The sequence below is a fragment of the Protomyctophum parallelum genome (assembly GCF_964188405.1).
Source record: "Protomyctophum parallelum genome assembly, chromosome: 2".
NCBI lineage: Eukaryota > Metazoa > Chordata > Actinopteri > Myctophiformes > Myctophidae > Protomyctophum > Protomyctophum parallelum.
In genome coordinates this window covers 23316302-23388390 of record NC_139699.1, presented here as the reverse complement: position 1 = coordinate 23388390, position 72089 = coordinate 23316302, and the positions used below count along the sequence as shown (strand labels likewise).

The following is a 72089-nucleotide window of genomic DNA, read 5'->3' as shown; positions in this document are numbered from 1 at the left end:
CGCATGCGGTATGCACGTGCACGTACGCTCGACATTCCTCCCGAGGAACCTCTGGTAGTTTTTCTTTTTTTTTTTCATCACGCTGCGAGTTAAAAATAGAAACGTGGGTTGGATCGTGATCCAGAAATAGATAGCGGGGGCATCTCTCCTATAAAAGCCTCTTCCATTCAAGAGTACAGTGGATGCAAACCGCTTGAGCTGCTTTGTGTTGGAGAAACATAATATACCTTTTTGTAAAAAAATTAATATTTTGTTCTCTTTTTTTTTGGGGGGGGGGGGGGGGGACTTTTTGTGGGGTTTTAACGAGACCATCCGTTTTGCTACAATGGTGAGTTGTGAATCAATACCCTGCCGTATATTTATAACTGGACCTGTTTGCTACAAACATTAAGGCTTCTTTCGTTTTTTAGTGTTTGAAATGTTCAACTAGCCAAGGCTATACTGCAAAACGTTGCCGGTTCAATCTGGTGGCCTGTGCAGTGAAGGGAGAATGTCTTATTGGAACAAGTGTAGCTATCAGCATTTCGCGACAAGGATGTTTGCCTAAATTATACTCCGTGGCTTTAATGGTGTGAAGACAGTGTTTCTTTCTTTGCAGCTGTAACAGCTAGGGAATCACCCTCATATGAGATAGTAGCCTACGGTATGGTGTGTAAATCGATTATTATTATTTTTTTTATATCCTTTTGCTCACAATACGAACCTTTCATTCTCTCCGGAGTGGAGACACATAGAAACAAAGCCTGTGTTATTTAAGGGTTAAAAAAATGAAGTTGAACATGAAGTTGGTGTTATAGCCTCCTAGGCTCCTATAGTCCTGTGTATGTGAGCCTCATCCTGCACTGTAGAACCACGGAGCTGTCCTTCTTGCCGTGGAACTGACTGCTGAAGTCCTTCGCCAGAAGTAGTAGGGAGCTGTCCTCTCGCGGTCGTGCTGAAATTAACTGGGACGTAGCAGGGAGCTGTCCTCTCGTGGCTGGTGCTGAAACGCTGAAGGGGCTCAGGGCAGGCGACTCCTTTTAGATGTAGACAGTAGACACTCGTGTCTCCCGAATCTCCAGGCAATTAACACTATTGGTTTAGCATCATTATTGGTCCAGAACGTATGTTGAAGTGCAATTCTTTGCTTTGTGATGGATTGTGAATGTGATGTATTTATTCATTGTAACACTCACAGGTTTAGGGTGTGTGTGTGTGTGTGTGTGTGTGTGTGTGTGTGTGTGTGTGTGTGTGTGTGTGTGTGGGGGGGGGGGGGTGTATAGCACTGCTTTTTCACATCCAGTGCTGTGAGAAATGGACAGATCGCATCCTAGATACTATAGTACCTACGTCCATAGCTTCGAATAATTTGATTCCTGCTTGCGGATTTCAGTGCAAAGAGCACCGCTGTCTCGAGTCGTGACTCCTAAAGTGAGTGTAACGCGCGTTGCTGCGTCAGTGACTCCGTCTGGCTCCGTGCGCTCGAGACAGATGGGGGAATCGTGACCGAGTGGAAACGAAGGGAAGAAAAGGGAGGATCAGCCAATGAAAGACACAAGAGGGTGGGGTCGGATACTTTGAGAAGTCGAGGTTTAGAGCCGTATTTTGCAATCCTTGGCAAAACGCGCAAAGTTCACCCATTATCAGTGACTGACTACCACTACAGGGTAGGCCTATATATAATTGGATGCACGATTAGTCTGTCATTATCTGAAAATGCATTATCACATTAGCATATTTCATTGTATTACTTTTTTTTTAAATGTGAAGCTGAAAATAACCTTTTTGTAGTAAATTATTGAATGCTGCTTCAAAAGAGTCTACCTGTAGAACAAATAATTATAATGTTGAGTAAAAACAAAAGACATATCTTTAGTACATTTAAGTTAACTAATATGGGCCTAATAAATCAGGTAATCAGAATCATAGTTATTGTTATTTTGACCATGCAATGTATCAGTTATAGGAGATAAATGTCCAAAATGTCACTATTGTGCATCCATAACCGATATATGTTAATTACCCTTTGCCATGTTTATTGTTGCATGTGGCATTTTTCTATTATGGGGTCCCCAAGGTAGCCTGGGAGGATTACTCTGGTTAATCCTCTCCAATTAAAGGAGTATAGTTCACCCCAAAAAATTACTTATTTTCTATCAGTTATGCACCCCATGAAGCCTTGAATTCATGGAAATGTTTTGTTTTTGTCACATTTCTGAGCCAATAATTTGATGACCAGTGGAGACTCAAAGAGTCTCCTTAAAGAGTCTATAGTCTCCTATATTGACCGATGACCAGTCATCAAATTATTGGCTCAGAAATGTACCCGTGCAAACTGAGCGGTGGAACTATAGTTACTGTGTTACACGTAGTTACATAGTGACTGCGTGTTACTGTGTTATAGTGTGTGGCCATGTGTGTGTGTGTGTGTGTGTGTGTGTGTGTGGTGCCTTGGAGCTAAGCACAGTTGTTGACTTAAGCAGCTGCAGGGTCAATAGGTCCTACTCAGACAGGGGTCAAAGGTCCATACTCAGGCCGACATCCGGAAGGACGGAAAGACAGACACACATCGCTGAGCATTGGAAACAATGTGCCACCACTCAGAAATCTCCATGAATTCAAGGTAATTAATTAAGGTAAAGTAATTTATATATTTTTTGGGTGAACTCCTTCTTCTAATTGGAGAGGACATTTAGTAAGTAATCCTCCCAGGCTACATTGGGACCCCATCATAGAAAACTACACGAGAGATACGTTTGAGTGGAAATGAAGTCAGAGGTGTAAATAAGTACCAATGCAACATGGCAAAGGGCTATTCATGCATGTATTCATATACCGATATATCAGTTATGGATGCACAATAGTGACTTTTTCATTAATATTTTTATTAGAAGTTAGGCATCTCAATAAAGTGTCATTTTAATCACATCATACCTCATTCTTATCGAGTAGGCCTACACATAGAATGACAGCTTTTTGGTAACAATTCACATTGATTTGTCTTTCCCACTCCCTTACATTTTTTTCAAACCTTCAGATAGTAAAATAAATATATATTTTCTCCCCTTTATATATTATATCCCAATTTGGTAATAAGACAATTCCCAGCCCCCCTGCTTCTCTGAGTGATCCATCCCCGCTAATCCCCACAGTAGGTCATTAGGAGGGTGAAGATGGTCACAAGTCTCTTCCGATACCCGAGCCATCAAGCCACCAGCTTCTTTTCACCTGATATAGGGTATAACACGCTATCCCCCCAGCTTCGATTAACCATGAGTTCGATTTATTATTATTATCATTATTATTATCATTATTATAATTATTATTGGTTCTAAATATGGGTTTCGATATAATGTCAATGCCGGTGAATTGCATAGCCCTATACGAAGTGCAATACAATGGTATAGTGTTCTTGACAATGGGATTTCACCTAATCCTGACATCCCAATTTTGTATTGGTGAAAATATACAATTTAGTGACAATAAACAAATTGAATGAATTTGTGAGTTTGTAGATCTGCTATTTTTTAAATAAGTTAGATATCTATGTGGTTACGTCAAGTCGCTCAGTTGTTCCATGGCTTTTCAAGTAGAATGCGTGTTACTGCAAAGCAGTGTCAATCCAATGGCTGCTTCTTAAATGTTTTACTGTCAGCACAAATAATTCACTCTATACAGAATGCTTCAAAAATATGTTTTTCTTTTTTAGCACGAGACACAAGGTGACTTGTGGCTGCGATGGATCTATTTTGGATGGTGTAATTGACTGGATCTGGAGCACAATGTCTGTCACGACTCTTTTTGCGGTCTGGGCTTGCTGTGCATAACGTCACTCTGGGAAGCCCTTACCCCAAAAAGCATTTGTGGAGGACTCACACGTCCACTGGTGTTCACATGTTGCCAGCATACGTCAGTATGCAGTGTAAGAAGTGTACTGACATTTACTTAGGTAAAAGTATCAATATCGCCATGCAGAAAATACATGGTAAATGGACTGCATTTTTAAAGTGCTTTACAATGTCACCCCCCCCCCCCCCCCATAGGGAAAACCATGCAAGGGGTTCAGTGTCTTGCTCAAGGGAAATTCAACACTTAGCCCGGAGGAGCCAGGAATCAAACCTTTGGAACCTTTGGATTCCAAGACAGTCGCTCTACCTCCTGAGCCACTGATAACCCAATTAGCTTAATGTGCAGCATTGTTTTCTCACTCAACAAACAAACCAACATACAATGTGTATCTGCACATGCTCTAAATATAAGTAAAAGGTCTGGTATTCCAAATTAAAGTACTCATCATGCAGTATGTCCCATTTCACAAGTTTGTATACCATTTTGAAATTGCCAAAGTAAATAGGGTTGAAGTGTATGTACTTGAGTACACCACTGGTCAGTAGATTGATGCAATAAGGGAGTACAGCTCTCCAGTGCATGTAGCCCTCTGCATGGACTACAGCACTACACGTGTGCACAGCCACTTGATAGGGACATATTTGAAACCAGGTCCCCAGGATGTGTATTTGGTTTCTTTTTTCAGGCCAGTTTTTAAAGAAACCAGTGATACACACCTTTAATGGATGTGTCAGGGCATTCCACATTTTGATGGCAGAGTAGTAGAATGAGAATGTTCACGTTTGTTCTCAATGTGGGTGATACCAGATCAAATATGCGACCCAATCCAATGTAATCATATACAATTTACAATTTACAATTTAGGCATTTAGCAGACGCTCTTAATCCAGAGCGATTTACATTTAAGCAAGAACAAAAGCATGGGAATACATCACATAAAAGCATTTATCATGGGACATGCGTAAGCTAAGAAGGTAACAGTGGAATATCTATATGATGAAACTATACATACACTATACATAATAAACTATACATATTCACTACTATGCTATACATATGTACTATGGCGTGCTATGACTATATACAATACAATTATAGTGCTGTCTACATAACATGCTATAAGTCTGCTTATATAGGCCTATACCAGGGGTGCCCAAAAGGTAGATTGTGATCTACCAGTAGATCTACCAGTAGATCACACAGGCTGTGCAGGTAGACCACATGACATGCCCCTAAAAATATATATATTTTTTTAAAACAAAAACTATTTTTGTCATCTCCCACTTGAATTAAAGTGACTTCACTTGATTCATTATTTTAATTAAATTAATTTCACCCTCTATTTCCCATTCCAAGTGCGTTTGCCTAATATGTAACTATTTTCAGCAATGGGATAATAGGCCTATATATTGTTTGGTGGGTAGATCTGGTTAAGCTGGTCATTTTGAAAGTAGCTATCAAGTCTAAAAAGTGTGGGCACCCCTGGCCTATACTGTACATATACCACCCTTCTAAACTCATCTCATGTTCTCTGTCTACATTTTCAGATTTCCTTTCCTCTAGGCCAGTGGTTCCAAAAACTGGGAGTACCCACATTATTGTGGGCAGTCCTCAGGTGATTAGCTTAATGTGCAACATTGTTTTCTCACTTAACAGTAAACAAACCAACATACAGTGTAAGTGTATATCTGCCCAGTTCCAAGATTACTTTTTTAATAGACCACTATCAAATATTTACGTACGAAAGAGGCAAACGTTGCAAAAATGTGCTAATATACAAGCACACAACACTGAGTGAGGCGTTGTGAGCTTGTAGTTTGGCTATTTTCACAATATTTATCTGTGGAACAGAGTCAAAAACTAAATGTAATGTCTACAAGTCGGGTTGTTAGTGTGGGGCGTCCCAGTTCAAATATGATTATGTTGGGGGTCGCGGCCTCAAAAACTTTGGAAACCCTGCATGGCTCTAGGCTATGAAAAAGCCTAGAGAACGGGGGTAAAATAATTGCCAACTTTATTTAAGTAGCCTATGCAAAATGTATTAAGTTAAAAATGTATAAAGAATCTTTTGAAATTAGCAGATCTGAAAAAGGAAAATAATTATCAGATAATTGTAGTGGAGTAAAAGGTACATTAGTTGCTTCTGAGATGCAGTAGTGAAGTAAAAGTATATTGAAATTTGAAAATGCTACAGTTAAGTATGTGCATACCTCAAAATTGTACTTAAGTACAGGAGGCTACTTGAGTAAATGTACTTATTTTTTACACCACTGGTTCAAACCCCGACCGCAACAATATTTTATTTGGTATTTATGGTTATTATATTATATTATGCTCCCTTAAACAAGGTTGATCTCTGTGTTGCTGCATTTTATTAACTTAAAAGCACCGTAAATATGTTATTTATTTTAGAAATAGTAGCCTACGTCTTTCACTCAATAGGGACCACTCCCGTCGCATGTTGATGATGTCATATCATATAAAATAGGAAGTACAGTAGATATTTCAGTATGTTCTGTGCATGGCTCCCCCCTGGCATGAAAACATCTTTGTGAGGATAGTTGGAAGTTCAAGTGTTTTTTGAATGAAACATTTCTTTATTTTTGCATTTTAGCACACACTCTAATGATGTGTTTTCCGAACCTATTAGTTGAGAGTTAGACCATCTTTCAGCCCAAGACGCTATTTAGGACAAATTATACTGTGCAAAATCTTCAAGCGGATGAAAATGGAGAAGATATAAGATCCACTCAAAACTAAAACATACGAGCTAATGGCTGCAGAAGTAGAATCTTTAATATAATGGACATTGGACAAGATCCTCTCAAAACTCAGAAATACTTAGTACAAATTGATGGAAATGTGATGGATGAACAGCATTCAAAACTTTTTCTTTTTTTTTTTAGCTTTTACTTAAGTAGGCCTATTGCTTTGAAGTACTATATAAGCTGCTATTTATTTCTCCAACACATTCATACAATTTCCAAAGTCCAAGAAAGCTAAACTAACAAAAACAAGGTGGCATTTTGGATTATATGGAACCTGCTATAATTCAACTAATTGGTTATAATTATGTCCAGCTTGCTGTTCAGCCTGTTCTGGTGGATTTGAAGTTAACAATAAAGATAATACTAGAACTAGAACTAGAACTGCACTCTGTCGAGTGGCCTACTAGTGGGCAAGCAGAGCGCGCAAATTGAAATTAAATACTAAAAATACTTTAGAGAGAAAACACACTCTCTCTCTAATATTGGTTGGGTAACGGGTAACGTATGTATGTATACATGTAAGTTGAAAGTACTATACTGTAGTCGGCTGGACGTATGTATGTATGTATGTATGCGTGGTACAGTAGGTATACAGTATATACCGGATGTTGATGGTGACGTAAGGATATGTTTCAATGTCGGGTAAGGGTTATAACTGGCTGTCGATGGTGACGTAATTACGATATGTTTCAATATTGGTTGGGTATCAGGTAACGTATGAATGTATACATGTATGTAAGTTGAAAGTAATATACTGTGGTCGGCTTTATAACTGGCTATCGATGGTGACGTAATTACGATACGTTTCAATATTGGTTGGGTAACAGGAAACGTATGAATGTACAGTATACATGTATGATGTATGTAAGTTGAAAGTACTACTGTATACTGTGTGTGCATGTACGTATGTACGGTATGCGTGGTAGGTATATATACTGGATGTTGATGGTGACGTAATTAAGAATGTTTCAATGTCGGGTGGATAAAAAGTAAACAAGTCTGTATGTAAACAATCATGTATGTAATCTGAAACCTATCTTAATTATGTCACCATCAACAGCCAGTTATAATAACCCGACATTGAAACATATCTTAATTATGTCACCATCAACATCCATTATATATACCTACCACGCATACCATACATGCATACATCCAGCCGACCACAATACTTGCGTGCTCTGCTTGCGCAAGTAAAAAATGCTCCTCAAAGATTTCGAGGCGAAGAACAGGTCTCTCCGCCAAGTCAGGTAGGTTATTGTGGGCCAGCAATGTTCGAAATTTGCCAATCAGGCTCAAGTATGAAATATCGGACAGATCCATCTTGATCACATACTGGTGGCGGTATGACAGGACAATGTGAAAAGGCTGGCATGTGTTCCTCTGCCTAATGGGAATGTGCATGCAAAGTTTTACAGCAATCGCTGTGATTTGAGGCCTTTTGTTCCTTACATACCTTGTCATATGAATCATATGATCAGCTCGGAAACACCTCCAGTAAAATCACTATATCACTATACTGCATGTATATCTCAATTACTGCAGCTGTACTTCCACATTGTCAAATTATCCATATAAGTCAATTAACACTGAGGATTAGTGTTACTACGCCTAATGTGTCATACAGTAACTGTGACACACTAGTGTGTCACAGTTACTGTATGACACATTAGGCGTAGTAGGTGTTTAGGTGCCAATTAGTGTTTAGGTGACAATTATTCCCAGATCTTTCTTCACTTGCAGCTCTTCATTAGATACAATAACTTAAATGTGGAATAATTATTTTCACACAGAATTTAAACACATTCATTTTATCCTTGTATGTTTCAAACACACACACGCACGCATGCACGCACGCACGCACTCACACACACACACACACACACACACACACACACACACACACACACACACACACACACACACACACACACACACACACACACACACACACACACACACACACACACACACACACACACACACACACACACATATATATATGGGAATGTGTGTTCATGCAAGGCATTTTGTTCAAAACGGAGCACGCCTGCAAACTTTGGAAGACAATCTTAGCCAACCAAGATGGAATATGAAAAATCTGAAAGATTTCGTAAAGATTTTCTGAAACATTCGGGACAGAGGTTCTGCTCTGGCATTCAGGGAGTGTATGTGTGCACAGTTTTGCTGTGATCTAGCCAATGGTGCCGGAGATTAGCTGATTTAACATACTGTAGTATTACTGTTGCAATCAAGGTTCAAAACCTTGATTATGATTGGCTGAGCCATGTCCGAAGCTGTTAAAATAAAGACAAAGGGAAAAAGAAAAGAAAAGAAAAAGGTAGCCTAATTTTAATATAGTAAAATGCTCTATAAACACAACTGTGACAACTTTACATAAGTAGACCTATTGCACCAAACAAACTCAAAATGTCAGATTTATATTTGAATTTAGATTTTCAAAGGTGAGTGAGGGAGTCTAAAAAAAATCACCTTTGGACCTTCTATTATCGCGGACCTCTGTCCCGGAGTCCAACTGAATTTAACGGATTTATTTAGTTCAGGAGGAGCGGATTGTGTGGCCCTGGTTTTTCCCTAATGGGACTGATCGAGGGTAGCTTAGCTACTGGGATGGGACGGAAGTCGGGACTTGATCACCCCGGCTGGGTCACCTGAGTGAGGGGTATGATGTTGGGAGACCCGAAACCCCGATGACCTTGGGATACATCACTGAGGATACGTCCTAGGTGCATCCATGCAATGTATTTTTGTTTTAGTGGAGGATTACTATGTGATGTCACAAAATGTAAAAGATGAGGACTAACCACTCTCGGACTCTCCTTCTTTAAAAACACTCCATTGTCTCTACTGGACTAGTATACATTTAGTATTTAAGGTGATATTATTGACTCATTTTGTATCTGCATATGCATCTGTTGAAAAAACAATATCATCAGTCTAAACAGTATAATATATTTTTTGAAATGATAATCTGTACATCGAAACTGCACAAATTGTCTTATTCTTGATCATGGTGGACACAGGTCTGTTTGAGGGCAAGCTGACGCTTTAATATAGATTTAATTCAGGTTCCTTTTCCTTTGAAGCTCAGAGCCAACAGTTTAGGCTTGTGTTTACCATTGATGCTGCAGTTCTATTTTTAGATGCAATGCTCTTACATAATGGAACACTGCTGTTCCACTTGGCTGGCTTGTGCTCACTGCATGTGTGTGTGTGTGTGTGTGTGTGTGTGTGTGTGTGTGTGTGTGTGTGTGTGTGCGCGTGTGCGTGTGCGTGTGTCTGCGTGTGTCTGTGTGTGTGTGTGTGTGTGTGTGTGTGTGTGTGCGTGCGTGCGGGGGTGTGTGTGTGCGTGTGTGCGAGCGAGCAAGTAAATTGAATGCAATTATGCCCTCTAACTTTCTAAAAGGTAAACATACATTTAAACAAATGTGTACTGTCTATCATGCATACTGTACACATTGTCTGGCAAAAAAAAACAAACATGAAAGAAATGTCAATCTAGAATTAGAATATGATTTTGGATACCTGGCTGGTCAGATATGTGAACATCATTAATATTTATATAATAATAATAATAATAATAATAATAATAATAATAATGGTAATAATAATCATAATAATAAAATAAAAAGATTGCACATGATACTATATTTGAAAATGTAATGCAATGTTAAATCATATTATAGTGAGTCCTCCCTTAATATTTGCACTATTGCACTTTTATTTAATTTAATACATGAATTACACAAACAAATTAATTTCTGGAAGGATTTATCGCAAGACAACAGATAAGGAACAACATATCATATTTTACTTTTAGTTTTTATGCACCACATATCCTTTAAAACACAAATAAACACCTTTCTATTTGCCGCTCGGCGCTCGCTGCCTTTGATTTACTTACCTTTCGTTAGGTTTCTTTCTCTTCGGCACTGTCATTGTATCCGTTACATATTTTGTTTCAGTCATTGTATATAAATATAATGTCATTGGGTCATTAAAATGTGCTACACAAATACAATTGCCTTTCACATAAAAGCCTAACAGATTCTCTATTTATTTTTCTCCATATAATTATATGGAAATGACTTGAGAAAGTTTATAAAGCTCACTGTTTATAAGCAGAATGAAATTGCTCAGTGATCACGTCACAAGTGGTTGAAGTTGCTAGATGTAGGCTACTGGCAGTTACGTATAGGATATTGGCCTGGCCTATAATGTAAATGTAGGCCTACATTGCAAACAATTCAACTCTGGGCGTTTTGGTGTAGAGCACATCAAATCCTTCTACAAAAACGTAGGTGTTTGTAAAGATTAATTTAAACTGACAATGGTAACAACTGAGGAGGGACTTAAAAGACTGTGTGCCCTTCAACCACAAGGTAAATGGTGCACTGGCCATGACAATATTCCCTCCAAATTTCTCACCCACATAATAAACCTCTCCATCAAACAGGGACGGGTCCCCCATGATTCCAAACTGGCCAAAGTAACCCCCATGCACAAGAAAGGGAGCAAATTAGACCCCGGCAACTACCGCCCTATTTCTAATCTTAGCTCCATCTCGAAAGTGATGGAAAAATTGACTATGAACAGGTTGAAAAGTATCTTAACACAAAAAAACAAAAAAAATGAATTCCAATCTGGCTTCAGAACATCCCACTCCACTGACACATGCCTCCTCTATTTGAGCGACCACATCAAACACGAGGTGGATGCTGGCAAATACTGCGGCATGGTCATGCTGGACCTCCAAAAGGCTTTTGACACCGTGAATCACTCCATACTGGTTAACAAGCTAAAAGCAATTGGTTTTGATATAGCACATCAGTGAGCTGGATGCAATCCTACCTGCCCCCAGTGAGAGAACAGATGGTGGAGGTGAAGAGAACACTGTCCCCCCCTCCCAGTGAGCTGTGGCGTTCCACGAGGAAGAATATGAGGGCCTTTTCTGTTCCTAATATAATTATGTAAACGACATGACATCAGCAAGTTGTGACTGCAATTTGTTCCTGTTCGCATGAGATGACACAGCACTGCTAGTCTCGGACAGGAACAAACTTGAAAAGGTTCTGATTGAACTCGGTAGAATCTGCACCTGGCTCGCTGATAACAAACTAACTTTACACTTAGCTTTACACATATTTGGATCAAATAGTAATCTCAGCAAGGCAGGTGGCTTCTTGGTTAGAATGGGTGACAATAATATTGTCACCCATCAGCACACGAAAAGATGAAATTCCATCCTGGAGGCAAATCTTTCCGGTGATAAAACGCAATAAAAAAAGATTCCTATACACAGGATCTCCTCACTGGTCAACAAAAACACCTTGAAGACCCTAGTCTCGCGTAGCCAGACAACTATTCCACAATCTCCGAATACTATAAGTCTGGGACTATAGCCCCCATGAGCTGAGTAACGGAAGCTGCCATTTCCGTTCACGAAAATATTCATACTCATGACAGCTCTTCCATTGGCCCAGACTGTATGATGAAGCTTTTGGAAATCGCGGAGGCAACAGTCTGGTAATGCGAGACTATGAAGAGTGAAGACCCTAACAGGAGCCCTCGTACAAGGTTTCTTTGACTATGCATTCACCTCCTGGTACCAAAGTACCTCTAAAGGCTCATTCATAGTCTGGATTTTCGGTGATGAGGTGAGTAAAAACAGAGAGAAGGGCGGTGGCGGTGGTTTGCTCTTCACCGCGGCTCATGACGTCATGTTGTAGTTCCAGACTATGTAAATCCAGACTATGAATGAGCCTTAAGGCCCTTTAAACAAGGCTCCAGACTTCCCAAAACAAACTGGTCAGGCTACTACTTGGCCTCACTCCCCAAACGCATCTCACCCCTCCCCACATTGACAGGCTGGAATGGCTTAGGGTTGAGTACGACAGAGTACAGCATCTTGCAATGGGTCTGGTCCACAAGATTCGCTACACCACCAAGATACCCATGTACCTGTTTAAATACTTCCACACCCACAACACCAGAGGGAGTTCAACAAACCATGTGCAAACCAGATTCGACACAAACAAGGGACTAAATTAATTTCGCTCCTATGCCACCAAAATGTGGAACGCCCTACCAACAGTCATTAAGACATGTGAATCCCTTGACTCCTTCAAAACTGCTCTCAAAGGGCACCTACGGACGGCTGCAATTCGAAACTGGCCCCTGTAAAATCTGAATCCACCACCCACCCCTTTTCCCACTCACTGTATGTTTCTTTTCCCTTTTTACCTCCTCTATGATGATTTCCTGTTTTGACTATATAGTTGTGTATATTCATACTTCTCTAAATGTTTTGATGAATTGAAAATGGTGGGCCCTATTGTAAACAAGTGTAATGCTTTATGGTGTCGTCCACTCACAGTTAACCGTTTTTGTATTGAGTTGTACTTGAAATGTACTGTAATTCTTTAATCAATCAATGATTGATTGATTGATTGATTGATTGATTGATTGATTGATTTATTGATTTATTGATTGATTGATTCAAATTGAAACCAGCATTCACATCATTGGTGTAATGTCACTGTTCTGTCACTTGGTGGAAACAAAGCTTCAATGTTTAAACAAGGCTGGAGGCAGGAGAACCAGGCCAGCAGAATGCACTCACAATAACAATGGCTTGAATGATAACATTGCTGCTGCACCGACATATGATATGCATGAGTTATATAGTTAGTGATACTATTAGATAGTGATTGTAAACCTGGCTTCTGTTTGTAAAGATGCAGATGGTCCTAGCATGTACTTCCATCCATCCGCTGCGGTACAATGTTCTCGAAAAATACATTGCAGCCAGGGAACCGATCAAAAGCCACGTGCGTCGACCCGACGAATGAGAAAGCACGTAGATCCACGCGCTACGACAACAACCAATCAACAGCTCGGCTGATTACAGCTGCGGAAGCGTTAACACGGAAGGGGAGAACGCCAGGCAGCAACTAACTGTCAGGACGCTTTTTAACTCATATCCATACTAAACCAGTGGTCTCTCCACTCCGTCAACATAAAAAAATAGTCTGCTGCATAACGCGAGAAGCATGGAGAACGGGGAGGCTGTTATACGCACGTTACGCGCGGCGGAGATGCCACTCTTCTGGCTGGGAGCGCTGACCGCGGCCTGGATGGCGTTCAGCGGCGTGTACAGCCTGCTGGCCGGTCTCAGGGTGTGGGCTCTGGGCAACGGGAGCGCCGTGACCCCCAAACGGCTCGGGAAGTGGGCAGGTCAGTGAGTGAGCAGCTAGACGCGCAGTGTTGGTCTGCTGTTGGAACTTGGAAGAATAAACTAACAAAGTCCAGTGTGGTGGTGGTTCTCAAACTCATCATAGCCCTGAAACATGGCTGTCATAATCAGTCATGATGCGACTTCACCCTGCTTTGAGCGCCTTGCAACATTTACAAGGTTAACGTCTACCTAAACGTTCCGATTTCAAATATGAAGTCCCCACCCCCGGGTCCACTGATGTTAGAATTTTGTACGGGCGGGTATTAGCACTCGTGCTATCCGTATTCTGCAATAAAATTCATGTTAAGCCGACCGCCGGCCAGTTTCTCAGTTTTTTCACATGCTTTCTATACGTGCCCCTATCGGTTGGGAAGTGTATTGCACTCTGATACAGAATTATAATTTATTGGCCACCGATCGGATTAAAACGCATTTTATTGAAGAATATGGAATTAATACATTAATTAATGAATGCCGCCCGTGCAAAATGCCAACATCCACCAACCCGACCCCCATCTGAAGATGTTTTGTGCCAGGGACTCCCTGAAGGCAAGAGATGAAATAAATAATAAATATTCAAAAAATGTCAATACTTTTAATTTAAGATTTGTTTTTGTTTTTAAGTTAAAGCTTCGAGCTGGTAGATCTGCTATTTGGATCCGCCCCATGGACCCCACTTTTTTTGAGAACCATCGACATAAGTCAAAGTAGCAATACCACAAATTAAGACATACTCGTTACAAGAAAAAGTCCTGTATTCAAAATGTTACTTGAGTACAAAGTAGAAAAGTGTTGACATCACCAAACAAAGTAGGCTACTCATTCTGCAGAATGGCCCAGTTCACTATCCTCATCATTGGAATTATAGCATGAATAGCCTATTTGATTTGTTGACTTTGCTGTTGTAATTGCAATTTTGAAATGACACAATAGTTTGTGCACGTGCACTGTCGTGCAGGATGTCATGTTTGCCTTTATCTGCCCATAATGCTGCTACAGTATACTGTGCTTCTTTGGGAATATAAATCATAGGCTGCATGTTATTGCATAGGATATTGTATTTTATTCAAGTTTATTTTTCTTGATGCCTACTAGTACCCATAATGTAAATTCTGGTTATGCCACTGGGTGGAGAGTTGATCTAAAACAGTTGTAACCAATATGCAGCCCGTGGACCAGAACTGGCCCTTGAGTGATACTATCTGGCCTGGTAAATGATGTTGCAAATAATTTACAATATTTTCTGACTGTCCCACATAATGTCCAAATTGAGAATCTATACCTGAAGACTGCTTTTATCCGTGTTGAGAGAGTGACAGGCAGGTGGTTCACATTATTTCTCCAAGAAAAGCCTTTGTGTCGACTGTTCCAGTGGTTTTCAGTTAAAAAGTAAGCCTACGTCAGAATTGTACAAAAGCATACTTGAGTGAATCTACTTGTTAGTTACGTTCTAGCCTCGGTACCAGGCTTTCATTTTTGTTGGTGCAAAAATTTAAAGCCTGGAGGAACGCATTGGCCGCTCTGGTCTAAAAGTGGGAGTCAACCCTTCCGGGTGGGCGTCGCTCCAAATTATGTGACGTAGCGCTGCACTAGGGGGGAGAGGAAGGGCCAGGGGTGACGGACAGATCGATGAGATCTAATCAGGGCGTGCGCAAATCTCAGCCGCGACCCGCCCCTCTAGACCAGAAACCTAACACGTTAGCTCAGGCTAGTTACGTTCCACTGTCTGGCCTATTCATAACTTTGTCTGATTCGTTTTTGCCCATCGTTAATACGTTGAAAACAGAGATCAGAGGTCTCACTCATATACATATGGAGTCATCTGTCTCTATACTGTATACATTACCTTCTGACTTATGATTGATTTAACTGTCTGTGACTGTAAGACAGACACTACAGACAGAGCAGCGGTGGCCGAACGGTTTGCGGAGCCGTCTTGATACCGGAAGGTCGCAAGTTCGAATCCCCGGACAGACCGGCACGTTAAAATTACCACCGCTGAAGTGCCCTTGAGCAAGGCATTGAACCCCTACCATGAAATGTTCTATGAGCAGGGTGTGGCTGTAAACAAGCATCTCGAGCTTAGTCCACTTCCCTGGGTAAACAAAGAACTTTGCGTTTGCTTTGCTTTGCTTTGCTTTGCTTTGCTTAGCCAGTTCAGAACAAAACCAAATGTGGTCAATATTTATTCATAATAAATGCTGCTCACTGTGGGCTTGTAGATCGGTTGTTTTCGATGAAGAGGTTTGGGTGTGTAGAGGAGGGAAATACTAGCTGACCTATTATCGAGCCCTGGGAGGAATGTAGAATGGGAATTCTGGATCAATCAGTAATTGATGAGGCAAATGGAGACCTCATTCCAAGATGGGTTATTATTCATCAAACCCTGTACTTGTAAGTAAGTAACATTTCATAATCGTTACAACTCAGACATTACTTTGCATGGGTTCTTATTCTTTGTTTTGTCTCTTGACAAACTTAGCACATCACCATTGGGTTCTTATTCGTGTTGTCCTTTGACCCACAGCCAGCCTTTGACAAACGTAACAGATCACCATTGCATAATTATTACAGTGATTGCACACGTATTACATGGCTCAATGCTGATAAGACTGCTGCATTGGCACGTTCCATGCACATGTTGCGACTTCAGGTCGCATTCACTATGAAAACGTGCATTTCCCGACAGTCCATCTGTCTGTCCGTCATCTCACAATGGTCATGCCTCACGACATCACGTGACATCAGGGATGGAGATCCCTGATGTCACCCTTTTGATCTCCATATTCCACATGTTGATCTGACCTCATCAAACCCTGTACACTCAATGCACGCTCCATATATACACTCCATATATACACACACACACACACACACACACACACACACACACACACAGCTAGGGCTGTAAAACACTGGGGGCAAGCTGCTCCAGAGCCTGTCTAATGCTATATGGTGCAATGTTGAGTACAGGCCTACTTAGTGCGGCTGCTTAGCTCCTGAATACACAAGAATCGTTCAGTTTGTGATAAAAGCATGAAATTTGGTACACTTATAGCCAAAGGCATTACCAAAAGATTTGGATGTGGAGGCATCTTGAATTTTCATCACGGCGCCCATGGCAGCCATTTTTCAAAATGGCCGCCAGCAACAACTGTTTTCTAATGAGTGATGGATATAAAATGATATTGCTGACACAATTTGTTGAATTTATTTGCCATAAGTACTTGGTAATGTGTTTTTGGGATAATCGAACATTCTCATTGAAAATTCAAAATGGCCGCCATCTTTTCTAGCTGGTTAGTTATGGATGATCTCTGTGTCGAATTATACATTTTTGTTGATGCAAAATTTGAATTAGGAACTTTAGAATTTCTAAAGAACTTCCTTCTATCTCATAAGACTCATTAAAGATAGAGTGCTGTGATTCCCCCCCCCCTGCCCCCCCTATAAAACATCTTCATGTACTATATGATTATACTAGGAGGAAGATTTATTTCTTCTTTCTATTTTATTTTTCAGTGTACAGAAAGTGTTCAAATTATGTTTTCATGTGAGTTTTCAACAGCTCATTAAGTATACCTGGTTATCACCTTAGCACCACCCACCTGAACTTAATTAAGCCTCGCCCACAGTGTTGTATGATAATGGGAAAGGGGTTAGGGTTATGATGTCACACAAATGGTGTATTTTCGATTAATTGGGCCTTTTGACTCAAATGCTTTCAGCTTTCAGGAAGAAACCAAAAATACACAGAAGACATATGCTATTTGAATATTCTAACCACATCTGGGGGTCTATTAGAGTAATGTTAACGCCATAGACACATACAAAACAGAAAAAGTACAAAAACTCCATCTTTAAGTGAAGCCAAACCTAGGGTGTTGCTGTTGCACAGGGAAGACTATTCACACTCACCTTCACAGAAATGGAGGGCTATCAGTGTGCACTGTAAGTTGTAAATGAGCTTTTTTGCACTTGCACTGCCCAACACAAACCTTACTGTACATTTTCAAGAGATGTTCATACCTGGTCTGACCTGCATATAATAGAATAGTCCCCACTCCTTTAGGATGTTTGTTGTCACATATGTAATATGTATAGGCCTATACCCTATTATAGTATGCACATAGGTGAGATTCGTCCTCTACATAACAACTAGGAGCATTGAACAGCCATTACCTTATGTGGTATGTCATTTGAGCCCGACGACAGTTTCAACAGGACATGTATAATCTCAGGAAACAGTCTTTTTCCCATGGCCATCAAAGCTTGATACAGTGTGACAACCCATATATCAGCCCCATAGGGGCAGCAGTGGCTCAGGAGGTAGAGTGTCCGTTTCGAAAGTGGAAGGTCCGGAGTTCGATCCCCGGCTCCCCCAAAAGTAAATGTTGAAGTGTCCTTGAGAAAGACACTGAACCCCAAATTGCTCTCGATGAGCAGGTTCTTGCATGGATTCCTCCGGCATTGGTGTATGAATGTGTGTGTGAATAGGTGAATGTAGCACAATCTCTGTAAAACGTCTTGGATAAAGGCGCAATATACATGCACCACTTATACTTATAGTCAGAACCATAGTCAGTATTAAAGGAGCATCCGTCTTATACGGAACTACTGAGGGGGTTGATCCCGTGGTTAGACCTGGCCTACGCGCTGTTGTTATTGATGTACTGTTCGCTGTGTATGAGTGCTCCAAGGATGCAACACAGGCAGCTCCTCATGAGTTTAAAGATTTATTGCTTCACCGTGCAGTACAGCATCTGCGTAATTTCATAAACAGACCATAATTAGAACAAACAATGAATGATATTTCAGACAGACAAACATTCGCCCCCCCCCCCCCCCCCCCCACCAGTGTTTCAACAGCATAACATACCTGCGGTCGAAAACCATTGCCCTTCCGGGTCAATCTCCCTACCAGTTCCAGTGAACCAGACGCTTATAAAGCCAACAGCGCCACCCCATGGTCACACAAATATATTTGGACAATTCCACTCATTTGGCCGTTACAGTCAGTATACCATAGAGTCAGCACCAGATTCAGGACCATAGAAGTCAGTATACCAGAGTCAGGACCATAGTCAGTATACCATAGTCAGCACCAGAGTCAGCACCATAGACAGCAGAGTCAGCACCATAGACAGTATACCATAGTCATTGCCGTAGAGTCAGCACACAGCACCATAGTCATTACCGTAGACATAGCGCCATAGTCATTGCCATAGATAGAGTCAGCACCATAAGCAATTGCCGATACTTAGCAGCCCATTAAATTGCAGCAGGGCTATGGCAGGAGAAAGCACGCAAACTACCAGTGTTCCATGCATTGACGGGTTGTGACACTGTGTCAATGTGTTAATATTGAATTGTAGTAATCAATATTCATTTTGGACACTTTTACACACCCCTAATTAATAAATGGGAAACATATATTATCTGAACATTTTCAGTCAAGTTGTGGTGGAATCCATGCCAATGAATTAGCCCTTCGCTAAACCCCACTCCAAAAAGCGACTGTCTAATGCCAATCCAAATGCTAACCGTTAAGGATGGCAAGCTTTCGTCACCTCATAGCAGTCAGTGTTATTTTGCATGGCTGTGTTGTTGAACACATACACAGCTTAAGGTCGGGAAAGTGGCGGTCGTAAGTTGATTGAGTAGCATACTGTTTCACCCTCTAACATTTCATATTTCTAGTTTATTGAAATGTCCATTTCCAAATTTACATTTGTCCAGTGCATATGCAGGCCTAATTGATTAGATTTAGAAGACATTTTGAAGCTCTTGCTACTGAAACTATCAATTATTTTTATGGAGAAATCCTGTAATTTACCATGCATCTCAATGGGTGAGAAGGACGGCTTGCCATATGTGTAAGAAAGGGCTCAAATGAAGCCCTGGGACATGATTTCCGCCTGTTACCTGGCAGAATCTTAAAATACACCCTTCAAAGAAAAAACAGGTGGTGATAAAGAAAATCCCTACCCCATCTGTGTCTCAGAGGAGGGCTGTGGACAGTTCAGAAACCCGCCGCCTCAATGTGAAATCCTCCAAGGTAATACAAACTGCAGGCTTTCTATTACTGGAAAGTGTGTATGCTACAATCAAAGCCATTGTTCTCACGTTAATACAAATCTAAATGGAAACGGTGAAATCTTGTTGGAAAAAAACCCTGCCTATTGATCTCACTGGTAGGCTGGTTTAACCAATTTTCTCATGATCATTAGTGGAGACAAATTATATGAACTAAGAATTGAAGATGGATTGAAAATGGGTGAAGTCGTCAACATCATAGTCATAGACAATAAAGGGGAAATGCTCACTCACCCTGTTTTGTGGGGTATAAACTGGGCTGGCTAATCTTACGATTGGATTATGACCAGTAAGGATTATCAAATTAGGCAGTTGACTGTCCATCTGCACATTCTGGTCATTGATTGGACTTTTGAGCAGGGCAGGCTGTTTGCTTATTGATGGCACAACATGCTTTGTCATGATGCCAAGCCAGGATAAGTGTGGGACCGGCGATACACGTTGCCTTTATCAGTATATTAGTAGCAGAGTTGGGGTCCGTTACTCAAAAAAGTAATGCACAATTATATTTGGCCGAGTACCCCCAGAAAGGTCCACAGATGTGTCCATTATCAATAATCTGCGTTTTGCAATGCACTGCTCTAAGTGTGAACAACTTATTTTTCATTTCACTAAGTCTTTATTTTTTATTTTTGTATTAATTAATTGAAAGAATTAATTAATTATTATTACATTTTATTCTTGCATTGAAATATGGAGGTTTCTGCCCGACGGTAACGTTAAGAAAAAAGTCCATCCATCCCACTGCAGCCATTCACATTACCACACATCCATCACATTACCACACATCCATCCCACTGTAGCCATTCACATTGGTTTTACATTACTTGCGTTACTGTATCAGGATGTTGTAACGTAGCCCTGGAATATGATGCCAGTAGCATCAATCATTTAGTGAGGCAGCCAATGATAGATGCTGCTTAGCCGGGCAGGGGTTCTCAACCTGTGGGCTGGGATATGTTTTTGGCCATCATCAACCTTGTCAGTAAGGACAAGAGATGACACTGTGCACAGATGTCTGGGGTCTCCTGGCTGTCTGTTCACAATAACGTTCTCACATTTATTATAATTCTCTTGTTTACAAAGTGGTAGAAGCCGTCTGTATACTACAGTCTATAAAAGTTGAAAATGAAAAAAAGAAAACCCACACACCCGTGTGTGTGTGTGTGTGTGTGTGTGTGTGTGTGTGTGTGTGTGTGTGTGTGTGTGTGTGTGTGTGTGTGTGTGTGTGTGTGTGTGTGTGTGTGTGTGTGTGTGTGTGTGTGTGTGTGTGTGTGTGTGTGTGTGTGTGTGTGTGTGTGTGTGTGTGTGTGTGTGTGTGTAAAAAAACAGTAACTTCACTTTCTCCCCTTCTAGTTGTGACTGGAGCCACAGATGGAATCGGAAAAGCCTACGCGGAGGAGGTAAGACTCACTGCGGTTTTACTCGGCACGCTGGGGGTTAAATTATGGCAAATCAATGTCACCATTATATTTTGCCTTGATTACGCAATGGTTCCCAAACTGGGGGCCGGGATTCCCCATCGGGGTCCCAAAATTATTTTGGGGGTCCCCAGATGATTAGCTCAATGTAAAACATTGTTTTGTCACTGACTCAACAGTAAACAAACCAACATACAGTATGAAGTGTATACACTGTATCTGCACATCTCTAAAGTGACAATTTAAGGACTCTTAAGACTTTTAAATACCTCTAAAATGAAAATAATAAGACCATTATTGCGTTAAAAGTAACCAAGAAGCTATATTATAACATTGCAAGGCGTTTTTCACAATATGTACTGTATCTGGAACCGAGTGAAACACAATGTAATGCCTCAACTCCTTCAATTCCATGTGCTTGTCAGGGTGGGTGTCCCAGTTCGCTTCACCTCCCAATGTATGAATGAATAGACCATTGTAAGCGCATGTAGTGCATAGAAAAGCGTTATAAAAATGCAATCCATTATTATTAGTATTATTATTATTATTAAATATGATTATGTTGAAGGGTCACAGCCTGACATGTTTGGGAACCCGTGGGTTTTTCTTTTGCATGTACAGTACACAGACATTTCAAGTAGATGCTCTAGTCTGGAGTCTATAGTAAACAATATTCTGTGTTGTCTCCTCCTGGTGGTGTGTGTGTGCTATTGCAGCTGGCTCGCAGGGGTTTTTCCATTGTACTGATCAGTCGCTCTCAGGACAAGCTGGATGACGTGTCCAAGTCCATTGGTGAGTGTGTGTGTGTGTGTGTGTGTGTGCACGTGTGCTTGCGTGCGCTACACCCAGCATTCCACCCTACTCTCCCACCTTATACTGGTGATATTACACCTGTATATCTGTTCTTAAAGGTGTGGAAATATATTGATTCCAAGATGATGACGATCGCCATATTGCGTATGTGAATCGATGGAGGGATGTTACATTACTTAACCGTTAAATTATTACTATATTATTTATTATTATACAATTATTACTAGGGCAGGGCTTGGGCGATAACCAAGGAAACTAAGTGAGTATATTGTATCTTTTCCCTTTTTTGCTTCCCATATGATGAATTCCTGTTCTGTACTTTAGCTACATAGAAATGTCTATTTGTATGTCTCTAAATGTCTGTATGTCTTTAAATGTTTTGATGAATTGAACAATGTGGACCCTGTTGTAAACAAGTGTAATGCTTAATTGGGTCGTCCACTCACAGTTGACAGTCTTTGTATTGAGTTTGTGCTTAAAATGTACTGTAAATTCTACAAACTGTTAATAAATATTTCAATCAATCAATCAATCAAAGTATAACTTGTTAGTTTGGGCCTATAGGTTGCCTCCTAAATGTCATCAGATCTAAAAGCTCAGAAACACCATGCATATCGTTGTTACTTGTTGGCTTGTAAATCAGTAATTGTTTTGGAGCACCAAGTTGCTGGGTAGCTCGGAGCTGGCTGCCCAGAACCGATAACCTGAGAACCAAAGTTACCAAACGAGGCCGACTTGTCCCTCTGGTCGGATCGGTTTCAATCGAAATGAACCGGCTGTGTCAGTCATACTAGCCCTAACCCTACGCCACAATATACTATTAAAATAATAATCTGTATATAGAAACGGATAGCACGTAGGCATTTAACCTAGCATCTGTCTAAATAACCTTTATCTCTTCCTTTGTCTCAACCTTTTCCTCCACTTATCACCTCTTTTCTTTAATCCCCCCTCCCCCCCCCCCCCTTCAGAGAGCAAATGTGGTGTCGAGACCAAAACCATTGCGGCAGACTTCAGTGCGGTAAACATCTACTCCAACATCGAAGCAGGCCTTGCAGGGCTGGAGATCGGTGTGCTGGGTAAGTATCAGTGTAGGGCAAGTGACGCTGGAAGTTGTTGTGAGTTTGGTTGAACCGACCGTGTGGTCTTAAGAATCTCCCTATAACTAAGGGAGTGACTGAGGGATCGGTTCAGTTGAGTGAGGTGCTCGGAGAACTAGATGACACTAGGCAGTTACAATTTAAGGACCTTTAACTCTCTTTAACGCCTAAAAAAGAGAAGAAATACTTTACTTACTACATCAAAAGTAATCAAAAACTACACTATAAAATTGTCAAAATTTTGAAATATCAAGCCAATGAAAATAGCCAATCTGCAAGCTCACAACCGCGTCGTGATCTGCTATTTTCACAATATTTGAGAGACAGCGAACTCCATCGGCGACCGCGACCTCCTGCCATGATCTTTGGTCATGACCTTTGACCTTGTCGGTGGAACCGAGGCAAACTAAATGTAATGCCTCAACTCCTACAATTCCAAGTGCATGTCAGAGTGGGGCGGTCTCCAGTTCAAATATGACTATTTTGGCCTGAAGTGGTTGAGAACCACTGGCCTATTACACAACAAGTTCTGAAGTTCATTACACACATAGAGAAATATAATGCAGTCCTGGACACATGACGTGGCCAGAAGATATGATACACGACAAGAACAGAATGAGTAGGAATAGAATGCATCATTGTGCACAAATCCGTTTATCCAATAATATAGTTCATGGTATCAAAAGGCATGAGTATTTGCTTACACAGATGAGATTGATTCAACACATGTATATACTGGGTCAAGAAGATGCACGAGTACTTGTGACGGCCAGAGTCACAAGTGACTCTTAAGTGACTCTTAATTGAATAATTAACAGGCCATCACCAGGTAACGATGATTGACACCTGGCAATCTCCCTACTCAGGTTATAGTTGCCACAGGTGTGTCACTCTGGGTGTGAGAAAACAGTTTGTGTGCTGGCAGCAGCTCTGAAGGACAGTGTCCAGCACTCTGCACTCTTCTCTACCCGTTTGTTTATTTTTAGCTCGAGTTAGAGCATGTTTAGAAACGTATGCACCCACTGCAGAAGAAGGCCTGCCGTCGAAACTCTTCAAACTCCTCTGTGATAAAATCCAGGGAGGAGAAGTAAACGGAGGAGGTGAATTGCTGCAGGAGGCTTGTTTGCCTCTGTTTGAGTGACCGAGTGGGACATTAAAACACACTCACAGGTAACCCAGACAAACACTAACATTTGGACAACAAACAATAACATTTGGACGACAAACAATAACATTGGGACAAAAAAAAAACACTTCATTACCAGCAAGGACAAACAATAACATTGGGACAAAAAAACACTTCATTACCAGCAAGAGGATCTTTATTTTGTTTGTCATTGACTGAACTCACAAAGACCGGTTTTGTTGGCTTTCCAAGGAGGGGTGAATTTAACCCCATTTGTACACAAAAGTTTCAGTTGAACATTTATTGAACATATCATTTTGGGGGTTTTCATGATTTGTTGCTTTTTCGTTATATGAATATTGAATGCCATTTCCTGCTTTTGTTGTTTTATTTAAATGTTGTAACCTAACCCATAACCCCTGGTTTCAATATAAATTCTGTTCTAATCCATCACATTTAAGGGTTCTTTATCTTTTATTGAGTCCTTTGTCAGTTTCCTCGAACCACCTGGCTACATTAAAAAAAGGAGAGGCTAAGTCCTCTCTGGTAGGTACACACCTGCCTGGCACCCCAAGCTACTGAGGAAACCGTTACATACTATAGAGTTGAATGGGAGAAGTATAGGCTGCTGGGGGCTCCTTACTGACAGGTGAACCAAAAACAGTGACAACACTGAGAGGACTATTAATTGGCATAACCAATACATTGGGAGAAGAAAGTGGTACAAATAACTGGCTGCTCTATGTTATTTTTATTTATTTTTAAATAATACTACCGGTAATTATTTACACAGAGTAGAAAACACTTAACAAAACACCTAGATTTCCTAAGTTGGCATTTTGCTGGCCATGCTGGCTTGTGTGGTGGACATCTTTGTAAAGAATATTCTTTTTACCACGGAAATGCAAAATGGGTGGATATTACCAGAAACACATAACGGGCTAGCCCTGAAGGACCATAAGAGGTCTGGAACCGTCCATTACGGGTCGATTTGGTTCCATTTGTACACTCTGTGAGTGGTGCAACTCTCCCCCCCCCCCCCCCCCCCCCCCCTCTCTCTCATATTAGCAGGGAACAGTACAGCAATATCTCTCTCTCTCTGTTTCTGTACAACAGCGCCCCTACTGGTACTAATAGTCATACTCATGCTCATTAACACATACATAGGATGACGACACATAGGCGGACACGGACATTGCTGTTCCTTGCACCACTCAAATGCCACAGGCATGACCAATTCTTGCCATGGACACAATTACGGACATATTGATAACCATGGCCTCAGAGAAATGGCACTGATGCCAAATGTTGTGTATCCTTCATTTGGTAGCTGTATATCTAGTGTTTTGAATGTCATGATACTATAAGTTCTCTTTTTGTCAACAGTGAACAATGTTGGAATCTCCTATTCCTATCCTGAATTCTTCCTCGAAGTCCCAAATCTAGACACCGTAAGTTGGATAGTGTATTGCTGTCATCGCTGTAATGAAGAGCTCCAAAACAAAATACAACAAACCAACTTTTTTCTGGTTGAAGAAGCTATTGCCTCTTTAATATCACACTATAACCACAGTCTAAGAAGTGATGTGGTTCCTGTTAATCTGCTTTTTCTGTTCTCCAGTTCATCGACACCATGGTCAACATTAACATCACATCTGTGTGCCAGGTGAGCGATCTGACTGCATGTGTCACATACATCATAGTTCCTTGTAACAAGGAAGGTAAGCAATATACAATCTTACAATTTAGGAATTTAGTGGATGCTCTTTATCCAGAGTGACACAGTACTACTTGTCTAAGTTAAGTCTTTAATTGTCATCACCAGGCCGAAGGCATGGGGAGAGAGTATGTTTTGCACTACGTCCGTCCGTGTTTCCGTCCGTCTACGTACAGCTAATCCCCGGCACCGTTGGCCCGCTCGCTGCCAAACTTTGCATACACGTACTCCCTGCATGCTAATTCCGAACATTGCCCTATTAGAGTGCCACCAGGAGGCACATTTAATGTGTTGCTAGAACCATTGAAGTTTCTCGATCCATTCCTCTATTTTATCTTTGTCCACCTAAATTTAAATTGCCACCCTTTTCTGCCCCACGGAGGCCAATTTGGCCCGGGTCCTTGTATACGGAAATGCTGGTCACAAGCAGGCGGTGCAGTACGGGGACTGGCACAGCTTAAGCTTATGATGTGAAATGCTTATACTTGGCCTGCAGGTGGTGGTAGAGGAAAGTGCATTCAGTTGGTTAGGGTTCATTCAGCACAGATGCAGAACAATACAGTAAATAAATAATTTCACAGTTTCAAATCTACAACAAAGCTGAAATAACAAAAACAACATGGGGGTGCTGCTATGATTTCCACCAATTAATTGTTGTACTGCTACATTGACCGCTACAATAACCTTAATAATAGAGAAAATACATCACAAATAAATACTGAAACCAGATATAATCATTAAGGAAAGTTTATGCATGCACTATGTGTATGCATATGTATGTGTATCATATTGTGACTCATAGGAATAGACTGTGACAACCAGGTATAGTCTGGTGACCACCGGAGAGACGGGTGACAGCCGGAATGTTGAAGGCACCCCGGGAGCAGTATGGGTTGGCGCCCCAGCCTACATTCTCCGTGAGGAGGAAGCCCAAAAACCTTCGAAGAGGCCTTTAGGAGGGACATTCGAACCGCAAGTGGAGCCTGCAGTGCAACCGTTGCCCAGGTGGAGCCTGCAGAACCATTCCAGCTCAAGAATCCACCACTCCTGAATGAAGTGTCTGGTGCTGGGAGTCTGGCACAGGTCCGCACAGGTCCTCGCTGTACTGGTGGGAGCAGGAGTGGACCTGGTGAGACGTAGGAGGGGCCCGGACAGGAGGCAACCCACAGAGCCTAGTCCCTCCATATGCCAGAATAGTACCTCTCAGTCCCGGCATAGTAGTTCCGGAGTGGTTCCAACGGATTGTGTGGCACTGGTCTTTCCCTAGTTCCCTGATCGAGGGTAGCTACTGGGAAGTACGTCGGGACTTGATCACCCCGGCTGGGTCACCTGAGGGGTATGTTTGCGAGACCCGAAACCCCGATGACCTTGGGATACATCACTGAAGATGCGTCCCAGTTGCATCCATGCAATGTATTTTCGTTCTGTACTATGTAAACAAAAAAAAATTCAGCAATTCAGTTGCAAAAAAGAAGACGACAACTTTATTTTAATATATAATTTGAGGACCCCCCCCAAAATAATTTCGGGACCCACCGAGGGGTCGCAACCCCCAAGGTTGAGAACACCTGCTGTACTGCTACATTGTTGCTCATTGCGGTACTGTACAGACTGTATGTACTCTCCTGTACTGCTAACATTTGTTTCTCATGCCGTTTCTCTCTGTCCTTTTCCAGATGACTCGTATCGTTCTGCCCCGAATGGTGGATAGGTATGTGTCCTTCATTCATGATGTTTTTAATATCTTAACATTAGCTACACCAGTATATATTTTATTGATTGCGTTGATCTACCTAGTACCTTGTCAGATTAGCTCAATTTATACTCCATTGCACAGTGGTGTTACTTGCCAAAAAGAACGGCTGTACAAGCTACAAACACTGCTATCTTTGCATCAGTTGTTTTTGGCAAGTGACACGTTATCAAGTATAAATTAGGCTAAGGGTTGCTATGAAAGTAAATGATGGCTGAATTGAACCTGATTGTTCCATTGGCTGTTTTTAGGAAGAAGGGAGCCATCCTCAACATCTCATCTGGAAGCGGCATGTATCCTGTCCCCTTGCTTACTGTCTACTCTGCATCTAAGGCAAGTACCTAAAACTATGATGAAAAATATCTGGCGATTTACATTTTTGGAAAAGTGAGGACGCAAATTGTGATTGGACAGAATGAAAAGATGATGACGATGATAATAGCGCCCCTCACTTCACATGGGTGTGATTTTCTTCACTGACGAAAACTAAACAAAAACTAAACTACCAGTAATAAATACTAACTAAAACGGAATCAAAATTTGCTGTCAAAATCAACACTGCTTATGACATACACACACACATGACACATAATGCCATACTGTAGATGCAAACTTTTCATATCGCTGGCAAACAAAACTGTTACAATACCACTGGTATTCAACATTTATGACATTATTAACCTTGTGTTTGTTTTGATTTTTTTGACATACCTTTCTTTGTATTATTCTGTAGGCATTTGTGGACTTCTTTTCACGAGGGCTTGATGCTGAATACAAGAAGAAGGGCATTATTATCCAGGTAGAAAACTTCTGGCTGTCTTGTGGTGCAGAAGAAATGGTTCTGGTCAATGCTGGGACAATGCAATACTACTGCGTGGTAGGGCATTAACGACTTGAGATTTTCCAAGTCGACTTGTCAGAATATGACACAGTGGCATATGTCACGTGCCACTGGTACGCGAGAGGGGAATTCCAAGTTTTGCGTTGTTTAAAAATCCATTTGAAAACACTGAGAAAAGAGGACAAACACCAGACCTGATGGCCGTTGCGTGTAGAGCGCGACGCTCAATCACCCATTGGAATTAAAATGCTTGCCTATCAGGCTGCCTTTATATCCTACTCGTCTCTTTGAAAACGCTTCTGATTGTGATTGTGGATGGCGGGGGGCAGACGGACGACGGGGACCAAACGGCGGTGAAAAGTTGGCTCGTCCGTTCACTGACTGATTTATAAACGGCTTCGAGTCAGTGTTACTTCCATGTTGCGTAGCGTGGAGGGTTTCCATCCCTGGCAGAGTCTAACCAAAGATTGCTTTCTTTACTTACTTGTGTAACTGTACCAATCAAAGTTACTTCCTTGTGTAACACCCTGGAATCAAAACCCAGGTCTCCTGCTTGGAAAGCCAACATATCGACCACTAGCTGGAAGATGTTAGACTTGGTATACAGCTGTGTTATGTGTACAGTACTGTACGGTACCAATCAAAGTTCCCTCCTCGCTCCATGTGTTGTGTGTGTGTACCGATCAAGTTGCCGTTCTCCTTTTGCAGAGTGTTTTGCCGTTTTTCGTTGCTACCAAGCTGAGCAAAATCAGGAAGCCCACGCTGGACAAGCCCAGTCCAGAGCGCTATGTGGCGGCCGAGCTGCGCACCGTGGGCCTCCAGAGCCAGACCAACGGCTACCTGCCCCACGCCGTCATGGTGAGTACCCTATACTATACAGTACAGTGGGCCTCCAGAGCCAGACCAACGGCTACCTGCCCCACGCCGTCATGGTGAGTACCCTATACTATACAGTACAGTGGGCCTCCAGAGCCAGACCAACGGCTACCTGCCCCACGCCGTCATGGTGAGTACCCTATACTGATTTTGACAGTCAGTCTTTTGGATAAAACTTCATATAGTTTTAGTCATATTTTAGTCACTTCAAATGTAAAAATTTTGGTCTAGTTTTAGTCGATTAAATATTGATTGAAATATTTATTAACAGTTTGCAGAATTACAGTACAATTCAAGCACAACTCAATACAAAGACTGTTAACTGTGAGTGACGACCCAATAAAGCATTACACTTGTTTACAAGAGGGTCCACCTTGTTCAATTCATCAAAACATTTAGAGACGTACAAATATACACTTCTATAAAGCCAAAGAACAGAACAGGAATTCATCATAAAGGAGGTCAAAAGGGAAAAGAAACATATACAGTGAGGGGGAAAAAGGGGTTGGCGGTGGGGGGGGGATTCAGATTTTACGGTGGCCAGTTTCGAATTGCAGCCGTCCGTAGGTGCCCTTAGAGAACGGATTTGGAGGGGTCAAGGGATTTGCATGTCTTAATGACTGTTGGTAGGGCGTTCCACATTTTGGTGGCATAAGAGTGAAAATAATGTAGTCCCTTGTTTGTGTCGAATCTGGGTTGCACATGGTTTGTTGCACTCCCTCTGGTGTTGTGGGTGCGGACTTCGTTAACATTAAGGAAGTATTTAGACAGGTACATGGGTATCTTGGTGGTGTATCGAATCTTGTGGACCAGTAATTGCAAGATGCTGTACTCTGTCGTCGACCCTAAGCCATTCCAGCCTGTTAAAGTGGGCAGGGGTGAGGTGGGTTCGGGGTGTGAGGCCAAGTATGAGCCTGACAAGTTTGTTTTGGGAAGTCTGGAGCCTTGTTTTAAGGGCCTTTGAGGTGCATGCATAGTCAAAGATACCTTGTACGAGGGCTCCTGTTAGGGTCTTCAAGGTGTTGTTGTTGACCAGTGAGGAGATCCTGTAAAGGAATCTTGTTCTTTGGTTGACTTTTTTGATTACGTTGGTGGCCATTTTATCACCATATCATAATCATACGATGTTAGTCGACTAAATACCATACGATTTTAGTCGACTAAATCTACAGTTGATTTTGGGCCTTGATGGCGTCGCAATGCCTGATTAGTGATTTTACACTTGGTTGAGCTTGTAGATGTACTATTTTCAATGCCTGAGCCCAACCAAACATAAAATGATCTCTTCTCCACTAGTCCCTCCCTAACATTTTAGTCTAATTTTTCTTTTTCTTTTTTAAGAAATTATCAGTATATTTATTTAGTCATTTTATTTCGGTTTTAATTTGTTTTCTTCAGTGGAAAGGTAGTCGACAGACATTTCTCGTCATGGTTTTAGTCAACAAAATCAACACTGATACTATGTGTGCAGGGGTCATCGCCATGTTGGCTTGTGGTGGACATTTTTTATCAAAATTATATTTTTGCCACAGAAACCATGACCATAACAGGATTGTAACTCTGAGTGTACAAATGGAACCAAAGTTACCTTTAAGGGTGGTCCTTGAAAATAAACATCTGAGAACCACTTTAGTGGACTCCTAAGGTGCCATAGTGTCGTAGTAAATCGGTGTCATACATATTCTGAAGAAAACTTGGAGAATTGACATTCAGTAATTGGAAAGTGCAGGAATTTTGAATCGTAAAATGTGTAAGAACCTTGTCAGTGACAGGCGAGTGGCTAGGTGGGGAGCCATGAGCAATATGACATATTGCCATAGCAACAAGCATGTGATCCCGTAAAATGGTCAAGTTCGTGCTAATTTCACACGCATGCATTCAATTCAATAATATGATAGCAGTCCATGGTCATGCTCTGTGAGGAGGCCTGGTCCACGGTCACACCTGGCAGTCAGTTGGGGGTCCATATTAGAGGTCCACGGAACGTCAGAGTGGAATACAAAAGAGACTCCGGGGAGTGGCTCCCCGGATGTTGAGTTAGTGGCAAGCCTTACTGGAGCCTATAGGGGGAGGGCATAGTGACTCGTTCGGTAGGATTTTGGCTTATTTGGACTCTGTCTTCCTGCCTACATGTAGGCTAGTAAGATGCTAGGCTACTTGGCTGCCAGTCTAGTTCGTAAGTTTGCTCGTCAGTGACACTGGTGTGTACACTGCACCGCAGTACACCATCTTTCATCTCTCCTATCTTTGACTTGTCACAACTCTTCTACTCTATGGCTCTGGATCGACGGTGGTATTATTATTCGCCGTTAGAAAATGTTCGGGTGTTCTGATCTGATAGCTGCCTCCCCTCCCCTCGCGTCAAAACATTTCTCAATGTTTACGTCTTATTTGATGAGAAGACATGTGGACATATCCTTATGGAACCAGGGAGAGGGGGAGTGACGAGTGATCAGTCAAACATGTGTTCTCTCCGCAGTAAATAAATAAATAGCAGTGTTATGGTGTACCGTGTCCGTGACCACGACGCAGATCTGTCTGTATGCGATCTGACCATTATTATTTTGATTACACTGTCATGCTCGTTTGAGGACACGTAGAGAGCAGAGCATACATGTTTGGGAATGTTGCTGAAGGTTGTTATTTTGTCCGCTGACACCCAAATAAAAGAAACCATACAAAGTGTATTTATTTGATATCTCCGACAGTAAACGCACTGCAACGCTACAATGGAAGCATAATTTTGACGGCCCGCGGTGGAATGGACAAGTTTGTTATTTTGTCATCTGACACCCAAACCATACAGTGTTTATTTAATTATTTTATATCTACAATGGTATATGTCTCCACAGTGAGGCTGGAAAATGTAGCCGCCCTATAGCAGCCTACTACTATAGCCTACTAACCTACTGGTACGCAGAAAAAACACGGTCTTTGAGATTTGTTTGATGTGGGATTTAAAGGACATCTTGGTCAAAGGTAAGTTAGGCAACTCCCAGATTCTTTACAGTGGCCTTGGAGGCCAAGGTAATGCCATCTAGGGTAAAGTTCTCGTTTGTCTCTTAGGGGCAATTACGATAACTTCCGTTTTATCAGAGTTGAGTATAGGTAATTACGGGTCATCCAACTCTTTGTCTTTAAGAAGACATGCTTGAAGTTTGACTAGACACACACACACACACACACACACACACACACACTTATGTGCAAAGAGTTGTGCCGTCAAGATTGTATCTAAAGATAGACAAAATACTGACACTCTGTGTGACACAAACATATCGTCTCTGTCTGGTGGAAATCCAAAGCTTTTACTTTTCAGGATTCAAATTCACAACCGGCAAAATTTGCAGATCTACAAGTTCAAAATGCGTCTCTTGTGGATCTGTTACTTTTGTATGGTGCTACTGTAGTGTAATATGATGATGATGAAGTTTAAATATGGAGATAGATATTGTTGCTGTCAGACAGAAAGCTCTATTCACATGAGAGCAGTGCGACGCTGCGGATCCAAGCGCATACGCAGGCGTACTTTCGAACCCTGTGTCAAAATCCCTTAACACCCCGATCGCCCAGGACGAAGTTCTTTTAGTAATAGTCAATTAGTAACACCCAGCGCCCAGGACGAAGATTGATAAAAAAGACGGAGGTTATTGATATCAAAACCGATCGCATCGCTCCACAACCTGGGTGCACCTGTTGCACAACACTTGATGTTGCGCAATAGTGGGACATCATTGAAAATGTCCCCCCCCCTGTTTAGCCGACGAGACCTAAAATCTTAAAACGTGAACAACTCTTGATCTAAATAATAACGTCTAATTCTAAGCAAAAATCATGTATTAGACGGCCCACCGCGGTCCTGTCGCTAGTCGCGGTAGATTTAATCACTGTGTTGTCGTCGATCACCTCTAGAGTGTTTTGGTTACATTTAGCTACTACAGCCACATCCGGGATAACAACCGGTCCGTGGGTAAAAGTGCTCCGCTACTATAAATCGCCGGGCGCTATGATTTAGTGGATTAAATAACCCCGGGTGTTCGAGGTGTTGACTACAGTACATGATATTTTACAATTTACATTCATATCACATGACTGTGTTGCTTTTCCTCAAAGCATTTTTGGCAAGCGACACTGTCCGTCATACCAAGAGTATATAAACATGGCTTTTGTGTTCCCTCTACAGGGCTGGGTGACCACGGCTGTGCTGCCCGCCACACTGGTCACCAGCTACGTGATGGGCCTGCACCTGTCCATGCGTGCGCGCTACCTCAAGAAGCAGAAACAGGGTTAGAAGACCTCAGAGCCGCGAGTGACCCACGAGAAAGAGAGGACCAAACCAAACTATGGGAATGAATGAATTAATGGTCCAGCTTGTATCTTCATGGACCCAGAGCAGAACAGATGTGATGTGAACAGAACAGATGTGAATAGAAGAAGAGCTTTAACAAACACTTGAACCTCTAGCCTTCATAACTCTAGTCCCAACTTTTCACAAGGTGACATAACACATTTCCTGTTGCAGATAATTTTCCTACGGTCTGGGAAACCATTTGTTTGTTTAAAAAAAATCCCCTTTTGTTTTTACCTCTTGTGGCTCCACCTCCTTTTTGGTGTACAAGCAGGAACTTGTGTTTGGCTCCTCCCCTTTCTTAGTCCAGTTCCTCCTGTGTGCTTTTGTGTTTTCCTACTAACACTACATGTTTAGGGCTGAGGTGCTGACAGATTCCGCTGTTGGCAGAAAAAGGGTATGCCATCTTCTGGACTACAGTTATGGACAGACCCTATTCTGGGGCCCCAACATTTTGTGAACATAGTCGATGTATATGGCTATTTACGGCAAAGATACAGTGTTTAGACAGTGTTTATAGTGGAAAGGGTCAGGCCTATATAAGTTGAACACTCAAAGGGATCAACTTTATGACTTCCGAGCCCTAAACTTGCATACTTCAAATAACCCACGATAAAATTACATAACACACTGCTTTAAATATGTGATGCAAGTTAATTAATATGAATGGTTGGGTTGGGTGTGTGTTTGTGTGCTTGTGTTTGTCGGACACTGGAGTTGTTCTTTGATTGTTATTGACATCGATTTTTGGAACTTAACTTTCTTAATTTGTTAAAAGTAATCGACATGTTAACAAGAATTAATTGGGGGAACATTGTTTTGTAAACTGGTCCAGGCATATCATACTTGATGGCAATTGTACCTTTTATAATGTATCATTTCTAACGTGTGGCCGTAATGTTTATCTTCTTACAAATTACTCGCACAGCTACAATTTACAACCTCCACTTTGATGATAATTGCTTCTCAAACTAAATTGGCCCAGGGCTCTAAATAACCTTTTCATGCACGGCACCCCTGACTTACATTTACTTTACAGTACCTTCCATTTAGGTCAAACATGTAAATCCTCTCTCCTAAGATACAATGTCACGAGGAAAATAGAATGTTTCCATTAGGACAGATTTAAAATATATGTTATACTATATAAGTGGTTCAACTGAAGTGATGTTGATAAATTCAAATTTTTATCATGATGAATTCCAAATAATAAAGTAGGCACTCATGCACTTGTCGCCTGCCCTAGTGTCATAATAGGCGATTCCATGGTGAAAATAGCAGACCTCCACCTTGTGTGGTATGTAGATCAACAATGTTGGGCAAAGACAGTATAGTGTGTAGAGACTTTGGGGACGTAGTGTAGATCCATGGTGCACCGTGGTCAACGAGGTATAAAGGTTTATGTGGTTAATGACAGCACGTACGTTGATGTAACATCAATTCTTTGTTTTTCTTTCTTTTGGAAACCTATGGTGGATGGACGGACCACATGGCTAATAATTTATAGAATATGGGAATATATTCTCACACACAAAAAAAACATTCTATTTCCACACTGTAATATTCACAACACACACATACAAACACACACACACACACCACCTCCTAAATAACTTCCATCCCATTAGAGATGCTCCGATAATCGGCCGGTGATCGGCCATATCGGCCAATATTCACTCTGATCGGTAATCTGGGATCGGCAATTTACCCTATCTGAAGGGTAAATTGACCAGAAACTGGTCTTTTACACCATTTAAGTGGTATAAATGTCAACCAGATATAGTATAACATCATTTAGCATTTTTGTGACGGGCCTAAACATTCTCCCCTTCCTCCCCACACACAGAAACAGTTTTGATGTGGGTTTTGACATATAATCATTTTGGAAATATTAAAATTTGCAACATTTCACAAGATCGGTATCGGACCTATCGGCATCGGCTGATCATGAGAAAAACAATCGGTATCGGTCACAAAAAACCTGATTGGAGCATCCCTACATGTCATACATAAACAAACTATTTTGAAGTGTTCATATGACATTCTTAAACTCACAAATATTTCCGTTTCAACCATTTGTTTTTCTGTTTGTGTCCACACGTATACAAACTATTGATAGTTCATTGCTGTCGGGCAGAATTGGGCACCTCTTATGACCATATTCCATATATTTTTTAATGCTGTTCATGTTTGGAGCTTTCACATCTGCAACTTTTACTACTTCTGAATGTTAACCTTGAAGAGTAACAGTTTTGGACATATGAGGTTTCCACCTGACAGACGATATACTATTGATTGTACTGTGGAGGATTTCATTATCACTTTGAGGTGGGGACTTTTGTGTGCATATGTATGGTGATTTACTCTGCGTCTGCTCAAATACTGTATTGGTATGACTACTACTGCACTGCATATGAAGCCTTTACAGTACGCCATTCATCTTGTTGTGCAGCTTATCAATAAATATGCTTTTCAAATGTTTAAATAAAACAATACATTTGTTTTACTGTACTGTACTTGATATGAGGTCTAGATATGAATGCAGAATTACTGATTTTTATTGAATACACTTCAACAGTTTGCCAAAAGTACAGTTATACAATAATGCCAAAGGATAACACAAAAGCCCAGATAGCTTGTTTCCATTGGCCTATAAGAGCAGTAAACATTTACATTAAAACTGGGGTGTTATTTATTTTTGGCAAGCTAGAAGATTTGTCTATAGGTGCTCTTTTATGGTGGTTTTGAAGGAGGGTAGGAGTATGAGGTTGTCAAAATGACATTGGATGAGTGCAGCAGGCCTCCAGCCTCAGTTAGGTCTGTCACCATTCCAAATTTAAGGATTTATGATTAATTGTCACAAATAATTGTGATTAACAATTTCATTGTGTGTTTTGGTTTATTCTTTTGCATTGAACATAGGAACGTTATCTATTTGTATTCTTGTTTGCCTTTTAGGCTTCGTAATTACTTGCACAGGGCAGATTATGACATATAAATTGGACAAAGAAATCATTTAGCTATTTATTTAAATAGCTATTTTTGAAAAATCTAAAATTCTCAACATGGAAAACGATTCATGATTATGCCAAACATGATTTCGATTATCTCAAATAATTGTAATTAATAATGTAATAATTGAGGCCTGCCCTCGTATACTTTACTATACCAACATAGAGATCCTGCCCAAAGAATATTCTTTGGTTGACTTCTTGATTTGTTTCCATTTTATCACCGGAGATTGTTATCTAAAATACAACCCCGTCAGAATCTGTAGCTAATCTATTCTTTCCTTGTAATAACTTTGTCACCCACTCTGGTGTAAGGTCTTGGGGTTAATTCTGGAACCAAAAAAGAATGGATTCAGTTTTAACTATGTGCAATACAGGATATGCGCATTAAGTGAGTGGCAAATCGAGTGGCAAAGTGAGTTTAACGTTGTTTAATGTCGTTGAATGTAGTCATAGGACTTTTCTGCATGGGCTGTAGGTGCTGTCAACATTTTTTCCCCTTTATTTTCCCCATGGTATAGTGCTCATTTTCAGCCACACCCTGCACATAAACACACAGACATACGAGAACAGATTGCAGTCACAAGCTGCTGATGTCATGTCAAGTTGTTAACTGACCTGACCCTGAACCTTGAGTTGTGTAGTTAACTGCTGGGCATTAGCCCACCTGTTGTCCATCTGTATCTGTTGCTCAGTGGCAATGCTCCATGACTCATGAGCAAAGTAGGAAGGGTAACAAAGTAGTGTTACGTACATTGGTATAGAAATAACCAGAAACCTCACCGTAGAAGGAGGTACTAAGTACAGACCCCTGGGGGACCCCGGTCAATGAAATATAATAGCCTCTAGAACTTAAACCTCACCGTAGAAGAGGTACTATAAGTACAGACACCTGGGGGACCCCGGTCAATGAAATATAATAGCCTCTAGAACTTAAGGGTCAATGGTCATAATGGAAATTAAATCAAAGCCTGACTTGGACATGTGTGTTACTTCAGAATATCATTCATTCATTTATTCATTCATTCATTCATTCATTCATTTATTTTACTAGTAGACTGATAGAACCAATATTTAATCCAGACATATACAATTAAAATCACATGCAGGATTCAAGTCTAATTACAATGGTATAGAACAGGGGTCTTCAACTAAATTCTGAATCCCCAGACTTTGACTTGTAACAGAGCATTTCTACATTGCTATATATATTAACTCTTTCTTAAGTGTGTTTTGTTTAATATTTTACTTTTTCCACAGTGATTAAACGCACTTAGCAGCTGCACTGGTGTGTTGGCTCCCCCTGCTGGTAATTTGTTTCTATGTGAGGTGGTGTGTGTAGTGTGTTGCTTATGACTGTTTGATCAGTGTAACTTACTACTTGGACTTGACCTGACGCTACCCTTCCTGAACGTCGCTCCTCCCAGGCTTTGGGTGTCATTAAGGCTAGGCTACAACATTACGTCGTTAGTTTGTATTTCAGTTCTAATAGTTTAGAATGATCTGGGAAGCAGCCAACATGATCGGAATGTTTTCTTTGCCGTTGTTTTCAGCCACTACGTGGACACTCCTTGTCCTGTGTTTCACTCTGCTGTTATTGTGAGTATTATTATTATTATTATTATTTATTACTGTACTGTCCTTCTTCCGCATTCACTTCAATTCCGCACTGAGCGCACTGTGCAATGTACACTAATAGGCGAGTGCCGAAGAATACCAAACGACTCGCCCCTTTACCATCTCGCCCCCGCGAAATGTTTAAATGTAGTTAACAGTTAATTTACCTCCCTCTCTGAAATTATCTTGTATACAGATTTATTTGATTATATAGTAGTCGATCTCTATACTATAAGATACAATTAAGAAAGAATAACATGACACAGAGACTTAATTAAGTTAATTTAGGACCTATAGCAGTTAATTTCGTTTTATTAAACACATTTCTTCCATGTAGCCCATGTTTTGTAATGGCATCATCATGCTATTATGCCAGTGGATATACAGACTTACAGAGTGAACTTAACAATGATAAATTAATATGATAATACTTTTTATATAATCACCAACATGAATATCTCTCTCTTTTCTGAAAGAAAAACAAAAATCACACCCGTGTGAAGTGAGGGGCACTTCACCAACATCACATATGACATATGACATGATTGACATCAATTTAACATCACAAGAATCGTGGTCCCTTATTGGCTGAGGTTTTCCTCTGACATGCATATGGCGATTTGCTCAGTGACAGACAAAACAAACATTAAACTCTGTTAATTGTTTTTTTTTTTTTTTAAGATATTTTTTTGCTGCCTTTATTGATTTTTTAAGGGATAGAAAGTAGGCTGACAGGAGACGGGAGAGAGATGGGGGGATGACATGCGGTAAAGGCCGTGTCGGGTCCGGGAGTCGAACCCGCGGCACACCGCGACTGGATCACCAGTCCGGTGCCCAGACCGTTACGCTACGGCCTGGGCCAACTCTGTTAATTGTTAATGGCATTTAATGTTAAAATAAATGAATGGGAAATTCTGTTCTGGTCCTTTCGAAGGGGACTGCAACTCCTTCATTTTAACACTTTTTATACACTTTCTTGAAAATAAATAATAATTTTGGATCCCCCCTTTTGTGTCTTCTAGATATAGTGTTTGGCCATATCGCTTTTTCACAAAGCTGGGGATTCCAGGACCCATGCCCCTGCCTTTCATGGGAACTATGGGATACAACTTTGGAAAAGTAAGTGATTTTATCTCCTTCAACCGCCAGTGCTGGGTGTTGCAACAAAATCCAATCCAATCTACTTCATTTATTTACAAATGAGTGCTGTACATGAACTATAAAAACCAAATACTTAGTTAGTTACTTTATTGACAAAAATGTATAAAACATTGGGTCCAAACAATAATAAAAAAAAACATGAATAAGTTGCGAGAGTGAGGTCTAGCCAACACCAACTCGGGATCCCTGGATCGCTGCCCTCCACAATTTCCTATCCAACATCAGGTTCTTGAGCTTTGCGGTGTTGTCAGCCAAGCTGTCGCGCCGCAGCACGTCTACATAGGTGCTATGCTTCTTTCCCCTCCTGGCTTTGCCCTGGGTTGGCCCCCATAGGGCCAATTTACTTGCACGACGCAGTGCCCTGCCAGCCTCATCCTTCTCTCTCTGACTTTGTCCGTGACCTGTGGTAGGTCCCCATAGAGGTCCACATTTCCATCCAGGGCTTTCTCCTGTTGTACTGTGAGGCCCCATACAGCAGTACTGACTCCACAGTAGCTATGAACAGCCGCCTCTTAAGGTCTTCTCCCATGTTTGATTTCCACACTCTCCTCATCCTGTGCAAGGCTTTCCAGGCAAGTGCTCTCCGAATCCTGTTCAGTTGAGGCCATGAATACAAACGTATTCAATACATTAAAATATACAATACACAACACAAAATCCCTTTACAACAGGACCTTTCTATTGCTCCAAAAATGATACAGAAAGTTCCTCTGTGCACACAAAGAGTGAGCTCAAATAAATACCCTCATGTCCATATTTCACTCTGGTATCTTGTGTGAGGGGACACACCAGTATATGCTGAATACCAGTCTCACATTGACAAATACACTGCTCAGGTGGTATGCGACTCCATCTTCCCATTTCCACACGCAGTCTATGAGCGCATTGAGCGGACAACCAAAACCGTGTAATGGTTATCCTCAAATAGTCCTCAATGTAAGGTGTACTGCTGGTGCCCGTATAGAGTGGATGAACAGATATATCTGGGTTGATGGCTTGGTATGTTTTGTTCCCTCTTTGGATTTAAATTTATGAATCAATCATGTCCATTCGGTCACTCTCAATATGATCTTGTTTTTCCATTATCTCAGATAAATTAGAATACATGACTTGGTTCTCCTTCTTTAGCAATTGAAGAACATACCACAAGGGGTCATCAAGCATGCCATTTCGCTGCTGTATGTTGGTGAAGAACCTGTCTTGCTTTTCTCTCACCAAAGCTTACACCGAAGGCAGTCCTGCTTCCAACAGGCAGGTTAAGTTAGGTGTAGTAACCCCAGGGGGGCAATCAGACAGATATTTTGTGAAGCCACTAAGGAAATCGGGACATCCTGAAAGTTCATATAATGGCCTGTTGTGGCGCTGTCATTGGGCCCAAAAAAACCCATATCCCCATAGAGGTCCATGTATTGTATGTAACTTCACCTAGTCCTAGACTGTATTACCTTAATAAACATGGTCATGAATACTTTCTGCTTCCAGTCACTAGTTTAAAGTCTCATTTCTCATGTCATAATATTCTTTTTGGAAAATTATGGTCCCATTTATTAAGAAAATGACCATAAAGTCGCGTATGTTCTGAGGGGCGTGGCTACCGTTACAGTCTATGAACGGGAGCCACCCCCCGTTCGAGTCAAAATAAAAACCAACTAAGAAGAATGGGGGAAGTCCCGCCTCGTTGTCTGGGCCAGCCAATGGCCAGCTAGGCCAAAAAGATGGCGATTTACAATACAAGGACTGACTGGCTTCATTTTACGTCCATATCAGACCTGGCGAACGCTTTGTCCATATTGGTAACCCTCACCCCAAGTAGGGATTTCACTCCAGTCATGTAGAGAGTTTCAAGTCATTCAGTCATTGTACCCAAGCCTCACACCCATACAAGATAGCTGATGAGAAAGCAGCCTCCAAAACCTTACGTTTTACACAGAATGGAACATCATAGTTGGTGGACAGGAAGATAATCAGTTTGTTTAGGTGCTTTGTCTTCTCCTTTACATGTAGGGCAGGGTTAGGGGTTAAAGCGTCAGGGTTAGAGGTTAAAAGCCAACGTAATTGCGACCGAAGCTCGCAGTAAACATGCTTTTTTTGTCCGCCAGTCACTCAAAATCCCCATACATGGGGAAAGCCCCCATATATTGTGCCCAGGTCTCGTGACATCACTAATACTAATCAACAGGGATGATTAGTAACTCAGGGATATAGCAAATGCGACCTGCTGTCTCAATTAAGCCCATATATGGAGATCCCTGGTGTCATCAATATTAGTATATGGATACCTGTTCTGAAATTCCATATGTCCCCATCCATCCTTCCTCTTCGATGTCTCCCTTTTGACTGATACTTGTCCATTTAAACTCTAGACGGGCCTGCCCCAAAGTTATTTGAGCAGCCGTGCCCGGCAGCCGGCGATAACTAGAAAATTATGTCCCGGCCCTACCTGTGCCCTCATCAAACCCTGTACACTCAAGACAAGCTCCATAGCACCTGAGTGTGCGCTAGCCCCTCCTATTAATGTTTGTCTTTAGTTCAATGTTGGTTTTGTAAACGCCATTGGCAATGAAGGGAAAATGTACGTCATAATGTGCCTCGTTACGTCATATTGTCTCTTTATTGTTAATGGCGTTTAATGTTTGTTTTACATTACTATTACATCACCTAATCAACATGAGTTAGACTTTAATATATTAGCACCCCTCAATTCACACGGAATTCGCAATAAACGACGCGAAAAATGCCCCATGCAAAGTCAATGGGGAAACGCGGGTAAAAACAGAAAACGACACGTTAATTTGGAGCCACATTACTCTGGCATACTGTCACGTAGAAACACGATTTAAACCTCAAACAGCACACGAGGCCATCGACTTTGTTGTGGTTCAGACGGAATTCGAATACGTTGCACGGTTTGCCCGCTATCGCAGTTCAAAGTGTGTTTGGTCTGAGCAAAAATCTCGACTTAGAGTGTTGCACGCCCAGAGAGAGAGCGGGTCAGAGGGAGAGGCCACCGTGAAGACTGTAGCGAAATTCTCTGAACAAATCGTCCTCACGGCCAAAATATTAACTTTACACGCATGGGTTTCGGTAACTTTGTAGCCACACTCAATGTCACCCAATGTCACAACCACAGCCCAGATTCATACGGCACGTGAACTACAGCCCTGAAAGCGACAGGTGTACCATCATAATGTGTCATAAAACTCATGTTAACTGCCTGAATGAGTCAGCAATTTTTTATAACCACGTTTTTTATCGTACCAATACCACGATCGCACATGGCGTACCTCAATGTCTCGGGTCACTCACGGCGAAAACAAAAATCGCATTCGACTTTTACTTTTTGCGATAGAGCAATTTGTTCGGACATACGTTCTCTCACTGAGTCAGTGTGCTTTTAACTTTCAATAGTGGTTGCATTCGCATAGACTAGCCCAGCTGAAAATGATACTTTGTTAATGATTCAAGGTCAAGTTGACCACCTCTCACACACGTGCACACACGAACGCACACGCACGCATATGCACAAATGTGCACGCACACACACACATTGAAAGTCAATGAAAACAATCAGGGAAAAAACTGTCATTTCTCAACCGTTTCAGAAGCGGGGTGGCTCGCCGGAACCGGGCCGCCCCCCTGAACGAAACCAAATGGACCCTTACAGCTCAGACGTCTTAGCATTAGCATGTTAGCATATTAGCATGTTAGCATGAGCATGTTAGCAATAGCATGTTAGCATGATAGCATTAGCATGTTAGCATTAGCATGTTAGCATGACAGCATTAGTATGTTAGCATGTTAGCATGTTAGCATTAGTATGTTAGCATGATAGCATTAGCATGTTAGCATTACCAGTTAGCATGTTAACATTAGCATGTTAGCATGATAGCATTAGCATGTTAGCATTAGCATGTTAGCATTAGCATGTTAGCATTTTAGCATTAGCATGTTAGCATTAGCATGTTAGCAGCATGTTAGCATTTTAGCATGATATCATGTTAGCATTAGCATTATAGCATTAGCATGTTAGCATTAGCATGTTAGCATTAAAATGTTAGCATGCTAGCATGTTAGCATGTTCGTATTAGCATGTTAGCATTAGAATGTTGGTGGCAACGTAATGCGCAATAAACTAAGACAAAATACCCCATTGAAAGTCAATGGGGAGACCTGGCTCACATGTAACCAAATGGACCCTTCTGAGAGGCTAAATGTCATCAAATGGTGGTCCGTGGCTCAAATGCTGCACAGACTTGGCGAGCTTCAGGCACCCAGAAAAAATTCTTTAAATTTTGTTTCTAGTTACTATTAAGTTCATGCTATGACCACAAATCAATTAGTATTCTATTCTGAACTCTGAACTCTGCAGCTTGTAGAGCAGCTATTTTGAGTATGTTTTACTGTATAGTTTGATTACTTTTAATGCAGTCATTTCAGTAATTCTTTTTTAGGTATATTAAAAAGGTCTTAAAAGTCCTTAAATTGTCTACTGTCAGCTGGGGATCCTGACCCACAGGTTGTAGTAGCCTACTAATGTTACAATGTTTTGGTGACATTTTCTTTCTTGACATTTCTGCATCCTGTGTTTAACCTGTCATAATGCTATTATTCCTGACATGATGTAGGGAGGCTTTGTGGGGTTTGACAACGACTGCTATAGAAAGTATGGCAACGTGTGGGGGTAAGCTGGCTATTATTATTCCCATGCTACAGCTTGTAATGGCGTTATTTTAATCCTCTGGTGCCTGGAATTTTGTTTTATGATGTACTTTTCAGTCATGACTGATGAGTTGGATGGACATTGAGTTGTGTGACTGTCTAAATTCACAGAATGCCTGTAGTGGGAAAAGTGCTCAAATGTTTTACTTTAATATGTGAAAGTATCAATACTGCAATATAGAATTACTCTGTTACAACTGTACATGTCCAGAATAGTACAAATTACAAAAGCATCTAAATGTAGTTGAAGTGCCAAAAGTTAAATTACTCATACAGCTTGTCCTATTTCAAGTTTTCAAATGTATAAAAAACCTTCAGATCTACAAGCTCAAAATGTGTCGCATTGCGACACAATGTGAGCTTGTAGATCGGCTATTTTCAAATTGCCGAAATGTATATAGGGCTGAAGTGGCTAATGTATGTTTTGTAATAATAATAATAATCATTTTTTGCCTAATACAGGTTGTTAAAAGTTTATACTAACCAACATTTCTGGGTCTAACATGGGATTTGGGGGCTTCCAGCTTCTTTCTTATATTATTTGACAATTTGGTCAATGTTTGACCAGTTTTTATAGTATAGTAGTTTGTCGATTCATTTTGATCCAGTAATTTTTTTTCTTCTTTAAAATAAACAAATAATAATTGCTACTTGTCACACGCCACACGAAAATACTTTTCTGTTTGCAAATTTCCATCATTGTATGTCTTAATATTTTCTAATTTCCTATGCACTCATGATGTGATATCATGGTTGTTCACGTGTAGGACATATGAAGGACGCAAACCGGTGTTGGTGGTAGCAGACCCTGAGATGCTTAAAACCATCATGGTGAAAGAATGTTACTCCACGTTTACCAACCGCAGGGTGAGACGGCTACACAGTATCATTCATACCACACCTCTGCCAGTCACTATCATAGTCATACCACACCTCTGCCAGTCACTATCATAGTCATACCACACCTCTGCCATTCACTATCATAGTCATACAACACCTCTGCCAGTCACTATCATAGTCATACCACACCTCTGCCAGTCACTATCATAGTCATACAACACCTCTGCCATTCACTATCATAGTCATACAATACCTCTGCCAGTCACTATCATAGTCATACAACACCTCTGCCAGTCACTATCATAGTCATACAACACCTCTGCCATTCACTATCATAGTCATACAATACCTCTGCCAGTCACTATCATAGTCATACAACACCTCTGCCAGTCACTATCATAGTCATACAACACCTCTGCCATTCACTATCATAGTCATACAACACCTCTGCCATTCACTATCATAGTCATACAACACCTCTGCCAGTCACTATCATAGTCATACAACACCTCTGCCAGTCACTATCATAGTCATACAACACCTCTGCCGTTCACTATCATAGTCATACCACACCTCTGCCCCATTCACTATCATAGTCATACCACAACTCTGCCCCATTCACTATCATAGTCATACCACACCTCTGCCAGTCACTATCATAGTCATACAACACCTCTGCCATTCACTATCATAGTCATACCACACCTCTGCCATTCACTATCATAGTCATACAACACCTCTGCCAGTCACTATCATAGTCATACCACACCTCTGCCAGTCACTATCATAGTCATACAACACCTCTGCCAGTCACTATCATAGTCATACAACACCTCTGCCAGTCACTATCATAGTCATACCACAACTCTGCCCCATTCACTATCATAGTCATACCACACCTCTGCCAGTCACTATCATAGTCATACAACACCTCTGCCATTCACTATCATAGTCATACCACACCTCTGCCATTCACTATCATAGTCATACAACACCTCTGCCAGTCACTATCATAGTCATACCACACCTCTGCCAGTCACTATCATAGTCATACAACACCTCTGCCATTCACTATCATAGTCATACAACACCTCTGCCAGTCACTATCATAGTCATACAACACCTCTGCCATTCACTATCATAGTCATACCACACCTCTGCCATTCACTATCATAGTCATACAACACCTCTGCCATTCACTATCATAGTCATACAACACCTCTGCCATTCACTATCATAGTCATACCACACCTCTGCCATTCACTATCATAGTCATACAACACCTCTGCCATTCACTATCATAGTCATACCACACCTCTGCTAGTCACTATCATAGTCATACAACACCTCTGCCAGTCACTACCATAGTCATACCACACCTCTGCCATTCACTATCATAGTCATACAACACCTCTGCCAGTCACTACCATAGTCATACAACACCTCTGCCAGTCACTATCATAGTCATACAACACCTCTGCCAGTCACTACCATAGTCATACAACACCTCTGCTAGTCACTATCATAGTCATACAACACCTCTGCCAGTCACTACCATAGTCATACTCACTATCATAGTCATACCACACCTCTGCAGTCACATGTTATTTGACACCAGTGATTAAATTGTCTCTGTCAGGTGGAAACCTCATTATGTCCAAAACTGTTAATTAACCAGATAATGCTATCGGCTACCCAGCTGGGAAATTAAGCATTACTGACGTCCCTAGTGCTAATCAGAGTACACTGTTGTTCACAGGAAATGGATGAGGACATGCTGGGGCCTATGGCGGACGGATTGACCACAGTTAAAGATGAAAGGTGGAAGAGAATTCGCAGTACTATATCTCCATCTTTCACTAGTGGAAGGTTGAGGCAGGTAAATTACTCCTAAATTACTCAGTGAAGTGGCCTCTGTCAATGTAGCCTGGCTAATAAGCCAGACTCAAATCACACTGTCGTGTGGTATTTGAGTCTGGAGATGCTGTGTATGGATCTTGTTTCCCGGGGGGTGGGTTCAAACATTTTCTCTTTGACGCAATTGGTCAGAGCAACTGTCAGTCAAAGGTCTCAAGCATTGAACGTCACTGTACCAAACGCCCGCCCATATTGCATACCGTGTCCCGATTGGCCACACCAGTTCTCTGGTGTAGGAAATGGGCGTACAATTGAGCCTCTCCAGACCGTATTCCGCCGGCAGGCAATTTTCTTTTTGCCAACGGCTGATTCGGTCTGGCTTATTAGCCAGGCTAGTGTCAATGATCATTCACACATTGAATAATCCTACATAATTCTTACATCACATTTAGGTTGGCTGTTTTCAGTGGTAACAGAATGCATTGGGGAAATGCTAATCACATTTTAGTCCAATGGAAAAAAAATGTCATTTTCCCTTTTAACACAGCTATTTGTGTAATATACAAGACATTTGATCAAATACCGTAAATACTTTTTTGCCCTAGGTGAACTTAACCCATTTAGAATCAGACCTAAGGCCAATTAGACATCTTCTAAATCCTGACCTAAGTTTTCAGAAAAACTTCAAATATTCATTAAAAAATTACAAAAAAATGCTATTGCTATACTGTACATACTGTATCAACAAGAACCCAAAAATGAGTACCCTAAACGGGTTCCTGTCCTCAATGGGTATAGAGCACCTAAGTCTGACGTAATTTACACATCCTACCTGGTTCCCGTTTTCTGTGTTCGAAGAATAAACAAATGATCTCGTCGGTTTCAATCATATGGATATGAATAATCAACTGACACAGAAATAATAACGCTTTACATTTTGCCAGAAACGGACTGCATCAAAATATGAGTGACCGACTATCGTAAGCGATACAGAGCCACCTCCCCGAGAATATTGCCGGGACAGTTTGTTTATTTTTTGGACCACAATTCTTATATGAGACGATTCTACGATGACCCAATGTTACTTCCGCATCCCAGGGGATGAGCGAGTGAAGTCAGGACTTCGGTACTATTAGGTACAGGTTGTGCTGTTTTGTCAGCTGCTGTATCTTACTTACAGGGTTATAACTTATACGGAACCTGGCAGATACATGATAGTGATGATGATACATGGGCATGGCACACATCTCTCTGTGTGTATACCTAGTATGAGATACACGATACATGGCCCACACTTGTACTAATGGCTTGTTATTTTGTTTTCCTTTTGTGAAGGTGTTCCCTATTGTACAGCAGTATGCAGACAGACTCACTGAGACTCTGGGGAAAAGCAATTCGGAGGAATCTGTTGACATTAAAACGTATGTTTTCAAGCAGTATAATAACCCACAAGTGCACCCAATCACCTTGTGTATAGGGTTGTCAGTTGTCACGATAATAATATTTTGCTCAGTGATTCAAATAGTTTGCGATGAATGATTTAATTGTATTTTTGGCATTGGACATTAATAGACTAGATAGCGGATATGACAAATAACTTAAATATACAAGAAATGACTGACATATAATATTAAATAATTGTATACTCTCAAAATATATATATATTATAATTTTTTTGCCAAATCTACAAGTCTGAATATTTGTCAACATGGATGATTATGCAAAAATAATTGCGATTACCATTATCTAAAATAATTGAATAAATTAATATAATTGTGACAGGCCCAAAGTTGTTGTGTTCTAACACATTGACTGGAACTTATTCTCTTGATCCCTCAAAGAAACCTATTTTTTGTCTTTGTTTTAATTTCCTTTCTGTTTTTGTTTTTGTAGTATTTGGTTTGTTGTTGAATGGAGAATGCAGTGTTCTACTGCCTCTCTGTGTGTGTGTGTACCTCTGTCTTTTGTCTTATGTCATGCTGATGTTATGTCTCGGGAAACCCTGTTTTGTTTCAGGTTTGTGGCGCCCTACAGTTTAGATGTTGTGACCAGCGCATCGTTCGGTGTGGATACCAACTCCATCAACAACCCAGATGACCCTCTCGTCAGTCATGTCAAGACAATTGTGTCTGGAGGCGGGAGACTATGGCTCTTTTTTCTCCTGAGTATGTAGTGTGTGTGTGTGTGTGTGTGTGTGTGTGTTGTGACAGTCTGAGGTGGGAGACGGAGACAGTGGAGAAGGTTCACGATTGAGGTGCACAGCCTCTTTTATTTATGAGTACAAATCATATAGCAAGCCAGGGAAATGGTAACATAAATCACCCTCGACGGTATATCTGCAGGTGGGAGAGGGAAGTTAGTTTTTAAGTTGAACAGAAATACACACTCCTTTTCTGCAGGAGGTCTGTCACCCTGCCCGAGGCCACTCTGGCGGGGCGGTGGGGACAGATACAAATAATAAGGTTAGGAATAAGGTTAGGTTTAGGCATATTGAGGGTGAGCGTTCTTAACTTCTTGTATTCAGTGAACACCCAAAAAGGTGTTAAAAAAATGGGGGAGAGTGTGTTTTGGGGCGAACCTGTTCATTCCTGTGTTAAATGTGTGATTTTTTTCACAGTTCTACTATGAGAGTGAATGAAATCTCTAAATACATGGCCTCAATCACTGGACAAAGGCGAACGCTAAGATTCTGATAACCAATTCTTTCTCTTTTCAGTGTTTCTCCCCTTTGCAAAGCATATCTTTAGGCTGCTGGGCGTTTCACTATTCCCCAAAGACAGTGTGGACTTCTGCTTTAATATCATCAAGAGATTTAAAGGCGAGCATCACACAGATAACTCTGTAAGCCTCATTCATTTACTTCATTGTGGATAAATGGGTAAAACATTACTCAGAAAGTTTACTTTAAATATTCATCAGAGCTGGATAGCAAAAAGATTTAGTTTTCACCTTGCACTGGCACAATCTGATGAGGTAAGGTTTAATTATTATAGATTGTAGTGCGGTGCGGGGCAGCAGTAGCTCCGGAGGTAGAGCAGTCGCTTGGGAAGGTTCCCAGCTTGGCTAGGCTAGGCTCCCCCAAAGTTAGTGTCGAAGTGTCCTGACGCTGAACCCATAATTGCTCCTATGATAAGCAGGTTGGTGCCTTGCATGGTTTCCTCAGCTATCTGTATGAATGTGTGTGTGAATGGGTGAAAGGAATGCATGTAAAGCGCCTTGGATAAAGGCACTATATAATGCATCATTTAGTGCATGCACATCCAAGTGTAGCACAAACACAAAACCACCACACAGTTGCGTTGGGCATTTAAGGACCACCCCTGACCACACCACTGTTCTAATCTGCTCCCACTGTTTATTACAAGGTCCAACATTTCGATAATGTCATCTTTTTTTATGATGTATTACCACATTTCTGTTCTTGCTTACTGTAAATCGCTCTGGATTAAGATCGTCTGCTAAATGCCTAAATTGTAAATTCTCATCTTTCATCAGGTGAAGGTCCAGGCGTGATCAAAAAGTTGAACTTAGCAATAAACAGTTGGAGTAGTGGTGGAAGAAGTACTAACATGTTTTACTGAAGTTAAAGTATCAATATCACAATGCAGAAATACATATACAAAGAGCTACTAATTATTTTGGATGTAACATTTATTTGTTGTCCAGAGTCGAGACTTCCTACAGCTGATGATTCAGAACGAGATATCAGAGACGACATTGAAGAATGATCAGCCAAGCAAAGGTATGATGGTATATTTTTCAATTACTGTGTGTGTGTGTGTGTGTGTGTGTGTGTGTGTGTGTGTGTGTGTGTGTGTGTGTGTGTGTGTGTGTGTGTGTGTGTGTGTGTGTGTGCTCGTGCGTTCTTTTACGATTTAGTCATGCTTTATTATTATTTTTGCTACAGGACTGACTGAACCAGAGATCCTCTCCCAGTCATTTATTTTCATCTTGGGCGGTTATGAGACCACCAGTGCCACTCTGAGCTTCATCCTTTATAACCTGGCAACCAACCCTGATGTACTGCGCACGTTGCAGGAAGAAATAGATTCCAGTTTCCCGAAAGATGTAATTAAATGTTATGTTTAACTGTAACTGAATTGTTCTCCCAAAAATATAAATTCAGTCACTATCTACTCACTCTCATACCAGTTGAAACACAATTCTTTGACTACACAACACAGGGAGGTTAGTAGACAACACAGGGAGGTTAGTAGACAACACAGGGAGGTTAGTAGACAACACAGGGATGTTAGTACACAACACAGGGAGGTTAGTACACAACACAGGGAGGTTAGTACACAACACAGGGAGGTTAGTACACAACACAGGGAGGTTAGTTAAAGGGTAACTAACTAGCCTGAAAGTACCTGACTTTTCTTGGCATAGAGGGGTGGATCAAACTAGTGCTGGAAACGGCCGCCGCCTCCCTATTGGTTCACCAACCTATGTGCGCACCTTAAGGGCAGTCCATACTGTCTCCGACCACCAAACCTTTCGTCGGAAAGATCAGACTTAAATCTTTTCTCCGAAGTAGAGTTCGAAGAGTCATAACATCTGGGAGTGCAGCTTTCAGAACAAAGATTTGGAGGAATGCGTTTCAGAAGTTGCGAGTGACGTCATGTTGTAGTTGTACCGGAGCTTTCCGACGAAAAGTTCGATGGTCGGAGACAGTATGGACTGCCCTTAACCCTAACCCCAAGCTCGACTGGCAGAGCTGTTCGACGAATTATACCCTTCCTCACCCAGGAGTCAGCACAGCTCCTTATCCAGACATCATTCATGTAAAAATTTGACTATAGTAGAGGGTATGCGCATGCATAAAGTGAATGGCACATCGAGTGGCAAATCGAGTGGCAAAGCAACATGCAAAGTGAGTTTAACATCGTTTAACGTTGTTTAATGCAATCAGATTAACTTTTCTGTTTGGATGTATGAGCTGTCAAGGACAGAAAGTAGTTTTTTGCCACTCAGTAGGCGTTCCTGCACAACGTCCGGGTTTGATGATGATGTCACCCGCATACCCTCTATTGTAACTCCCTCCTTACTGGCCTACCGGCATGCACCATTAAGCCTCTTCAATTGATCCAAAATGCCGCAGCTCGCTTGGTCTTCAACCAGCCAAAATTCTCACATGTCTCCCCGCTTCTCCGCTCCCTCCATTGGCTCCCGGTCGCTGCCCGCACAGAATACAAAACTCTGATGCTGGCATTCAAAGCAACCAAAGGCATGGCACCCCCATATCTTGCAGTCTGATCGTACCCTACAAACCCTCCCGCGCACTCAGACCAGCCAATGCATGGAAGCTGGAGGTAACTTCACTAAAAACGCCGGGACAACGCTCCACACGTCCAAAACTCTTCGAGTGCATGCCTTTCATCCGACGGAGCATTGGTCCGAACGACAACCTACCTCCTCCCTCACCCTAACCCTAACCTCCCCCGGGGCAGACACCTAAACCTAACCGCAACCCTCTCCCGACCCGCAGCGCACCTCGGAGCATTGCTCCTTCGGAACAATGCTCTGTCGGATGATAGTACGCCTCCCAAACTCTTCTCCCTTCTGGCTCCAAAACTGTGGAATGCACTTCCCATTACAATCAGAACTGCAGACTCACTCCCAATCTTCGGCCGTAGTCTGAAAACCCACCTCTTCAGACTCCATCTTGGCCCGTAGCACCATCGCCCTAGCCCAATGACCTTACAGGCGAATGCAAAGGATCAACTTGTGTAACTTAGAATTTTATGTAGACATAGCACTATATACATAGTATTAGTTTCATTATATAGATATATTCCACTGTTATGTTCGTAGCTTACGTATGATTCACAATAACTAGTCTTTATGTATATGATGTATCACCATGTTTTTGTTCTTGCTTAATGTAAATCGCTCTGGATTAAGAGCCTAAATTGCCTAAATTGTAATTTTTTGTGGCCAGGTCTTGTCTGGGTCACTACACATGCATCTTCAAAAAAGAATTGCCCTATTTGTCAACTCTAAAGAACTGGTAACTGTTGACTTCAGTTGTGTGTTATGGGACAAAGAAACATCACTTGTGTTGTTACAGGAGGGTGAGAAGATTTCTGGGTGCAACTAATATCCTTTTTATTTGCATTTCTGCTGGTGCCCGGTTCACAGCGCATGATATAAGCTGTCAATGGCATTAATGTATGCATTTCAAGAACAAAGATCACTCTATTCATCACATGCATACAGTAGCCTACAGTAGTATATCATCCTGTCTGCTCATTTATGTTCTCAAATCGTACCTTTTGTTTCCAGGCTCCTGTTCATACGAGGGTGTGATGGACCTACAGTACATTGATCAGGTCATTAATGAGTCTATGCGTTTGATTCCCACCGCCCCTCGGCTGGAGAGGATGTGCAAAGCGACCGCCCAAGTCAACGGCTTCACCATCCCTGAGAACACCATGGTGGCGATCCCTGTGTATGTTTTGCACAAGGACCCACAGTACTGGAACGACCCTGAGCTCTTCCAACCAGAAAGGTATCAGCATGATTCAGCAATCATGCAGTTGTTTTGGCTTTACCAGTGGTGGAAAACGTATTACATTTCTTTACTTAAGTAAAAGTGTCAATGCCGCAATGTAGAAACACTCTGTTACAAGTAAAAGTCCAGTAATCCAAATTTACCGTAGTAAAAAGTACAAAAGTATGGGCATCAACTTAAAGTATACCAAAGTAAAAGTAATCATATACAATATAGTACAATATTTGCCTCTGAGATATAGTGGAGTAGAAGTAATAGTATTGAAAATGTCCAAATTGGAAATACCTAAGTAAAAATACCTCAAAGTTGTACTCAAGTACAGTACTTAAGTAATTGTTACTTTCCACCACTGTGCTATACATATACACGTCATTAATCAAGGAACCATCTAGAAAGACAAGGATACAAGAACAAAACGCAGTTTTCAATGGCACAGTTGGTAATTTATCTAACCAACTAAATGGATGGTGCATTTCATTTCATTTCAACCGTTATTTAGTTCTCGGAGAACACACTGAGATTACAACAACAACACATCAATAATGTACAATGTAAAAATGGGGGGAGGGGGAGAGAGAGGAGACAAAGGAAAAACAAAACATAGATGAATAAAGTAAATTACCGGTAATAAAAGAACATTTCATTACATAGTGAATCAACATCAATTAAAGCAGGTACAGTTGAGATTTACCAACGTTGATATATCCAATTGAAAGCGACATAGAGAAGGAAGACTGTACTTTAGTGATGTCTGTAAGGTGTTCCAAGTGTATAGGGAAGAGCACTTGAAAGCAGAATTTCCAGATGAAGTGGAGGCATATGCATGGTCTCAAGCATCAAATAATCTATGAGAGCGTGTATGATAAGAAATAGTTTTCCATTGTAAAAGAGAGTTTAAATCAATTAGAACTGTATAGACAAACACAAAACAATGTTGGTCTCTCCTTGTCGCGAGGGAGGGCCAACCAACCTTATTGTACAGTATGCAATGATGGGTATTTTGCATTTAATTGCACTTCATTGTTGCAATACTAACCTAATAGGGATGGTACACCCACAAATGTTTATTTGTTCATTACTCACCAGTTGTATGAAATATTCTTTTTTATTATTATAATTTTTCACAAAGAACCAGAATAAAATAATAAGTAACTGTTCTTGATGCAAAGAAGTCTGTTTAACAACTATTTACCAAACTACTTGAGCCTGTGCTCATGTGGGAAACATTTGCATTTAGTTGTTGATCTGGGATCAACATTTCGTGGGGGCATGCAAATTGAAACATTTGTCAGGTATTCAGGAGATTAGTAATTGATACACAAGTTACACCTTTTGGGTGTACCTATAAAACATTACTCAATAAAATACTATTCAGTGTTGACAGTTTTGGATGTTTGCCTTTTTGCATTTGCAGGTTCAGTAAAGACAACAAGCACAGTATAAACCCATACGTCTATATGCCGTTTGGACTTGGTCCTCGTAATTGTGTGGGGATGCGCTTTGCTGTCCTGACCATGAAGATGGTGCTTGTATGTCTCCTGCAGACTTACAGTGTGGAGACCTGCAAAGACACAATAGTGAGCTTGGCACTCAAATGGCACTCAAATGCACATTTCATACAGCTGTACCACTAGTGACATAGGGCTTAGAGAGCATTGGTTCTCGATGGGGGGGGGGGGGGGGAGGGGAGGGGGTGGGGGTGGTATCAGCGATTCAGCGGGTCCCGACTCCCCAGCTAAAGTAGTTAATATAGTGTCACAATCACTTTAACCATAATTTATACTTTGAAAAATACAAGCTCATAGCGCGTCAGTTCGTTACACAAATCTAACACAAATCTTCTCTATTTGGGAACCAGTTGGCCTTGAGGCTCATACATAGTCTGGATTTTCAGTGGTTAGGTGACCACCGAACTACAACATGACGTCACGCGCCGCGGTGAAGAGCAAACCACCGCCACCGCTCCAGCCATTCTCTCTGTTTTTATTCACCACCGTTCAACGTTATTTCAGCTCCGGTGGTCAGCTCACCACCAGAGCGGTGGTCACCTCACCACCGAAAATCCAGACTATGAATAGGCCTTTAGAGTATGCAGGGTTTTAGTAAGAATAACTATCATACCTACAGATTTCACTAAAGTGAAACCAAACCAACTGGTGTAAGAATGTGTTTGGAATGAAGAGCTGCATATACTCTTCTGGGTTCTGATTCTAACTCCATGTTCTTCTTTCAGGTTCCCTTGGAGTTTAGCCCTCTGTACCGGCCAGTTAAGCCAATCCAACTGAAGTTTGTACCGAGAAACTGTAACTAAGGAGAAGCAGTAAACATTCTCAGGGCATCTACAAATATTTGTTTTTCTTTTTTTTTCAATTGACTTTTTATTGAATTTTAATCAGACAATTGACAATACAGACGATACAAAACAAGACAATATACATACAATACACACAAGGGGGAAAAACTGCTTCTCTTCTCTATTGATGATCAAGAATACAAGTACCTCAAACAGGTGTATCTGCTTTTACAGGTTAAACAAATGAATTTAAACAAAATCAGGTCTCATTGTCGAGATATGAGCAATCCATCTAAACCTGTTATCTGTGAAGACTTCAACCTGGCCTCTAAAGCTGAATGTAATTCTTTCCATAATAAATATACCATAGATTAAATCAATCCATTCATTTATAGTTGGTATAACATTTGTAAGCCACTTTTTTGTTAAGGCTTTTTTGGATGCCACCAGCAATACCCTCATTAGATACTGATCCTGCTTTGCAAAGTGAAGTCCTCCCAGATCTGCAAGATACATGGTTTTAAAATCAAAAGGAATGTCAACACCAAAGACACTGTGGACACTTCTCCAAAATGGAACCACAGAAGGGCAACTCCAGAATACATGAAAATTATTCGCCAATGTTTCCCCACAGAGTCTCCAACAGTCCGACTGATGCGTGTAGTGTCTTTTCTGTGCTGGAGTGCAAACAAATATTCTTAATGATGCTAAATTATTTGGTCACTCCCTGATGACGGCTAATGGAGATAAAACGATGAAAACTACGAACAGTCAAACACTACAAATATTATTCAGCGGAGCATAACAAATGTTATTCAGCATGAATAACATTGCAGACTTAGGATGCACACTACCAGTAGGCCAATTTAGTACAGTACCTCCTCCACATATTTTTTTCCACATGTTTTATCATGTAACACTTGCAGTTTCTGTGCTGGAACTGTTGCCTCTGCGACTCCACTCTGGATAAGCGGTTGAAAATTGGATGGGCATTATTTAATTTCCATCATTATGCTGACAACACGCAGCTAATACAACCCACCAAAATGTGGTATTGCAGGCAATGTGTCCTATTTATTGTCATGTCTCCAATTAAGCACTGGATTTCACAGGATTTCCTCTAGTTAAATGATAATTTTATTTGCATTATATATGTGACAGCTCAAATTTTACATACTGTTTATCTGTTTGACTATTATAGTTAACTTGTATTCACATTTTGTTTTGTTTGCTATATGTAAACACATTGGAACTTTATTTCGAAAAGCGTTTTACAAATAAATTCATTGCTAATTCTCCTTTGTAATTCATTATAATCATGTTTATAAGGCTTCATTATCACTGTTATAATGCACTATAACCAGTGGTGTAGAACAGGGGTTCTCAACGTTTTTGGCTGGGGATCTCCGGAAATGCTTTGGCCATGTCTTGCCCCCCTCCTCACCTCCAATACAAATTGACCACTACAATAAATTCAGTTGCATTTTTTCAAAAATTATCTGGGGACTCCCCAAAATAATTTCGGGACCCCCCAGGGGGTCGTTGAGAACCCATGGTGTAGAAAGGAATACCGGAAGACTCGATCCGGTGCTTGCCCGTTTTTCTTCCCGGAATTGTCACCAGTGAGGGGGATAACTTTGTAATATGCTATTGGCTGTTTGTATTCTTTTTGGAAAAATATAAAAAGATACTCCTGTAGAAAGGCTATATTATTTTACTTATATTTACCCTATAAACAATTTAGTATTATTTAGTATATGTAAGGTTTTGCACACTCAAATGGTATCTCGTCAGATAATCCCCAAATATCCTACAACAACTTCTGTGAACAGACTTCAATGTAGTAGATTTTCATAAATTATATTTGTACTTAGGCTGTCTGCTGTCATGAAAGTTTATAGTTAGAGAAATTCAAAGTCCAGCCGTCTGCTGTCCAGCCTCTCCCACCCCTCACATTGGGGAAAGTTCTGGGAGGAAAACAGAAACGGGGCGAGTCTTCTTGTTACCGTAGAAAGTAGCCTACTAAATGTATCAATACTGCAGTGTAGAACTAATCTGTTGTGCACTGACACGACCTCTGAGAACAGCATGCACAGTAGCTCACTGGGTACAGAGCCTGCCTGGGAATCAGGAGGCCGCAGGTTCAAGTCCTGGCTCTGACATATGATGTCCCAAAATCATGAAAATATGACATACTATAGTATGCCGTCCAAAACCATGGACTATAGTATGTCGTTTTTTCATGATTTTCATCTTTTTTTCAATGCATGCCGTCCGAAACCAAATATGAAAAATGTATAACTTTGGCATGCTACTAGTCCTACATAAATGGTAAATGGTGCATTCATATAGCGCCTTTATCCAAGGTGCTTTACATCGATTATGCATTACATTCACCCATTCACACACACATTCATACACCGATTGCAGCGGAAGGCATGCGGGGTTCAGTGTCTTGCCCAAGGACACTTCGACATGTAGACAGGAGGAGCCGGGATTCGAACCACCGACCCATGGATCATTGGACGACCTGCTCTACCTCTTGAGCCACAGTCGCCCTACATACTTACACCTAGAATCCCCATTCAAACCTAGTTAGGTTCATCTTACGGACATGTTTGCCTGAAAAGGAATCTTTGAAATGTTTCATAGTTTTAGAAATATAGGCGCTCATTTATCAACCGTGCGTACGCCAAAATATGGGCGCACGCCGAAATTACCGACATTTTCGGCATTTAACATTTCCGGCAAAGCTTGAAATTGAACTTGAGTAGGACAAATAGTCACGTCTGGTCGGGAGCTGCCGTACGCTGTTTTTCTGTCTTACACAAGCGGAGCATACCGTACGCCGTACGGCATACTATAGCACGCCGTTTTTCATCATTTTTGAGGTTTAAAAAAAAAAAAGCCTTGTCTGAACTGCTGAGAGGCTGTCACAGGCATCTAAAGGCCCATCGTTTTTTGAAATTTTGAAAAAATAATGTCATTTTTGAGGATTTGAAAAAAATTCAAAAAATTCAAAAAACATGGGTTATAGCCCATCGTTTTTTGAAAATTTGAAAAAAAACATTTACCTCGTTTTTCATCATTTTTGAACATGGGCTATAGCCCATACCGTACGGCATACTATAGCACGCCGTTTTTCATCATTTTTGAGGATTTGAAAAAAATGAAAAATTTCAAAAAACATGGGTTATAGCCCATCGTTGTTCGAAATTTTGGGGGAAAAAAATGTAACCTCGTTTTTCATCATTTTTGAACATGGGCTATAGCCCATACCGTACGGCATACTATAGCACGCAATTTGTCATAATTTTTGAGGATTTGAAAAAAATTAAAAAATTAAAAAAACATGGGTTATAGCCCATCGTTTTTTGAAATTTTGAAAAAAAACATTTACCTCGTTTTTCATCATTTTTGAACATGGGCTATAGCCCATACCGTACGCCGTACGGCATACTATAGCACGCCGTTTTTCATCATTTTTGAGGTTTAAAAAAAAAAAAAAAAAAATCAAAAAACATGGGTTATAGCCCATTGTTTTTTGGAAATTTGAAGAAAAAAAAATACCTCGTTTTTCATCATTTTTGAACATGGGCTATAGCCCATACCGTACGGCTTACTATAGCATGCCGTTTTTCATCATTTTTGAGGATTTGAAAAAAATGAAAAAAAAAACAAAACATGGGTTTATAGCCCATAGTTTTTTGAAATTTTGAAAAAAAACATTTACCTCGTTTTTCATCATTTTTGAACATGGGCTATAGCCCATACCGTACGGCATACTATAGCACGCCGTTTTTCATCATTTTTGAGGATTTGAAAGAAAAAAAAACAAAAAAAAAACATGGGTTATAGCCCATCGTTTTTTGAAATTTTGAAAAAAAACATTTACCTCGTTTTTCATCATTTTTGAACATGGGCTATAGCCCATACCGTACGGCATACTATAGCACGCCGTTTTTCATCATTTTTGAGGATTTGAAAAAAAAAATTAAAATTTAAAAAAACATGGGTTATAGCCCATCGTTTTTTGAAATTTTGAAAAAAAACATTTACCTCGTTTTTCATCATTTTTGAACATGGGCTATAGCCCATACCGTACGGCATACTATAGCACGCCGTTTTTAATCATTTTTGAGGATTTGAAAAAAATGAAAAATTTCAAAAAACATGGGTTATAGCCCATCGTTGTTCGAAATTTTGGGGGAAAAAAATGTAACCTCGTTTTTCATCATTTTTGAACATGGGCTATAGCCCATACCGTACGGCATACTATAGCACGCAATTTGTCATAATTTTTGAGGATTTTAAAAAAATAAAAAAATTCAAAAAACATGGGTTATAGCCCATCGTTTTTTGAAATTTTGAAAAAAAACATTTACCTCGTTTTTCATCATTTTTGAACATGGGCTATAGCCCATACCGTACGCCGTACGGCATACTATAGCACGCCGTTTTTCATCATTTTTGAGGTTTAAAAAAAAAAAAAAAAAATTCAAAAAACATGGGTTATAGCCCATTGTTTTTTGGAAATTTGAAGAAAAAAAAATACCTCGTTTTTCATCATTTTTGAACATGGGCTATAGCCCATACCGTACGGCTTACTATAGCATGCCGTTTTTCATCATTTTTGAGGATTTGAAAAAAATGAAAAAAAAAACAAAACATGGGTTTATAGCCCATAGTTTTTTGAAATTTTGAAAAAAAACATTTACCTCGTTTTTCATCATTTTTGAACATGGGCTATAGCCCATACCGTACGGCATACTATAGCACGCCGTTTTTCATCATTTTTGAGGATTTGAAAGAAAAAAAAACAAAAAAAAAACATGGGTTATAGCCCATCGTTTTTTGAAATTTTGAAAAAAAACATTTACCTCGTTTTTCATCATTTTTGAACATGGGCTATAGCCCATACCGTACGGCATACTATAGCACGCCGTTTTTCATCATTTTTGAGGATTTGAAAAAAAAATTAAAAATTTCAAAAAACATGGGTTATAGCCCATCGTTTTTTGAAATTTTGAAAAAAAACATTTACCTCGTTTTTCATCATTTTTGAACATGGGCTATAGCCCATACCGTACGGCATACTATAGCACGCCGTTTTTAATCATTTTTGAGGATTTGAAAAAAATGAAAAATTTCAAAAAACATGGGTTATAGCCCATCGTTGTTCGAAATTTTGGGGGAAAAAAATGTAACCTCGTTTTTCATCATTTTTGAACATGGGCTATAGCCCATACCGTACGGCATACTATAGCACGCAATTTGTCATAATTTTTGAGGATTTTAAAAAAATAAAAAAATTCAAAAAACATGGGTTATAGCCCATTGTTTTTTGGAAATTTGAAGAAAAAAAAATACCTCGTTTTTCATCATTTTTGAACATGGGCTATAGCCCATACCGTACGGCTTACTATAGCATGCCGTTTTTCATCATTTTTGAGGATTTGAAAAAAATGAAAAAAAAAACAAAACATGGGTTTATAGCCCATAGTTTTTTGAAATTTTGAAAAAAAACATTTACCTCGTTTTTCATCATTTTTGAACATGGGCTATAGCCCATACCGTACGGCATACTATAGCACGCCGTTTTTCATCATTTTTGAGGATTTGAAAGAAAAAAAAACAAAAAAAAAACATGGGTTATAGCCCATCGTTTTTTGAAATTTTGAAAAAAAACATTTACCTCGTTTTTCATCATTTTTGAACATGGGCTATAGCCCATACCGTACGGCATACTATAGCACGCCGTTTTTCATCATTTTTGAGGATTTGAAAAAAAAATAAAAAATTAAAAAAACATGGGTTATAGCCCATCGTTTTTTGAAATTTTGAAAAAAAACATTTACCTCGTTTTTCATCATTTTTGAACATGGGCTATAGCCCATACCGTACGGCATACTATAGCACGCCGTTTTTAATCATTTTTGAGGATTTGAAAAAAATGAAAAATTTCAAAAAACATGGGTTATAGCCCATCGTTGTTCGAAATTTTGGGGGAAAAAAATGTAACCTCGTTTTTCATCATTTTTGAACATGGGCTATAGCCCATACCGTACGGCATACTATAGCACGCAATTTGTCATAATTTTTGAGGATTTTAAAAAAATAAAAAAATTCAAAAAACATGGGTTATAGCCCATTGTTTTTTGGAAATTTGAAGAAAAAAAAATACCTCGTTTTTCATCATTTTTGAACATGGGCTATAGCCCATACCGTACGGCTTACTATAGCATGCCGTTTTTCATCATTTTTGAGGATTTGAAAAAAATGAAAAAAAAAACAAAACATGGGTTTATAGCCCATAGTTTTTTGAAATTTTGAAAAAAAACATTTACCTCGTTTTTCATCATTTTTGAACATGGGCTATAGCCCATACCGTACGGCATACTATAGCACGCCGTTTTTCATCATTTTTGAGGATTTGAAAGAAAAAAAAACAAAAAAAAAACATGGGTTATAGCCCATCGTTTTTTGAAATTTTGAAAAAAAACATTTACCTCGTTTTTCATCATTTTTGAACATGGGCTATAGCCCATACCGTACGGCATACTATAGCACGCCGTTTTTCATCATTTTTGAGGATTTGAAAAAAAAATTAAAAATTAAAAAAACATGGGTTATAGCCCATCGTTTTTTGAAATTTTGAAAAAAAACATTTACCTCGTTTTTCATCATTTTTGAACATGGGCTATAGCCCATACCGTACGGCATACTATAGCACGCCGTTTTTAATCATTTTTGAGGATTTGAAAAAAATGAAAAATTTCAAAAAACATGGGTTATAGCCCATCGTTGTTCGAAATTTTGGGGGAAAAAAATGTAACCTCGTTTTTCATCATTTTTGAACATGGGCTATAGCCCATACCGTACGGCATACTATAGCACGCAATTTGTCATAATTTTTGAGGATTTTAAAAAAATAAAAAAATTCAAAAAACATGGGTTATAGCCCATCGTTTTTTGAAATTTTGAAAAAAAACATTTACCTCGTTTTTCATCATTTTTGAACATGGGCTATAGCCCATACCGTACGCCGTACGGCATACTATAGCACGCCGTTTTTCATCATTTTTGAGGTTTAAAAAAAAAAAAAAAAAATTCAAAAAACATGGGTTATAGCCCATTGTTTTTTGGAAATTTGAAGAAAAAAAAATACCTCGTTTTTCATCATTTTTGAACATGGGCTATAGCCCATACCGTACGGCTTACTATAGCATGCCGTTTTTCATCATTTTTGAGGATTTGAAAAAAATGAAAAAAAAAACAAAACATGGGTTTATAGCCCATAGTTTTTTGAAATTTTGAAAAAAAACATTTACCTCGTTTTTCATCATTTTTGAACATGGGCTATAGCCCATACCGTACGGCATACTATAGCACGCCGTTTTTCATCATTTTTGAGGATTTGAAAGAAAAAAAAACAAAAAAAAAACATGGGTTATAGCCCATCGTTTTTTGAAATTTTGAAAAAAAACATTTACCTCGTTTTTCATCATTTTTGAACATGGGCTATAGCCCATACCGTACGGCATACTATAGCACGCCGTTTTTCATCATTTTTGAGGATTTGAAAAAAAAAATAAAAATTTCAAAAAACATGGGTTATAGCCCATCGTTTTTTGAAATTTTGAAAAAAAACATTTACCTCGTTTTTCATCATTTTTGAACATGGGCTATAGCCCATACCGTACGGCATACTATAGCACGCCGTTTTTAATCATTTTTGAGGATTTGAAAAAAATGAAAAATTTCAAAAAACATGGGTTATAGCCCATCGTTGTTCGAAATTTTGGGGGAAAAAAATGTAACCTCGTTTTTCATCATTTTTGAACATGGGCTATAGCCCATACCGTACGGCATACTATAGCACGCAATTTGTCATAATTTTTGAGGATTTTAAAAAAATAAAAAAATTCAAAAAACATGGGTTATAGCCCATCGTTTTTTGAAATTTTGAAAAAAAACATTTACCTCGTTTTTCATCATTTTTGAACATGGGCTATAGCCCATACCGTACGCCGTACGGCATACTATAGCACGCCGTTTTTCATCATTTTTGAGGTTTAAAAAAAAAAAAAAAAAATTCAAAAAACATGGGTTATAGCCCATTGTTTTTTGGAAATTTGAAGAAAAAAAAATACCTCGTTTTTCATCATTTTTGAACATGGGCTATAGCCCATACCGTACGGCTTACTATAGCATGCCGTTTTTCATCATTTTTGAGGATTTGAAAAAAATGAAAAAAAAAACAAAACATGGGTTTATAGCCCATAGTTTTTTGAAATTTTGAAAAAAAACATTTACCTCGTTTTTCATCATTTTTGAACATGGGCTATAGCCCATACCGTACGGCATACTATAGCACGCCGTTTTTTCATCATTTTTGAGGATTTGAAAAAAAAAAAAACATGGGTTATAGCCCATCGTTTTTTGAAATTTTGAAAAAAAACATTTACCTCGTTTTTCATCATTTTTGAACATGGGCTATAGCCCATACCGTACGGCATACTATAGCACGCCGTTTTTCATCATTTTTGAGGATTTGAAAAAAAAATTAAAAATTTCAAAAAACATGGGTTATAGCCCATCGTTTTTTGAAATTTTGAAAAAAAACATTTACCTCGTTTTTCATCATTTTTGAACATGGGCTATAGCCCATACCGTACGGCATACTATAGCACGCCGTTTTTAATCATTTTTGAGGATTTGAAAAAAATGAAAAAAAAAAAAAAACATGGGTTATAGCCCATCGTTTTTTGAAATTTTGAAAAAAACCATTTACCTCGTTTTTCATCATTTTTGAACATGGGCTATAGCCCATACCGTACGGCATACTATAGCACGCCGTTTTTCATCATTTTTGAGGATTAAAAAAAAAAAAAAAAAAATCTAAAAACATGGGTTATAGCCCATCGTTTTTTGAAATTTTGAAAAAAAACATTTACCTCGTTTTTCATCATTTTTTAACATGGGCTATAGCCCATACCGTACGGCATACTATAGCACGCCGTTTTTCATCATTTTTGAGGATTTGAAAAAAAAGAAAAAAGAAAAAAAAACATGGGTTATAGCCCATCGTTTTTTGAAATTTTGAAAAAAACCATTTACCTCGTTTTTCATCATTTTTGAACATGGGCTATAGCCCATACCGTACGGCATACTATAGCACGCCGTTTTTCATCATTTTTGAGGATTAAAAAAAAAAAAAAAAATCAAAAAACATGGGTTATAGCCCATCGTTTTTTGAAATTTTGAAAAAAAACATTTACCTCGTTTTTCATCATTTTTGAACATGGGCTATAGCCCATACCGTACGGCATACTATAGCACGACGTTTTTCATCATTTTTGAGGATTTGAAAAAAATGAAAAATTTCAAAAAACATGGGTTATAGCCCATCGTTGTTCGAAATTTTGGAAAAAAAAATGTAACCTCGTTTTTCATCATTTTTGAACATGGGCTATAGCCCATACCGTACGGCATACTATAGCACGCAATTTTTCATAATTTTTGAGGATTTGAAAAAAATGAAAAAATTCAAAAAACATGGGTTATAGCCCATCGTTTTTTGAAATTTTGAAAAAAAACATTTACCTCGTTTTTCATCATTTTTGAACATGGGCTATAGCCCATACCGTACGCCGTACGGCATACTATAACACGCCGTTTTTCATCATTTTTGAGGTTTTAAAAAAAATGAAAAATTTCCAAAAACATGGGTTATAGCCCATTGTTTTTTGAAAATTTGAAGAAAAAAAAATACCTCGTTTTTCATCATTTTTGAACATGGGCTATAGCCCATACCGTACGCCATACTATAGCACGCCGTTTTTCATCATTTTTGAGGATTTGAAAAAAATGAAAAATTAAAAAAAACATGGGTTATAGCCCATCGTTTTTTGAAAATTTGAAAAAAACCATTTACCTCGTTTTTCATCATTTTTGAACATGGGCTATAGCCCATACCGTACGGCATACTATAGCACGCCGTTTTTCATCATTTTTGAGGATTAAAAAAAAAAAAAAAAAAATCTAAAAACATGGGTTATAGCCCATCGTTTTTTGAAATTTTGAAAAAAAACATTTACCTCGTTTTTCATCATTTTTGAACATGGGCTATAGCCCATACCGTACGGCATACTATAGCACGCCGTTTTTCATCATTTTTGAGGATTTGAAAAAAAAGAAAAAAGAAAAAAAAACATGGGTTATAGCCCATCGTTTTTTGAAATTTTGAAAAAAACCATTTACCTCGTTTTTCATCATTTTTGAACATGGGCTATAGCCCATACCGTACGGCATACTATAGCACGCCGTTTTTCATCATTTTTGAGGATTAAAAAAAAAAAAAAAATCAAAAAACATGGGTTATAGCCCATCGTTTTTTGAAATTTTGAAAAAAAACATTTACCTCGTTTTTCATCATTTTTGAACATGGGCTATAGCCCATACCGTACGGCATACTATAGCACGACGTTTTTCATCATTTTTGAGGATTTGAAAAAAATGAAAAATTTCAAAAAACATGGGTTATAGCCCATCGTTGTTCGAAATTTTGGAAAAAAAAATGTAACCTCGTTTTTCATCATTTTTGAACATGGGCTATAGCCCATACCGTACGGCATACTATAGCACGCAATTTTTCATAATTTTTGAGGATTTGAAAAAAATGAAAAAATTCAAAAAACATGGGTTATAGCCCATCGTTTTTTGAAATTTTGAAAAAAAACATTTACCTCGTTTTTCATCATTTTTGAACATGGGCTATAGCCCATACCGTACGCCGTACGGCATACTATAACACGCCGTTTTTCATCATTTTTGAGGTTTTAAAAAAAATGAAAAATTTCCAAAAACATGGGTTATAGCCCATTGTTTTTTGAAAATTTGAAGAAAAAAAAATACCTCGTTTTTCATCATTTTTGAACATGGGCTATAGCCCATACCGTACGCCATACTATAGCACGCCGTTTTTCATCATTTTTGAGGATTTGAAAAAAATGAAAAATTAAAAAAAACATGGGTTATAGCCCATCGTTTTTTGAAAATTTGAAAAAAAAATTACCTCGTTTTTCATCATTTTTGAACATGGGCTATAGCCCATACCGTACGCCGTACGGCATACTATAACACGCCGTTTTTCATCATTTTTGAGGTTTAAAAAAAAAATGAAAAATTTCAAAAAACATGGGTTATAGCCCATTGTTTTTTGAAAATTTGAAGAAAAAAAAATACCTCGTTTTTCATCATTTTTGAACATGGGCTATAGCCCATACCGTACGCCATACTATAGCACGCCGTTTTTCATCATTTTTGAGGATTTGAAAAAAATGAAAAATTTCAAAAAACATGGGTTATAGCCCATCGTTTTTTGAAAATTTGAAAAAAAGAATAGCTCGTTTTTCATCATTTTTGAACATGGGCTATAGCCCATACCGTACGGCATACTATAGCACGCCGTTTTTCATCATTTTTGAGGATTTGAAAAAAATGAAAAATTTAAAAAAACATGGGTTATAGCCCATCGTTTTTTGAAAATTTGAAAAAACAATTACCTCGTTTTTCATCATTTTTGAACATGGGCTATAGCCCATACCGTACGGAATACTATAGCACGCCGTTTTGCATCATTTTTAAGGATTTGAAAAAAAATAATAATAAAAAAAAACATGGGTTATAGCCCATCGTTTTTGGAAAATTTGGAAAAAAAATACCTCGTTTTTCATCATTTTTGAACATGGGCTATAGCCCATACCGTACGCCGTACGGCATACTATAGCACGCCGTTTATTTATCATTTTTGTGGATTTGAAAAAAAATGAAAAATTTAAAAAAACATGGGTTATAGCCCATCGTTTTTTGAAATTTTGAAAAAAAACATTTACCTCGTTTTTCATCATTTTTGAACATGGGCTATAGCCCATACCGTACGGCATACTATAGCACGCCGTTTTTCATCATTTTTGAGGATTAAAAAAAAAAAAAAAAAAAATCAAAAAACATGGGTTATAGCCCATCGTTTTTTGAAAATTTGAAAAAAAAATACCTCGTTTTTCATCATTTTTGAACATGGGCTATAGCCCATACCGTACGGCATACTATAGCACGCCGTTTTTCATCATTTTTGAGGATTTGAAAAAAAAAAAAAAAAAATCAAAAACATGGGTTATAGCCCATCGTTTTTTGAAATTTTGAAAAAAACATTACCTCGTTTTTCATCATTTTTGAACATGGGCTATAGCCCATACCGTACGGCATACTATAGCACGCAGTTTTTCATCATTTTTAAGGATTTATTTTTTTATTTTTTTATTTAAAAAAACATGGGTTATAGCCCATCGTTGTTCGAAATTTTGGAAAAAAACATTTACCTTGTTTTTCATCATTTTTGAACATGGGCTATAGCCCATACCGTACGGCATACTATAGCACGCCGTTTTTCATCATTTTTGAGGATTTGAAAAAAAGGAAAAAAAAATCAAAAAACATGGGTTATAGCCCATCGTTTTTTGAAATTTTGAAAAAAAACATTTACCTCGTTTTTCATCATTTTTGAACATGGGCTATAGCCCATACCGTACGGCATACTATAGCACGCCGTTTTTCATCATTTTTGAGGATTAAAAAAAAAAAAAAAAAAATCAAAAAACATGGGTTATAGCCCATCGTTTTTTGAAAATTTGAAAAAAAAATACCTCGTTTTTCATCATTTTTGAACATGGGCTATAGCCCATACCGTACGGCATACTATAGCACGCCGTTTTTCATCATTTTTGAGGATTTGAAAAAAAGGAAAAATTTCAAAAAACATGGGTTATAGCCCATCGTTTTTTGAAATTTTGAAAAAAAACATTTACCTCGTTTTTCATCATTTTTGAACATGGGCTATAGCCCATACCGTACGGCATACTATAGCACGCCGTTTTTCATCATTTTTGAGGATTAAAAAAATAATAATAATAATCAAAAAACATGGGTTATAGCCCATCGTTTTTTGAAATTTTGAAAAAAACATTACCTCGTTTTTCATCATTTTTGAACATGGGCTATAGCCCATACTGTACGGCATACTATAGCACGCAGTTTTTCATCATTTTTAAGGATTTTTTTATTTATTTTTTTATTTAAAAAAACATGGGTTATAGCCCATGGTTGTTCGAAATTTTGGAAAAAAACATTTACCTTGTTTTTCATCATTTTTGAACATGGGCTATAGCCCATACCGTACGGCATACTATAGCACGCAGTTTTTCATCATTTTTAAGGATTTTTTTATTTATTTTTTTATTTAAAAAAACATGGGTTATAGCCCATCGTTGTTCGAAATTTTGGAAAAAAACATTTACCTTGTTTTTCATCATTTTTGAACATGGGCTATAGCCCATACCGTACGGCATACTATAGCACGCCGTTTTTCATCATTTTTGAGGATAAAAAAAAAAAAAAAAAAAATCAAAAAACATGGGTTATAGCCCATCGTTTTTTGAAAATTTGAAAAAAAAAATACCTCGTTTTTCATCATTTTTGAACATGGGCTATAGCCCATACCGTACGGCATACTATAGCACGCCGTTTTTCATCATTTTTGAGGATTTGAAAAAAAAAAAAAAATAATCAAAAACATGGGTTATAGCCCATCGTTTTTTGAAATTTTGAAAAAAACATTACCTCGTTTTTCATCATTTTTGAACATGGGCTATAGCCCATACCGTACGGCATACTATAGCACGCAGTTTTTCATCATTTTTAAGGATTTTTTTATTTATTTTTTTATTTAAAAAAACATGGGTTATAGCCCATCGTTGTTCGAAATTTTGGGGAAAATTTTTTTAACCTCGTTCTTCATCATTTTTGAACATGGGCTATAGCCCATACCGTACGGCATACTATAGCACGCCGTTTTTCATCATTTTTGAGGATTAAAAAAAAAAAAAAAAAAAAAAAAAACATGGGTTATAACCCATCGTTTTTTGAAAATTTGAAAAAAAAAATACCTCGTTTTTCATCATTTTTGAACATGGGCTATAGCCCATACCGTACGGCATACTATAGCACGCCGTTTTTCATCATTTTTGAGGATTTGAAAAAAAGGAAAAATTTCAAAAAACATGGGTTATAGCCCATCGTTTTTTGAAATTTTGAAAAAAAACATTTACCTCGTTTTTCATCATTTTTGAACATGGGCTATAGCCCATACCGTACGGCATACTATAGCACGCCGTTTTTCATCATTTTTGAGGATTAAAAAAAAAAAAAAAAAATCAAAAAACATGGGTTATAGCCCATCGTTTTTTGAAAATTTGAAAAAAAAAAATACCTCGTTTTTCATCATTTTTGAACATGGGCTATAGCCCATACCGTACGGCATACTATAGCACGCCGTTTTTCATCATTTTTGAGGATTTGAAAAAAAAAAAAAAAAATCAAAAACATGGGTTATAGCCCATCGTTTTTTGAAATTTTGAAAAAAACATTACCTCGTTTTTCATCATTTTTGAACATGGGCTATAGCCCATACCGTACGGCATACTATAGCACGCAGTTTTTCATCATTTTTAAGGATTTTTTTATTTATTTTTTTATTTAAAAAAACATGGGTTATAGCCCATGGTTGTTCGAAATTTTGGAAAAAAACATTTACCTTGTTTTTCATCATTTTTGAACATGGGCTATAGCCCATACCGTACGGCATACTATAGCACGCAGTTTTTCATCATTTTTAAGGATTTATTTATTTATTTATTTATTTAAAAAAACATGGGTTATAGCCCATCGTTGTTCGAAATTTTGGAAAAAAACATTTACCTTGTTTTTCATCATTTTTGAACATGGGCTATAGCCCATACCGTACGGCATACTATAGCACGCCGTTTTTCATCATTTTTGAGGATTTGAAAAAAAGGAAAAATTTCAAAAAACATGGGTTATAGCCCATCGTTTTTTGAAATTTTGAAAAAAAACATTTACCTCGTTTTTCATCATTTTTGAACATGGGCTATAGCCCATACCGTACGGCATACTATAGCACGCCGTTTTTCATCATTTTTGAGGATTAAAAAAAAAAAAAAAAAAATCAAAAAACATGGGTTATAGCCCATCGTTTTTTGAAAATTTGAAAAAAAAAATACCTCGTTTTTCATCATTTTTGAACATGGGCTATAGCCCATACCGTACGGCATACTATAGCACGCCGTTTTTCATCATTTTTGAGGATTTGAAAAAAAAACAAAATAATCAAAAACATGGGTTATAGCCCATCGTTTTTTGAAATTTTGAAAAAAACATTACCTCGTTTTTCATCATTTTTGAACATGGGCTATAGCCCATACCGTACGGCATACTATAGCATGCAGTTTTTCATCATTTTTAAGGATTTTTTTTTTTTTTTTTTTATTTAAAAAAACATGGGTTATAGCCCATCGTTGTTCGAAATTTTGGAAAAAAACATTTACCTTGTTTTTCATCATTTTTGAACATGGGCTATAGCCCATACCGTACGGCATACTATAGCACGCCGTTTTTCATCATTTTTGAGGATTTGAAAAAAAGGAAAAATTTCAAAAAACATGGGTTATAGCCCATCGTTGTTCGAAATTTTGGGGAAAAAAAATGTAACCTCGTTCTTCATCATTTTTGAACATGGGCTATAGCCCATACCGTACGGCATACTATAGCACGCAATTTTTCATCATTTTTGAGGATTTGAAAAAAAAAATAAAAATCAAAAAACATGGGTTATAGCCCATCGTTTTTTGAAATTTTGAAAAAAACATTACCTCGTTTTTCATCATTTTTGAACATGGGCTATAGCCCATACCGTACGGCATACTATAGCACGCAGTTTTTCATCATTTTTAAGGATTTGATTTTTTTTTTTTTTTTTTTTTAAACTTTGGTTATAGCCCATCGTTGTTCGAAATTTTGGAAAAAAACATTTACCTCGTTTTTCATCATTTTTGAACATGGGCTATAGCCCATACCGTACGGCATACTATAGCACGCCGTTTTTCATCATTTTTGAACATGGGTTATAGCCCATCGTTGTTCGAAATTTTGGGGAAAAAAACTTAACCTCGTTCTTCATCATTTTTGAACATGGGCTATAGCCCATACCGTACGG

At 39.4% G+C, this 72089-nt stretch overlaps 1 protein-coding gene and 1 pseudogene across 2 annotated transcripts; both read left to right on the top strand.

Moving 5' to 3' along the window:
• Positions 1-13538: 13538 nt before the first annotated feature.
• hsd17b12b (hydroxysteroid (17-beta) dehydrogenase 12b) lies at positions 13539-36417 on the top strand. Its single transcript, XM_083793292.1, has 11 exons — positions 13539-13853; positions 21307-21353; positions 22088-22163; positions 23156-23263; positions 25797-25861; positions 26032-26076; positions 27804-27838; positions 28132-28213; positions 28614-28679; positions 29430-29579; positions 33781-36417. The coding sequence occupies exons 1-11, from the start codon at positions 13670-13672 to the stop codon at positions 33886-33888; spliced, it is 966 nt and encodes a 321-aa protein (XP_083649418.1). The 5' UTR covers positions 13539-13669; the 3' UTR covers positions 33889-36417.
• A 2067-nt stretch (positions 36418-38484) lies between these two features.
• On the top strand, positions 38485-56000 carry LOC310854567 (cytochrome P450 3A56-like; annotated as a pseudogene). The gene is made up of 13 exons (XR_014571039.1): positions 38485-38555; positions 39596-39692; positions 44360-44415; positions 45221-45320; positions 47053-47172; positions 48486-48571; positions 49167-49315; positions 49867-49991; positions 50817-50892; positions 51058-51218; positions 53436-53661; positions 55079-55241; positions 55898-56000. The product of XR_014571039.1 is annotated as a cytochrome P450 3A56-like (transcript).
• Positions 56001-72089: the final 16089 nt, after the last annotated feature.

Excerpts from the sequence above, each read along its gene's own strand:
- hsd17b12b (XM_083793292.1), top strand. The coding sequence starts at position 13,670 with ATGGAGAACGGGGAGGCTGTTATACGCACGTTACGCGCGGCGGAGATG. Across the intron at positions 27,839-28,131 it reads CTGCCCCGAATGGTGGATAG|GAAGAAGGGAGCCATCCTCA; the intron begins GTATGTGTCCTT and ends GGCTGTTTTTAG. Across the intron at positions 29,580-33,780 it reads ACCTGCCCCACGCCGTCATG|GGCTGGGTGACCACGGCTGT; the intron begins GTGAGTACCCTA and ends TTCCCTCTACAG.